Source organism: Carassius carassius, chromosome 44, assembly GCF_963082965.1.
Source record: "Carassius carassius chromosome 44, fCarCar2.1, whole genome shotgun sequence".
In the NCBI taxonomy this organism is placed as follows: Eukaryota; Metazoa; Chordata; class Actinopteri; order Cypriniformes; family Cyprinidae; genus Carassius; species Carassius carassius.
Genome location: NC_081798.1, coordinates 10,464,974 through 10,525,921, shown reverse-complemented (window position 1 = coordinate 10,525,921; position 60,948 = coordinate 10,464,974). Strand labels below are relative to the sequence as shown.

At 36.5% G+C, this 60,948-nt stretch overlaps 2 protein-coding genes across 5 annotated transcripts in view; one reads left to right on the top strand and one right to left on the bottom strand.

Annotated features, from left to right (window-relative positions):
- Positions 1-991: 991 nt before the first annotated feature.
- On the bottom strand, positions 992-25,235 carry hdac11 (histone deacetylase 11). 2 transcript variants are annotated; one of them, XM_059538012.1, is made up of 12 exons: positions 25,032-25,235; positions 24,525-24,585; positions 24,197-24,345; positions 23,639-23,739; positions 22,223-22,249; positions 21,711-21,827; positions 15,395-15,437; positions 14,425-14,501; positions 11,228-11,290; positions 4,750-4,846; positions 2,645-2,823; positions 992-1,564 (listed from the first exon to the last, which is right to left on the bottom strand). In XM_059538012.1, exons 2-12 carry the CDS (start codon positions 24,557-24,559, stop codon positions 1,325-1,327), a joined length of 1,128 nt encoding a protein of 375 aa, XP_059393995.1. In that variant the 5' UTR covers positions 24,560-24,585; positions 25,032-25,235; the 3' UTR covers positions 992-1,324. The 2 variants fall into 2 exon arrangements, with proteins under 2 accessions (XP_059393995.1, XP_059393994.1); XM_059538011.1 differs by lacking the exon at positions 22,223-22,249.
- Positions 25,236-53,015: 27,780 nt separating this feature from the next.
- Positions 53,016-60,948, top strand: part of iqsec1b (IQ motif and Sec7 domain ArfGEF 1b) — a 187,987-nt gene continuing 180,054 nt past the window's right edge. For 2 of the 3 annotated variants that reach the window (XM_059538060.1, XM_059538059.1), the window contains exon 1: positions 53,016-53,475. In XM_059538060.1, the coding sequence (XP_059394043.1) occupies positions 53,189-53,475 (287 nt within the window). In that variant the 5' untranslated portion in view covers positions 53,016-53,188. The remainder of the gene's footprint in view (positions 53,476-60,948) is intronic. The other variant, XM_059538066.1, reaches the window with a different exon arrangement.

Below are 60,948 nucleotides of genomic sequence, written 5' to 3'. Positions count from 1 at the left end.
AAAAAAAGTCAAACAGGTAAAAAAAAACAAAAAAAAAAAACATGAGGGTGAATAAATGATGATACAATTTACATTTTTGGGTGAATCGTATCTTTAAATAAAAGTTTATAATGCCAACAGTGACAAATTCAGTGGTAAATTTGTGTAGAGTAATAAACAATAAAAAAAAAATAAAAATCTGAGAATCTAGATTTCAAACTAGAATTTAGAATCTGAACAAAAAAGAAACCAGTGTGATCATCTCCTATTTATTCTCTAGACGACAGAAACCATTTTCGTAAATTGAGGCAGAAAAGATCACGGCTTTAGAACTGTCACTGGTAACCAACTGAAGTGTCTCTCAGATTCTCCAATGAAGAGTTTCATTTCCTAATAGAGAGAGCCCCGGCCTCAGCCTGAAGACATTTCAAAAGCCTGCCAGGTGTAATATGATAGAAACCACTCAGCCTGACAATGGTCCACCTGCTGATGCACACAAATGAGAATTCCTGCGTGCTGTTAAAACTAACTGGTCACAAAAGCACGTCTTAAGAGCAACTTCCACTTAACTTCCATTTAATGTTACAGAATAAAGACGTGATAGCAGAGCAGGTTGACGCCATGATGAATCTGTAATGCATCCAAAATTAATACTTAATGACATGATTTAATTTCGAAGAAATCTAATATAGTGTTGCAGCTGACGCAAATCCTTTAATAAAATCAACTCTTGGCATATGGACTATTTTTCTTGTGTGGATCTCAAACTGGGGATTTCTAAAGGAGTGTATTAATGTACAGTATCCCTTGGATTTTTGTTTTAAATTTGAAATTGAGAAGAAATCAATTCCCTTCCAACGCCCAACTTGTGGGCACCAATTAAAGAGTTTTACCCAACAATGAAAATTCTATCATTCCAAACCCGTATTTCTGTTTTTCTTTTGTGGAACATAAAATGAGAAATGTTCTTTTCCATATAATAAAACTGAATAGATGTGGTATAAGTGTGAGCAAATGCTGACGGAATTTATTTTGGGTAAAACATTCCTTTGAAAATTTAATGTGCAAACAAGCATTGCATAAAATACCCTTAAGAAATTATGGTAAAAAATAAAAAATATAACCCAATTTCAAAATTTCACTCCAAAACTATCACATAAAAATGCATCATACGAGTTAAATAGTTCAAATCAATGAACTACAAAAACTATCCTGAGTCAATCTCGGTCCAAACCACCAAATCATTAGATCCCTGACCAAAACATTAGATATTAGTTCTAAATGTTTGCATTAGATAAATGAACAGTGTGTTTGACACACTTGAAAGGTCCAAGATCAGGAGAGTTTAAACGGCACTGAACGTGGCCCCCGATGACACAGATTTGCTCATCATGAGCGGTACATGTGAGGGTCCTGCACCCTCTACAGCCTCTTCACCAATCAAGCCCTGTCTGTGCAGATTCAGTATGGAATCAGCAATGATGCGGGCAGTTTTCTTCTGGTAGCCCCCTGATGTCACCATGAGGATGGGGATTCCTCGTCGCCGGGCTGCCCTGAAGATGATCTCATCTCGCTTTATGATACCCTGAAAGAGGGGAGAGAATATTTTATTATTCAGTGTTAAAGGGATAGTTCACCCCAAAATGAAAAATTTGTCATTGATCACTTACCCCCATGTTGTTCCAAACCCATATAAGCTTAGTTTGTCTTCGGATATTTCAGATAAAAATCAGGAGGCTTGAGCGTATGCTCTTCTGTGTCAGCCATGTCACAAGGATGTGCTGTTTTCTTTCAAATCAAAGCATAAATACAACTAGAAAGATTTGAAAGAAAACAGCGCATCCTTGTGACACGGCTGATACAGAACAGCATACGCAGTATATACGATGATATGGAGAGACACAGAGGAGACAGTTGACAAAGGAATTGTTGAATAAAGACGTTATTTTTGTTTTATCACATACAAAAAGTATTCTCATCGCTTCATAATGTTACGGTTGAACCACTGATGGCAGATGGAGTACTGATTGAGACGATGCTTTTCATACTTTTCTGGACCTTGACTGTGTTATTCACTTGGCAGTCTATGGGACAGTCTCAAGCCTTCCAATTTTCATCTAAAATATTTTAAATTGTGTTCCGAAGACGAGCAAAGCTTTACCTTTAAATCGTTAAACTACCTTATTAACTAGTAATAAGCAGCAAATTAGGAGTTTATAGAGGCAAAAGTTATAGTTAATGCTTGCGAGACTTGGACTTACTATTATAACAAGATGCTATAATTAAGAAAAGGCTTTTTACAGAGTATAAAATTTCACATAAACATTTAATAATGAAAATTCAATAATGTGCAAGTGAAATACAAAAAGTACATAAACTTGCTGATAGCATTTGATTTATGAGGCACAAGGACAAAATAGCTTTGTGTAACCTCATGTGCAGGCATATCAAACACTGTCACCATTAATACACTACATGATATATGATTTTAATAAAAAGTCTTTCTTCTAATCTCCCTCCAAATCTACAAAATGAAGACGTTTTTCAGCACTACTGCTCATTCATCCTGAATAATTGATACAGAAGTTTATTGACCAGGCTAGAAAACCCTGCCGTCTCAGATCTGATATGGTGGACTGAAAGAAAGAATGAGTGACAGCTGTACCTGTGGGGATATAGCCAGCCCTCCAAGAGGGTCTCCATCAAGAATGTCCGTGCCTGCATTGTATATGATGATGTCAGGCCGTATTTCATTCAGCGCCCCTTCTGAATGGAGCTCCACTTTCTGTAGATATTCCATGTCTTCTGTGCCCCATTCCAGCTCCACTTTTCGTTTAATCGCCCCTGAAGTAAAAAATGAAGACCAAATTAGGCTTTCATCACCTTTACTGCAGACAAAGGGAGGTAAAATGACAGCAAACAGAATATATAACAGCAATTCAGAGTAGTTACGCACAAATACTGGACAAAGAAACCTATTAAAATAACCTTTTAAAAGGATTAGTTCACCCAAAAATTTACATTTATTTTCCTGTATGACTTTCTGCTCTCTTCAATACAATGAAAGTGAATGGTGACCAGGGTAGGCAAAATGTTTTTTGTGCTATATTAAAAAAAATCATAAAATCATATAATAGATTTTTAAAATGTAAGTCATTAATCAATTAAAACTGCTTGATATAATTGGTCACCATTCACTTTCACAGTATGTAAAAGAGCGGCCATGACAGTCTGCAATACATATTTACTTTTGTGTTCCACACAAGAAATACCCACAAAATATTTAAAAGATACAGGGGTATGAGGGTGAGTAAATTACAGATTTTTTAAAGTTGCACCGGTTTAAAAAATAATCTGGGGGCAAAGCCACTGAGGATTTTTCTGGCTTTTTTTTTCTCACCAAATTTGCTGTGGATGTAACTGTAAAGTGGTAACTAATTACTTTAAAAAGGTAAAAACTAATGCAAGACGTTCTTTCGTTTATTTAAGCCTGGTTTAAAGGCAAATGGAGCACAATACTGCCTTCTCTGAGGCTTTTAAGACTTAATTAGTCTCTTGTGCCTTTCCAGGCAGATGAGAGGACTACAAATACACAGAGTAAGAAAACAGTGGTACATACTCTTTTGAACCAACTGAGAAGTCACAGAGGGAAAATGGTTTAAAAAAATTTTTTTTTTTAAATGAAATCTTTAAGGCAAGTAAGGCCATGTAAAACTTATCATGAGAAGCCAGGATGTGCCTTCAATAGAGCGAGGGGAAGTTTAATTCAGAATATTATACATTTATAAAACCTTATGTTTAGCTGGTTACGGTACGTAAATGCATTAATGAAATCATCTCAGGTTTGACAAGTTGTCGCACAGTGTGCATTGAAGCTGAACAGTACAGCAATATTTCTGTCACTCCTACTCAAATGTTTGACAGAGCGAGTTAGAAGAGTGCAAATAACGGATGCGTTAATTGACGAAGATTATAATGTGACCATATCGGTGCCAGTTGAAGCATGTTGTCAGTCATGCCTGTGGGTTTTTTTGATATCCAACATATCAATCAAAATATTTCCTAAAGGAAATATCAGTGCATGCAAGGCAGAAAAAGAAAACCAATCACCATTCAGTAAGCAAATGACAATGACATCAATGGTCAATTTGAATTTGAATAACTTATCATTGTAAGCCAAGGCTTTTAAATGTTAAGATATTTGTACAATAAATTAAGCCTAAAAATAATAAAATAAAATGGAGGTTTTTCATTTATTACTGTTACAGACACTGGCATGTAGATGTGAGAAAATATTTGTATCAGAAGCAATGTTTAAGAAGGCACACATTGATATTGTACAAAGAAGGTACAAATATTTTCACATCCCTTTTTGTTTTCATGCAAACTTTATTTATTTTTTATATAAAGAAAGGTGTTAAGGTAACACTAGAAATGTGTATGATAAAAATAAGATACAAGCATTCAGTACAAGTACAGTAGCATGAGGGTTGCAGGACACTGCCCCCTGTAGGAGAGCAAAAGCTCTAACCGTCAGAAGGGTGACATGCATTCTTTCATTTCCTTTCATCTGCCTTCGCCTCAGTATGCTATTCTTTGAGAGTGTGTTTAGGTGGGAATTTGTGTAGATATGCAAATAAAGGCTAAATCAGTCCGATAACCATGATCCAAATAGCTTCGGCTTCTCGTATCACTGTGGGACAGGATATCTTTACATAATCAGGATCACTTCAGATCCCCATTTACACACTCAAATGCACATTAACTCACTCTTTGCATATCCATCTCCTGGATAGATGTGGCGATTATAGACATCCATTATGTAAACGCGCCTGTCTTCCAGGAAATCCCGCTCGTGGCCATTTCCCTGCAATATGCATCAAAGAGCAAATATAAGTTCATTTTATTTGGATTCCTGGTTTTTTACTAATAACCACAACTAAGATTAATGTTGCAGCTGGTTTCACTTACTACAGTGCATTAAGTGAAGTGAAGTGACATTCAGCCAAGTATGGTGACCCATACTCAGAATTCGTGCTCTGCTTTTAACCCATCCAAAGTGCACACACACAGAGCAGTGATAACACACACACTGTGAACACACACCCGGAGCAGCGGGCAGCCATTTATGTTGCAGCGCCCGGGGAGCAGTTGGGGGTTCGGTGCCTTGCTCAAGGGCACCTAAGTCATGGTATTGCAGGTGAAGAGAGAACTGTACATGCACTCCCCCCACCCACAATTCCTGCCGGCCCGGGACTCGAACTCACAACCTTTCGATTGGGAGTCCGATTCTGTAACCATTAGGCCACAACTTCCCCGTGAAATATATTTATTAAATAAATATATTTAATAAATATATGGTCTAGTGGTTAACACAAAAATGAACTCTACTATTAACTAAGTGACTCTACTAACCAATTGTATTACAATGAGCTGAAATTACCATATTAAATACGAATATTCAATAAGTCAGCATGCAAAGAATAATAAGGGTTCAAATCTGTGAAAATCTGCAGAACTCAGTGGGTAAAATGAAAATCCCATCTTAAATTATGCAAAAATATCATATATAGTCTTGTTTTCCATTAAAAAAAAAAAAAAAAAAAAAAAAAAAATATATATATATATATATATATAAACATGTACATCTTCAAAACAAAGAATAATCCATAAAACAAGTGTGTTTATTTTAAAAATTTTAAAAATGTAAATGATAATTATAAAATAAATGCATTATTAATTTGTTAATAATATAATAACCTTCTTCAATGCATTATCAAATTGATCAAAATCACCCCCATTGTCAATTTCACCCTTAATAATAATAGTGACAATAATTATAATAACAATAATAATACAGCAGTAAAAGAAAATGTTTCATTAAAAAGCTCTGCAGTTAAATCTCGAAACCGCTTGTCAACAACAGTTACTATAATACAGTGTATTGCACATGTCCAGTGCGAGTGCAACTGCATTTGTTTTTTAAATTGAGCATGACTGACAGCGAGATATGCGAAGATGAGCTTTCCAATAGCTCTCCTCTGCTAAGTGTTGAGCTCTGTGTTCTGAAGACATAACATTTCCATCTCTCCTCATTCCATCCTCCTCTTCTGTCACGTACAGCGTCTGGCTATTGTCACTTTTAATTTAAAACTGCTGCAAGGCCCACAACTCCTGTGTATGATTCCAGCCTCTTATTCCAAAACAGCCCTGTCTCTCTGCTCACAGCGACCGTTAGCCAATTACGAGGCTATGAACCACACGTTAGGGACACATTCACATTCTCCTGTCTGCACCATCTGTGCACTCAACCAACGAAACCTTGCTGCTGGCAAAAATATATCCATATAGCAATTTTGAGTTTAGTCCTCTGAAATCTAACAGGCAGCTTACATTAATAATATATACAGGAGTGATTACTGAACATGCAGGTGCCCTTATGTTGCACTGATGGTCTCTAGTAGAGGTGAACTGTTACAGAACGGTAATATTATCTGATGCGTCAATGCTATTATAAGACCAGAGGACAGAAGGTACAGTATTTCTGCATCAGAGATCAAGTCTGCAATAACCTCGGAACTGTAACGCCCAACGGCTTGTTTACTAATATAAGCACATGCTGGAAATGTCAGATGGACCATTTCATTGTTTTCATGTAGATTCACCCTCTTTAGTTCCCTACAGGCAGTTAAAGAGGTGATAGAGATGCTGTTTGCATATATGAAGATATTATGTTGTCATGAACTATAAAAATAGAATCGGAAAGATGCTAAGAGATGAGATTTTGTATTATTATTATCCCCATAGATAAGGCCCTGGTGGTAGGTCTTGGAGATGAGCGGGAAATTGATGTCTGACGAATTACACAGACTGGCCTGGCAAATATTATGCAGGCTCCAGTGGCACTTAAATGAAAACTTGCTGATATTTCATTGTAAACTAAAAGCATTCAAAATAATTTCTGTTAACTTACACAAAGTCTTTTATATTTAATAAATAATAAATATGATTTAATATATTAAATAACAGCATATAAATAACACAACAACAACAAAAACACTGAATAAGAGCAATCCTAGTATGATTTGCTCTTAGGCCATTTCTTGATTTTTAATGCCCTGTCACTTCTCCAACTCATCAATGCAAATGTAAAAAGGATTATTTTTTTCCCTCATTAAATTTTAGACAAGTTACCCCCCTTAACAGATATATTCAGTAGTGTAGCAACTTAATCTGCACATTCACATTTCTGCAATGATGTGTCGATTTTTCCAAAGCTCCTGAAAGCGTGGTGTGCTTTTTTATTGGCCAGCTATCCAGTGTGTTGTGATTGGCCGAACACCTCAAGCATGTGACAGAAATGCAAACTTCATATGCACCTTCTGTCTTGTGGACTTACAATGGCTACCGTGTGCACATGTCCGTTAAGTCCACGAGACCGTAGGGTGTCCCATTAATCATTTTAGTATCCAGAAGGGTGCTCGTGTCTGCCCCCTTTGCAGCCATTTTGCACCCTTGATCTGCACTTCTGCCAAGCTCACACTGGGGCGAACTTTGCAGCAGACTTCTACCCGACAGTCAAAGCTGTATTACATCATGAGAGTGCAGACTCAGAGGAAGAACGCAAGGGTTTAGGGTGCCCTTTAGGACAGGACCACAGCGTCTCCAGGACATGGTGGAGTTGGCAACAATACTACAGCAGGAATAAAAGTTACACCTTCTTTCTTTGCATAAACATTTGGGAGCTGTTATGCAAATCTTTCCACACAGTGACGTAGATGTTGGGGTGTGTTTAAACGAGGCGTTTTAGGAAGGCGTGGAGGTGTCTAAACTTTTAGAAAGAATTTCTCTTTGGGTTTGAGACTTTAGCCTTTGCAACTTAACTACGTAAAAAGCTTATAATACTCCAAAGACAAAGGGAAACTTTCGAGTTGACTTAAAGTCATTGTTGGGTATGTAACATTCCAGTGGTGCTAACAACTGCTTTTAGTACTTTGAATCCCTTATATGTCAACTCATTGTGCAGATACTCCTGGTTATTAGCAAACACTTATGAATTCATATATGCAACTGTTGTTGCCTACAGAGACCATTACATGGCATAACTTTAAGCCATTAATTGGAGCTTTAACGCCAACGTCTCCCCTCTCGATATTTTCACAGCCGTTAAACCCAGCTGAGACAGCGCTTTAAGGCACATTTATATGCCAACATAAAGATTCCCACCTTTGTTCTGCTTGTGGCCCTCCATGAATTATTCACCCAGCAGTGGTATTGATCTGATCTTGTTGGCTTAGTCGATGAGCAAAAGACTATAATTACAATCAAGCCACACTTAAAAATGCTGTGTGCTACTGTAGCACCAAAATGATCAGGAACAACAACACCTTGGTCCGTGAGAACTTAATTAATAGGCTGGGTTCATTAGCACAGGAGGTGACTCATTAGGAAGGAGAGTGCAATAAACTGCAAATTTAAGGTAAACCTGTTGATTTACACTAATTAAAGGAAGGATATGATGTGTTAAGATTAGTATTTGGCTGAAATGGATGGCTGATATAATGACTATCGTTTAAAAGTTTGGGCTCATTAAGATTTTTTTTTTTAAATAAATGTATACTTTTTTATTCAACAAGGAACCATTAAAATGATCAAAAGTGACAGTAAACTTGAAATAACTTATAATGCAACAATGGGGATTAATATATATAAAAAGCTTCCACAAAAATGTTTAGCCGTATCATTTCTCAAGCACCAAATCAACATATTACAATGATCAGAATGAAAATTCAGCTTTGCCATCTTATTAATAAACTACATTTTAAAATATAATTTAAAATAGAAAACAATTATTTTAAATTTGAAAAAAATTATTTACAGTATTATTGTTTTTATTGTATTTTTCATCAAATAAATGCAGACTTGGGGAGCAAGATAAATATTTCAAAAACCCCAAACTTATATATGCAATGTAATAATAGCAATATATATATAGAAGACGTGGGCACTTCTAATTACCGTGAATAGTTATGTATTACAAATTATTCAGCATTTGGAATGCATTTTAAGAATAATTTTCCCATCAACGGGTCAAAATGCACAACAGAGCTGTATGCTGCTTGAAAGATGTGTGTGTGCTCTGATCTAAACAAGCATGTGAGAGGTGCGCTGAATGAAAGCACACTCACCAGTTAACTATTTTCATTTAAAATCTTACCGCAGATATACAAGTTTATCACTAATTAAGACAACAAATGTGATCACAATTATCATTAAAAAAAAATTATATATACTCTCAGTTGTGGTTGATTATGAATATTTCAACACCTACTCTGCTCGACTGTAAGAAAGGGACAGGATTCAAGCAGACTAAATAGTAAGGGACAGGGTTCTGGCACACAGTACCAGAGAGAAGTAATTTTACTAGAAGATCAAGTAATGACATCTTAATAAAAATTTAAAGGTAAAATAAAATGAAACAGCCATGGTTCACCATAACATATCTTATATAAAAATTGATGGAACATTTTCAGTTCATATCTTTTTTTTTTAGCAAAGATCTTTCACTATAGGTGTCATACTGTATATTTGCTTTCTTGATTCAAATTGTATTGAAAAATTATAAAGCACCAATATTAACTCACTGAAAACCTGAAACTTAAAGAATTACGGATGTCTCAGAAGTGATGAGTGACAGCTGTCACCTGAAACTCTTTGCAGCTGATTGCTCATTTAGAGCTCTGCTTCTCAATTCAACTCTTAACCTCAGAGTCCTTGGTTGTGAGACAGCTCTCTTTTTCATTCTGTTATCTCATCAAGCACTTCCTTGTCTCTTTCGCTTCATCCAGCTCTCCTCTCGCTCGGGTGACAATGCCGTCAAACTAAATATTTTCTGCTCACCTTCACAGTCCCCAATGTCCACAGAGAGACGCTAGATCGCAATGAACATGCATTCTCACAAGAGATTAGCTGCTTTGGTGTTAATTAGTTTGTAAGTCAGCCTATAAACACACTTGTGACCAAGCAAATATCAAGATGATAAGGAAAAATCAATGACTGGGATACTGCTGATATCCATGTGAAGTATACATCATAAAACCTGTAATTTAGGGAGAATGATTAAATAAAGTCCATATTTTATTAATGAGTGGGATACTTTACTATCTCAGTACTGCATAGGTTATGACATATTCTACTGCTCCTAAGACCAACAAAGTGGCTTCTTACAATATTCATATCTGGTCTCTAAAGGGGTCATATCATGCAAAATTAATATAAGTTTTTTTTTTTTTTTTATTATTAAAGATTGATATACATTACTTTGTAAACATACTGCAAGTGTCAGAACTGTCACAACTCTAATATTGTGAAATGTGATTATAATTTAAACTCAAATTTACTATTTTAATATATTTAAAAATTTAATTTATTCACATGATGCAAAGCCGAATTTTCATCAGCCATTACTCCAGTCTTCAGTATGACATGATTCTTCAGAAATCATTCTTATCTGTTGATTATGTGCCCAAGAAATTAGACTGAGATGTATTGTTTAGGATTCTATCATGAATAGAAAGTTCAAAAAAGAATCACAATTATGTGAAAAATTAATGGGCCCAAACTTTTGAATGGAAGTCTACATCAACAACTTCTATGCTGTACAGAACACGTGCATGGCAAATAAATCACTAATAATTAATCAGCTTAAACTGTATTGAAACATATTTGGCCATAGAATCCATGTTATAATGTTCTATTTTATATATTTTATTATTTTTTGAACATTATGTATTTAATTAAAGAGCTTAACCACCCATGTGCTTAGATTTGCACAGATGTCTTAAAAAAATAGCAAAATAATAAAAATACACAAAACACACACAATATGGTTATATAAAACTTTTGGGGGTTGGTAAAAGAACTGAACAACACAAAAAGCCATTACCTCATTACACACTATAAGAGCATGTACAATATCATAACACACTTGACAGCCCAAAAAAGTAGCATTTCTATCGTTGAGTAGTGATTGCCATGGCAATCATCCTAATAACACACTCAACAGCCAACATTAACAGAGTCATGACAACAAAAGAATGCATGTTTCAACTGCAGAAGAGTCAAAGCTGTTGCATATAAGTAATCAGAGTGCAGAGTTATTGATTTCGCCTCCAAAAAGAGGGTATTATCTCGTCTACGGCGTCAATTCCATTGACTGACAGAGTGGAGTTGAAAAAGGACTGCTCACCTGATGGGCGTCTAAATCGATGATGGTGGCCCTGGCAACTCCTTCCACCCTCTCAAAGAGAAACTGCAGAGGGAAACACACAAGGGAGGCAGTTAGGTTGTGCCTGACAGAGGAACAAATTGCAGAGAGGTTTGTGGACTTCATGACATCTGAGAGTGGAAGGAATGTGGAAAACAACAAATAAATGGATGAGTTTCAGTAAAAAGATAGTAGAAATGCCGAACATGATATCTGTACCCGTGAGCGTATGCAGGATGGTTTAACGAAACTCAATGGCTGGACTGTAAAAGATTTAATGACATGTTTATGTAAGTAAACCTAATATCTTTAGTCTGTTTATTTTTTTAAATAGAATAAAATTATATTATTTCTTAACGATACCAAACGGCAACTATACCGAATATGATAAGCAAATCCACAACCCAAAAATGCTCATTTACAAAGTAAAAATGTTACAGCTGGTGAATAAAAGTGGTCAAGTTACAGTAGTAAACCAAACACTATATTTATCCCCTTATTTAGTTCATCATGCAATTCAAAAAACTCCACCAACTACTGTATATGCATTTAAAGACTACTTTCAAAATCTAAATTCATTTAGTTTAAATATATAGCATAATTTTTCATATTTGTTCATAAAAATACATTTTTAAGTGAATTTGGATAAAAAGGGTTAAGTAAAATAACTATTCACTCAGCAATATTAGATTTTGACCTTGGTCATCACCATTCACTCAGCAACTGGTCAAAGATTTCAACTGTTTTAAACGCACAGCATTTTTGGCCACCAGGGGTCACTCAATCAAAATAATAACATAAGACGTACTTTGATGACATCGGGAAAGAGCGTAGGCTCATGGGAGTTGTTGTTCATTGGAACACGCGCTCTGTCGCCAGTGTTTGGAATAACGCCGTTTAAAAGAACGGCGTTAGGTAACGACGTTATTTTTTCAGTAACGGGGTAATCTAACTAATTACTTTTCCCGTCGTTACAACGCCGTTAACGTTACTGAACGTTAAATGCGGTGCGTTACTATGCATTGATTTAATATGCAATCCGAACGCACCCCTGGCTCACACAGCGAGTGAGCAGGTGGGTCAATAACAAGATAAGCGATTATGATTAGCTAAGGCAGAGTCATGTGTTTCATGGTAGCCAATCAGAGCCAGTGTTTTTACACACACGTGCCAGCGGTGCCAAACACACACACAGTCACACACATGCAACAGCTACACAGAGATTCGCAGCAGCAGCAAAAATGGCGAGTCATGAGCAATCCCATGAAAAGTTGGCATTTTCAAGGTGAAGATATAAGCACTACTTCAAATTCATTGTAGTCAAAGGCAAGAACGTGCATGTAATGTGTACATGTAATGTGTGACACGCATCTACAAAGCTAGTGGCCAAAAACACTTTTCTTACAAAGAGTGCAGGATAAAACTCTTGCTGTCTGTTGACGTGCAATAAATCTCGAAAGTTATGTACGAACACCTGTCTGTTCTACTTATTTCAACTGACTTGTGAAAACTGCTAAAAAAAAAAAAAAATTCTTTGACATATAGCAACTTTTTTTTTTTTTTTACAGTAACGCAAATGGTTACTTTCCCTGGTAACGAGTTACTTTTATTATAGAGTAATTCAGTTACTAACTCAGTTACTTTTTGGAACAAGTAGTGAGTAACTATAACTAATTACTTTTTTAAAGTAACGTTCCCAACAGTGTCTGTCGCGCCCCACATTCCTCACTCATTTTAACTGAGGCCGGTGACACACTGGATGCGTGGCGCAAGCGTCTCAGCTGCGTGGCGTGTCAGTTTTTAATTCGGCTCCCATGTTAATAGGTTAGAGCTTACAGACTGCCTGTGTGAGCCGCGCGGAAAACGCGTGCTTGCTAGAAATAGAACCGACGCCTATTTTTCACGCGTGTTGGAAGCGTTTCCAGGCAAAATATAATAGGAAAATATGTTTATATGTAATTTTGTACACAAATACATATTAATTCATGACATTTTGATGTTTGAAGTCTATAGGTTGACATAAATTCAGATATAAATGTAATTTAAAAAATAAATAAATAATTATCGATTTTCAAATATTGCACCTGTCAAACATCGTCTATTTTGCCGTCAATACTGTTGACGGTGTCCTTTATCAGTAGGCTTTATATTTATGTTCAACATGAAGTATAGATATTGTTGTCATGAAGACAAGAGCCTGGTCTGTCAGCGGTCTCCCTTCACCTACAGCAGCAGCAGCCTAGTATTTTGACAATCACGTCTTTTCGAACGGAGAGATATATGAATTATCAGACCCCGATCAAATCAATATTCCATCTAGCTAGTAGTAATATATGTATAAAACACAATATATGTTAAAAAAGCTACTTTATCCAGATAGATATAGAACACATGTAGATTTACATTATACTCTACATGAGAGCTAGTCCGTCTGCGTTTTACACAAGACATCATCGTTTCACAAAATATACGGATAGATATAGTAAGCTGAATGGATGCATACCTGTTTATTAGAATGCAAGCATCTCTCTGTAGTTTCAGCTTGTCACGAAGCTCTCTCTATCTTGGAAATGCAACTCCAATATTTACCCGTGTCTTGTTTGTTCTCTTGTCCCAAAACCTTCTCAGGTCATTTATTTCACCCGTACGTTTGCGCTTCACAGAACGTGCAGGCAAAGCATAATCATGATCCATAACTAAGTTATTGATTGAAGTATAAATACGAATATAAACAATATAAATATAAAATATAATAGTCTCGATCAAGGCTAGCTACTACTTTTTCTTCTTCGTCTCGTCTTTGCTTCTGTTCACCTTTGTATTTGGCGGTTCCGCAGGAAGTTAGATAAACTAGAGGGGTCAAAGTTTATATGACGCCATAGACTGGCGACAAAACGGAAATAAAGAAACGTGCCGTGTCTTCTAATTAAACTATAATTTTCTATATAAACTATAAAAATGGAAACTTTCGGGATAATGTAAGTACACAACTAAAAAATATATATAACATAGATATAGTGATATCTGCTATTTTTAAAGCAGAAAAATTACATATTGCGCCTTTAACTGCCATGTTATTCATAATTCATTAATATTATTTACAACTCTTTTAGATAGCTAATGCATTTCTTATAGAGGCCCATTTAGCAATCTCTAATGCTTTGATGCAAACATCTCACCTTTATCGCTAGCGTGATGTCAGCGTAGGCACAAAAACCTCCTCCTTTGTCACTGGAGCAGTGGTGGAAGCCTCCTCCTGCAAAAAGCAGAATAGAGCCTTAAAAACAGCTCCGTGCATAAAAATGGCGCCTGTATTCCAGTGCCACCAGAAGATTTCCATCTGAATGTTACCACAAAATGAGGGTGATTGAAAGACTAGTTTTTAATTAGGATCGTATTTATACATTCAGGTAACAGATCCGATCTGTCCTCCCATGACTTGACACGTTTAGCCTCATTAAATGACTTTCCACTCAGGAAGCTCCTCTACAGGAGCGGGCCGGTTGCTGATTAGCATTTATTGCTTATTCACACAACCCCGCTTGCTGATTCACACCTTTCAATTACTGTGCAACACCCTCCAGAGAACAACGCGCGCATTTGAATGAATAGTCGTCGGTTGTCTATTAATGTTTAGCAATGCAGAGGCAAAGAGTGGCTCTGTTTCTCAGCGGCAAGAAGGAAGTGGCTGAGCAAGCAGGAGCCACGCTTTTTCTCCCACTTTCTTCAGAAAAGAGGATGAGAATAGAATAGTGAATGCAATGATACATAGCCATCTTTGGGGAATTCTGAATGAAGTTATCAAAAGAACAACATTGTTACATCTTAATATTGAAGTGTTTAGGGCTACCAGTGGAACATGTCTATTTTAAATATATATTTTAAATAATAATAATATTACTTATTTTATGTAATTATTACCACCCCCCCCCCCCCCCATTTTCCACTCAATGTCAGTTGAACAGTGACAAAATTAGAGGGAATTTGTTGTGACTAATTAATATCAGGATGTTTGAGAACAATAGTTTGTCTGAGATGGAATCAAATATGCAGGGAACACAGCAAATTCATAAGCCACAGTAAAATGCACTTATTCTCCTGGCAATTGTTTTTCGAGTGATGATTGGGAACATTAGAGAGAGAACTCACCCACATTTATTGCCCATCCTCGATCCATTGCAAGCTTTCCAGCCTTGGTAAGAAAAGGAGAGAGAGAACAATTTACTTTCATGGTTTCATTTTCCAGCTGGCATCTTTCCCCTATCGAGTCATCAATAAATGAACAGAAAAACAGAAATATGTTCATATGCCGGATAAATCAAAAGCAGAGTAACTTGGCGCTAAAGCTGAGGGAGGATACGACATTATCTGAACTTCTTTCATCTCTGATTATAAATCCTTTCAACTGCACACACAAGTTCTGTGCATATATGGTCTGCTAATGGTTTAGGAGGGGTTTTGTGTAGCTTTTTACATAGCCTGTGCATTTCTAATATTTAAAATACACTCAGTTTAGTCATTTATTTTAGTTGTTAATGCTTTCCTCATATATTCTTTCCTTTATTCACATATCTGTCTCCTATCTAAGTTTTGCATTACTGTTATCATGAACATAAGGGAAATCCAATCTATCGCAACACATTCAATGGCAGAGGAATAACAGGAAACGTCTTTAAAATAGCGCTTATATCACAGCAAGCGTTATCCATTTGTCTATCACAGATAACACCGTCTTCCAAGAGTGGCGCATTCCAATGAGTTTTGCAATAAAAAGAAAACCTGATGCTGCTTTGTTGAAATAATAATCAGATTTACACTCGTCTTTCAAAATAAGACAAGATCGTGTTTTCTTTTATCATTTCTTCTTTTCAAAAGTAATCTAGTTGCCTCCACAGGTCTTTGGAAGCTCTGAGTACTTAGCACTGCAGTACCATTCAGAGTGGTATAGCCTTAAATAGGTTGTGTTGAGGGACACTTTCCACAAATAGTGTATTTTTTGCTTTTTTATTCTTGAGAAGATGTTTACCAAGGCTGTATTTATTTAATAAAAATCAAGTAAAAACAGTAATTTGGTGAAATGATAAAATTTTTAATTGACCGTCTTCTATTTTAAAGTTTTAAAATGTAATTTATTACTGTGATGGCAAAGCTTTATTTTAGCAGCCATTACTCCAGTCTTTAGTGTCACATGATCCTAGAGAAATCATTCTAATATGCTGGTTTGATGCTCAATAAACATTTCTTATTATCATCAATGTCCTGGTGAGCATTTTTTTTTTTTTTTTTACAAACATCTATTAAAGAACTTTTCCAAATACAAACAATGAAATATAAAGTAGAAACTATACAATATTATTTCTGATATGTGTTGCTTATCTATTATGAATTTGATAATTAATGATAACTAATGATAATTTTAGACCAGTTTAACTAATCTAGAATTGATATACAGCCCAGTACACTCATGACACTCTCCTCTGAGTGCATTAAAAGCTACTTTCAGTCACTCATGAAGTAGAGTGCTACACTGAGAGGAGAGCTCCACACATATACGAACACGAACACACACACACACACACACACACACATAGTGCTCTTGAGCTCAATCCCTTGGCTGTAGCCAGTGCATGGCTTTGCATAAGGAGAAGGTTATCAGTGAGCCTAGAGCCCTGAGCTGCTCCTAGGAGGCAAAGCTTAGCTCAACTCAGTTCTATCTTTCCTTTTTAACTTTCACCTGCTCTCCCTCTCCTCTGGGTTTCTACTGATAGGGTATCCATCAGTAAAACTGCATCAAAAGTTTGAGTCTACAATCAATTCAAGGACCAGAGTGCATATAAATTTACTCATGATTAATATTGTATTCAAATCGTCCAGTGCTCTCAATGAAACATGGCAACGTGGAAAAAGTCTATACAGGCCTCAACAAAATATGGATTTTTGGGCCAGTAGTTCACAATTCAGTTCAGCTGATATATAAATACACACAGAAATGGTGAAAAGTACACCCAGGATGAATTTGTTTGATCAAAAATACACTAAATACAGCAATACTGTGTAATGTTACTGCAATTTAAAAACTGTTTTAGATTTAGATACACACTATTTTAAAATACCATTTATTCCTGTAATCGCAAAAAACTATTTTCAGCAGCCGTTATAAATGTATTTTTTTTTACAGAAACATTTCATGTCAGCTATAATGTATCCCTGTCGTTTAGACTTTTGCTGGAATATGATGAAATACATTGCAAAACATTATTGATTTTTTTATACCAACACTTTCCAACTGATGCAAAGACACTTGACAAATCCCCACCTGCATTTCATTTCACTCTCTAGACCCCTTAGCAGTGTATAAGTATATAGTAAACACAAATCTACAAAACACTGGGACAATGATGACTCAGTTTCCTGGGACACGAATAGAATTCGCTCACTCACACTGGCTCTGGGCCATGCTTATTTTTAAATGTATCCTCTTCAGAATCTAAACACAGCTCATATCAGTGCCATTTCTAGTCAAACTACCTAAATGACATCACGACCGCTCTGTGTGAAAAGCATCAATTTATATAAACATCCACCGCCACATTCCGCATCTCTAAACTCAAGCTCGACCGCCCTATTTGTAACTGAAGTAGTGCTATTAAAGCAAAGACAAGTGTGCACATCTGATCTCATTCATAATCATCACATTAAGACTCTGATAATAAACAAATCCACAACAACAGAACAGAGATTAATGATACGAGTCTGCCCGTTATGATAATTTCTCCCAAACGCCCAAAATTACAAGACGGATGTTGTCTAACCTTGAACTTCCTTGCTCACTACTTAAGATGGGGACGGCCCGCACATACTCCCATGTTCCCTGAACCAGAACCACAGCTCCATCTAGCCTGTCGACTGCTGACTGAAATGGGAGTCAATTAGCAGGCCATGAGAAGGGCTCAATGGGAGGTATAATTATGTTCTCGGGCTAAGAGGGACGTGTGGAGCACACTCATCGTGAGTTCGTCTGCTGCGCAATGCAGTCTGTCAGAGCGCATATGCACTGTGGAGAACACCTGGCCTACCGCAAAGTAATTTACTGCAGTCTTTTACATCCCTGGAATAACAGGGAGGACAGAAAGTAGAGAAGGACGTCCTCAAGATGGTACTGCTGCTAGAAGATTAACACCAACGTGCCTTAAAGGAATTTTCTTGGTTCGGCTAAATCAACAGCCTTTTTGGAATAATGTCTGATTGAAATGTTTTGAAATGTTTGTAATGATTACCATAAAAATTCATTTTGGCTTGTCCATCCTTTTCTTTAAAAAGCAAAGAAAATCTGGGTTACAGTCACAAAGAGGCACTTACAATAAAAGTGAATGAGACCAATTTTCAAACATTAAAACACTGCTTTATTAATAAAGTCAAAAGGAGTAAACAATATGGGTATTAACATGATTTTATTATGAAAAATTTGTCTGCTAAGTTGGATTTAATTGTACCATAAAAAAGAATGTTAATTGCCTACATAAATTTACAAGCTCCATATGCTTCCATGTGCTTCAAATGTTTAGGAAAACATGCCATTAAATGTATTTTTGCTGTGTTGCATTAACCCTTTCAAGTCGATTAACGCGGATACGCGTTTTGAGTCATTTTCTCCTGATAACCCCGAAAAGACCTTAAATTACACTTTCAGTTTTAATCGTACAGATAAGAGCAATACATCAATCGAATCTGTAAAGGGTCTAATTTTTTTTGGATACAGACATAATAACAACAAAACTTTGTGCACTTACAAAAATAAAGATAACAAACAAGGTGTGCTGTCTGCAGCCTTTGTCTGCGCTTATCTTCATTTACAAACAAGTCATTAAAATGAACTGTAACTCCGTGAATACTCAACGAAAATACATGGGGGAGATATCTATAGAAAGCTTGACATGTCTATATTTAAACTAAACAAGTGCCGCCGAAAACAGATATTCTGTGTTAAAGTAATCCATATGAAAACAACGCGATGTCTGTTTTTCAAGTCTCCCTTCATTATATCTAATGTGACCACGCCCCCGCGCTGAACGCGCTATTCAGATTCAAACTGAAGCGCGCGGCTTGAATACGCCCATAACAGAAGAAAAAGCAGCGAGCTTGTTCTTCAAGTTTTTTTTATTTTACTGTTTGCTTCGCGATGAGAGGAATAAGACATAATTCACCCCAAAAAGATGTCATGTGGTTGAGGATTTGAGAAATGGATTTCCTCAGAAAAAAAGAATGCAGCACTTTATTCAGCAGAGATCATAAACATGAGTAAGTCTCTTTTTATTTATTTATATACTTGTACTAGTTTTCACATAACGTGTAAACATTTTACTAGTTAGACTTTTTCCAAATACTTTTTCCAAACTATAATTCCTGACTAAATGTATAGTAATCAAGTGAAACATTATGAAGTTTCAATAACAATATACAATACTATACCATTCAAAAGCTTGATGTAAATAATATAAATGTAACAAATAGATAACTGTCACAAATGTAAAAACATGCTTTTCTTTCAATTTATTCCCCCTAAAAACCCAGAAAAATATTCTCAGCTCTTTTCAACATTAATAATAATGATAATAATAATAACAATAAATGTTGTTTTTGTAGAAAATAAGATTGTTAAAAGGATTCTGAAGGATTGTGTGACTGGAGTAAGGATGCCATGATTACAGTGAGATTAGACTTTACCCATTTAGATATTTATAAGAAACTGAAAAAAGCACAAATGTCAGGGCATGACAAAACTTCTCCAGGCCCCAAAAATACCCTTAGACTCCAGAGGGTTAACACAGTCTATTGCTTCAACAATTTTAGATTCTGTTCAAATCAGTGAATAATTTTTAAAGGAACTGGTTTAGTTGTTCTGAAGTTTCAAAAAGACTCATCCTGTCATTACATTAGCATCCAGAAGCGATTTTTCACAAGCAAGCACATATCACATTTTCCTAAGAAAAATGTAAATCTCAATGACTACTATTATTAAAGATAAATACTGTAATGCACACTTCTTGGTAAGAATACCAAATGTTCTTGAAAGAAGTAGCAATTCTCAGTTGTGTTCTCATTGTGTGCTTATAGCTTAAGTTTAAGCAAATCAAATATTTAAATACAACAATTTAACTATCAGAAAGCATTTCCTACAGAGAATACTGTCATGGGCTGAAGTGCGCAAACATACAAGCAGGTTATTATGATCCAAAAACAGAAACCTCCTTTGAGAAATAAAACACTGAAAACTCATAAGGAATTAAAGTAGCATTCTCAGCCTTTATTTTTTGTTTCTTTGCTTAACTGCCAAGCAGGAAAGCAGCAAGTAATGTGTCTGCTTCTATGATAGCTTCAAAAGAGGCTTTTTTGTGTTAATGTGGTTGTGTTACCTGTGAGAAACTCCTCCGAGCGTCTCTATCACAGATGTTCAGAGCCTTTCCTACCGGCTGTTCCTCCCCAGGTTATTTCAACTTATGCCAATGAGAGGCCCAAACTAGGCCCTCACAAACAACTTTCTGTCACCAAATGTTCCTATTTCCAAGCAAAACTTTGAACAATACTCCATGGAGTTGGAGCCTGAGCAAGATGATGACTCAGTATAACACACAGATGATGAGCAGTATAACACCTGGTGTTGTACAAAACCTACTGAAAAAATCCTAAAGCAATGTGTACATCATTTCTATTCAAATTTCTCTGTGCTACTTGCTTGCAGCATAAACAGAGAATTAGGAATAAAACCCTGTTAAAGCTTGTAGTATCATAAGACCTACAGAAACAGACAAAATGGATAAACTGAAGGATTTTCTTTTGACTTTCTATTTGATATGTAAAGATGTGTAATCTATCAGAACACTATTTGTATTGTATTGATGCAATGTTTTGCTGCTGGACAATAAAAGGAAATTGGGCAGCTATAAAACTTTAAAATCCAGATTTTTTTCCAGATTTCCTTTTGATTCTTGCAAATTAATTTTAAGCCTTTATTATCATAATAGTACCACTGGGAACTATGTTTTCTTTTCAAATAGAAAAGGTCTCACATTGTAGCTTGGAAGTCTTTATTATAAAGCCACAGTCTCTTCCAAAGACCTTTTTCAGACATACAGCATGTCGAATTCACTAAAAATCTCATTTTATATTATGTTCTGATAATTCTTGATGCGGGATTGTAGATTGGGATTTAAATAATTGTCATTCGAATTCTTTAATATTTATTTTTGAGAGAAATTACATTTGGAATAATATGAACACATGAGCTGACCACCTAAATCTACTAAAGAAAAGAGGCTTTGATATGATAAATTTTCAATAAATCTGAATACAAATGATACTCCACTGTACAAAAAAAAGTTTATTATGAATTCATAAATGACCTATATTGTGTATGTTTTAATCTCAACATATACATTTCTGGGTAAAATGGATACATGAAACCTACCATAATGGTTCCTCCCGTTTGTGTCCGCAAAGGTTTTAGAACTTTGCGCTGTACCAGGAAGTTGGGCAGGAACAGGACAGGTGGGATTTCTGTGATGGTGGCAACCACCAGTGACCACTGAGAGGGAAAAAAATCACATGCACGTTTTTTCAAGGTAAACAATCGTGCTTCTCTGGGTCTAAATGACAATTACTATGCCTTCTAAATTCTAATTAACAAATATTGACATATTATTTATTTGTGGATATTGTGGGGGAAAAAATGGATGCTGTAAATACCAGAAATCAAAACAGAAAGCTATAGGGGGGGATGATGGTGGATTGTACAATACATCAGGTTTCCAATCTTGCTCTGGGAGTGAAAAATGGTTGATGCTGGGGGTAAAATTTAGTGGAAATGCAAACTGGTGGCAAAATGTTAAAGCAAGATAAATAGACTGTACTAATACATATTACAGAGTGAAAAAGTGTGAAGCAAGTACAACAGATTCTGTCACAGTAGAACTCAGATACCTCTCTGGAGCCCTCCAAGATAGCGTTCTGCATGCATTAAGGGAAAGAGAGAATACATACACAGAGCCGATGTAAAGGGTGACTTCAATATCCTCAATCTTCAAACTTCACTTACACAACGGATGTCTCAAAATTCCACAGTGCATTGCACCATTCATTCTAGCTAAAGATGGGTAAAAATATTGATTTTGGGATTAATCGTGATCTTCATTACAGCAAGCTCGATCGGCAGCATTCCCGTCTTGCTTTTCAGCAACAACGTGTCTGTACTGAATCCACAGTACCAAGGCAAAAACTATTGAATTTGATACGATAAAAAGGGCCATATGCTGTAAAACAGCAATAAAGCACTTTTTTTTCTTTTGTTCTCATGGCTCACACAGTTAACATACAGTTCAACTGTAGATTTCACAGACAAATGACTTCTTTTTTTTAGCGAATTTAGTGAACCACACAGCACAACCAGTGTAGTCCGATTTATGACCCCATGAGTGTTCTAAGTTGGTTCTTTTTAGTGAATTACAAAATGCAGCTCAATACAGGAAAAAAATGACTCTTTTAAAGAGATTCTTTTTAGTGAATAAAACAAACATCATAATATGATTCACTTTCGAGTCTGTGCTGTTTAGAGGCTCAAAAACATACAGCGTAATTAGTGTAGTTCCATTCATGAACAGTTGAGCCAATCCCAATCATTCAATAGAAAACTTTTTTGATACGATAACTGAAGAGTTTATATCATTGTAATAGAAGTTGTACGCAAGAAACTATTTAAAGTTTACTTCGACATTCACACTTGACATCAGTTTTTGGTAGAGTTGATTATTATACAGCTCACAGTTCTGGAACAACACAAGGATGAGTAAATAATTACAGAATTTTCATTTATGTGTGAACTGCTCCTTAAAATTTCCCTCACTGTGCAGACTGCATGATGGGGCAGCTGACTCATGGGTGCTTTAGAGCCTTTTGGCAGACTGCAATCTTTGTAGAAGACTGCGAACTGATTGATTTGGATTGAAATAAAGGCCTGCTCGGAGTAATCCAGTGCAATTTGCTATTGTACACTTCCTCTGTGCATCACTGGCTCATTGCTGGTGAGATGAAATGAGAAGTCTAGATGTCTTTTTGATAAAGTAGGGAATGTCCGCACATTCATAATGGGCCTATAATAGATTAAAATTGATTCTTCTTTTGGCACTGATCTCATAGAATTACTACAATAAGTACATTTGCAGTTTATTGCAAGCCGGTTTGGGGTAAAGGATAAACCAGTAAGAAAATCTGAATTTGGCTTTTATAACTGGCTATTTGTATTGCTTATAGTAACCTTTTGCCATCAGTATATGGAGTTATGGATGCCAGGAAAAAAAGTGATAACACAGTACATGGGTACAGCAGACACTGCATCTCTACCTTGAGTCTGTTCAGGTAACGCGCAGTGTGAACGACAAGAAGATCCGCCTCACTGGCCTCCCTGGCTAGAACAATGATCTCATCGGTGATGAACTGCTCCTCTGGAAACAAATCAATGTATCATACGAAAGCAAAAACTAATGTGAACACTAATATATGACAGTCATACAAAAATACATGGTGAGCTGTGGAAATTCAGCACATTTTCAACTGTTAAGTGAACTAATGAGGAAAAAGAGCTTGCACTGCTGACTAGTTTATCTGAAGAGCGGCCAGAGTTACACTTTGCCCCTGACCTTGCAGCAGCAGCTGAGAAGCCAACATCCTCTTGCTCCTGTTCCCAAGGGGAGTTCAGCTTCCCTCATTATCTCTGCCTCACTGATTGCTCCTCTTTCTATCCTTCTCTACATCCCTCCACCTGTACCTCCCCACCACCCTCCATTCCTGAACTGACTTGCAGCTCTTTGATTTCCCCAATTCTTTTTGTATCATATTTGTATCACCTTACACACTGGTCAGAGTGCCTGCCTGGCAAACTCCACCTGCATTTCTGCACACCTTTTAAGAAGCGAATGACCTTGCCCCATTTGCCAGCGTCAAAGGGATGTAGCTTTTCCAGACCCATGAAGGTGATGTTGTACTCTGGGGAATAGACAATAGGCAGGCATGTCTCAGGGACCTCTGTGTAAAGTTCAGTTTGGTGGGAACTGTGGAAAGATGAATATGTAAGGTTGACATAATGCAGCATATAAGAGAGTGTAGATGGTAATTGTATTGGTGTGTGTAGTTATTTTGCAATAACAGTCAATTGGATGTACATTATCCTTCATTTCACATAACAAATGTGGAAAAATTACAGCACGCAAATTTTGAAAACAATACCTACCCTTTCTTTGCTCCTGAATCTTCTTTTTTTGACATTGTGGCCACAGCATACCAATTTTCACCTTGAAACGCATCAAATAACAGCATTATTGGAAAACTGTCACTATGGCACTGTTTTTCTGTGAGGACTCTTCTGTAAGCATTTGCTGCGTTTTATGGTTGTCATTCGTATACAGACAGCCTATATTATAATGCCATTATCGCTGCCAATAATGTACATACATCTTTATTTGTTTACGTTTAGTATTATCAAACTTATCCTTGACGTTCACAATAGCAAAAACTACAGATCCCAGATTGCCTTGCCTGCTTTGCGCAGGCGCTCTAGTAATTTGCAAGACGCAACTGTGCAGGGAGTATTTTCGCTTTAGAATATCCTTCCCGAAATCTCCTGATAAACAAACCGACCTAACGCTACGTGCAAAATACTCGTTGAAAGATACAGCCGGACCCTATTGATTTGCTTGGGGAAAAAAATCGCTGTAAAAGTGGAATCGGCACGACTCACCTGCTAGCCATTTTATATTTCTCTTATTTCTACGGTGAAATTATTCGTCGTCTAGGCGTTTTTAATAAGTAACAGAACACTTGCAACAATCCTCGTAATGGATAGTATTGTTGTTTCTCTTAGACATTTGCAGACAAGAGGTTTGTGCGCATATTTATTCGTCTGCTTGTAGTTCCTCCCTTCCTGAACAGGGCAGCTGCGCTCCTTACGCACGCGTCCCTTACTACGTCATACTGACAACAATGCTGAACTCTAAATGTATAAAATTTCTTTTTGTAAGAGTTAAACTGAGATGAACACGGACAACATAAATTCGTTATCCAACACTAATCCATCAATAATATTAATTCAAATGAAGCTGGTATAAAAGATAATGTAAGGCAGTATTTTGTGCATTTTCCAGGGCATCAAAGGGTGAACCAAGCCACCTTGGTTATTGTTAAAAATAAAAAAGAAAATAAAAAGCATCAAATATTAAACCTTTTAGAATAATATTTTAAAAATAGTAATTATATAGTTTCATGACAGAGGAATTTGACCTTTGAACAGCTCACATCAAAAACAAGATATGGGAAGTGCATTCTCCTCCTTTCAAGACTATTTAATGCTTAGTTGCACTTTAATAACACACTTTATTCTCTCTCTCAGCAACCCTCCATCTAAGGATTTCTATAAGCCAATCCAGCTGAGGAAAACAAAACCTGATGTTGTTATTTAGAAAGGGCCTGTCAGAAAAACGTATGGTCTCATTATCATTATCTATACATTTGCATTGATGCACATAAGCAGAATTTCAATAATTTATGAGAGATGATGAAACTTCTACTTCACGTCATTTAATTTATAGGGTAACATGTCTCCTAGTTGCTGTCCCCAGAGTTGTAGTTACTAAAAATATCTGTTTGTAGCCCTAGTGCAATACTGACATCATCACCCCCGTCTCAGAGATATGAAGATGTATCCCTTACTCACTAGCTGCTTTCTTTCAGCTCAGAGTAACCCGTGAATACAAAAGAGAGTACAATAGATAAAAGACAATAGATGGCAGCCCCTGTGTCCCTGTCCTCATTGCTAGCAGTTTTATCAGTATCCTAATTCCTTCACAGGCTGTGGTAATCTAAAGGCACCCACTGCTAGCATGTAATGTAATGGGTCTTAGCACTTCCCACAAAGTACAGTCTCACTGTGGCTGTTCTTTGAAGCTGAGGCAGCCTATGGCATGGCCTGAGTAGCTTCTTTCTATAATGGAATATTTTTGCATAAATTGAGACTTCAGACTTGTCTTTTATTTATTATTATTTTTTTTTTTTTAAAGAAGAAGAAATGGAAAGTATAGAAATATTGCCCCCTTTGCAATGAAAACCGACCTGGTCCTTAGGTGAATTTAATAAGTACACTCATGACCCCATCATAATGCAGCGTGCAAACTGGTTCATCTGCATTTCTCTCTAAGGCTGCACATTTCTGCCCCCATCAAACAGTTCTGTTGGTTATGTGAGACATCCCGTTTAGTCTCTCAAAGAATTCCATCTCTCTCTCTGCCTCACCTTACAAAGAGTTTGATGAGTCATTCAAATATGCACATTTTCTCATAGTCAGAAATCTGCTTTAATAAATTCATTTTAAATAGTGGATTTAGATAAAAGTTTTCTGATTCATTCATTGCAAAAAGCATATATCCATATTCACGAGAATGGAGTTTCCTAGAAAAGGGCCAATAAATAAAATCTGATTAAGCATTCAATAGTGAACAGAATGCACTTTTTTTTAAAATTGTTTGCCTACTTAGAGGCATATTTCATGCAAAGCGAAGGAAAAAAAAAATGTAAAAATCTATTTTTATTTACCTACTTACCCTCTTGTGTTTTTTTTTAACACAAAAAGAATAGAATGTTTGATTATTCTTTTAATGAATCTTTGCACAGCTTTCCATATGACTTTTAGAACGCAAAGAACCATAAAAATAGTTATTATTTTGACACTGAGTCTTATTGATTCCATATGAAACGGGTTGCTATTCACAGGAAGTCTTACATTTGGTAATGAAACACAGGAACTAATTTTAGTATGGCATTTTAAAATGTCATTTTATGGGGTCCATGATGTCAAACCTGACATATCAAATTTCATATAATTTTCTTTCCATTCTTTTGAAAGACAGACCAACTGCATGCTAATACATTCAAGAAACAATCAACAAGAAACTTTCTGGAAAGTTAGATTCATTAATTGAATATTATTATACCAATTTACTACCACATTTCAACAGATGGAAGATTGAAAATCAATCAGCTTAAGCAAAGTCTGCTTCTAATTCCTATAATTGATTATCTTTTGATTTCTAACCAGAGCATTTGTCAGAGAAGGATGATTGTAAAACATCTGTTGCGCTCTGTTTTGTCATTTTTCAGATAACTCGCTGGAGGCAAGCAGACACTTCACCTGGCCTCCGATACCCGGTTGATCAGTCTCCATGACGACAGTCAAAGAGAGATGACTGTCCATGTTACCATCAGCAGCTTGGTTCTTACAGTGGATGTTCTGGGCTTTGTGCTCCTTTGTTGACTGCAAAGGTGTGGACAAGTCGTTCTGTGGAGCCACACACTTTGTTTTCTGAGATACTGCTACTGCTGCTGCTGTATACCATTCCTCGAGGACTCTCACAGTGAAATATTGCTAAAGGTGACCAAAAAAGTTATAAGCTTGTGGGAGTGAACTCTGCTCATTTTAAAACCTTTAAAGGAAGTAGGGAACAACTCTCATACCGAGGACTGGTGCAATTCATCTATGAGGCGTCATAAACATCAAAGGTTGCCATCGGTGCATTGCATGGAATATGAATCCTTTGTTCTCCAGGTTCTGTCTGGAAGCTCTTTGTGACAGAGTTGGGTGAAAAATGGCTCTGTTTAAAATGGAGGGTTTGAATGCACCAAGGCTAGGAGGAAGATAAAGGTATGTCTTCCTGTACAGGAATATGATGGCACTGGTCTGAGAATGTTCCTTGGTCTCAGACTTAAGATTAGATCATTGTACTCCACAATCTGACAGCTAAAGAGTTAAAGATCAGCTCGCTATATGCGATTGTCATTCTAGAAGGGCCTGTGGGGATAAAACTATAACATTTGTGCACAGCGGACTGCAGTTCCTGAGAATCCTATGAGTTAGTTTGACCTTGAATGGTTTTGAATTGCAAAACCTAAAATAATCGGTTAATAGAACCCGCTCTGTATTTTAAGGCAATGAGGCTTTGTTTGCTAAGGACAGCCAGGGAATAATTAACTAGTTTTTGCTACCATTTGTAGAATATACAAATGGATGCTACAAAAATAAACAGGGGTCCATTGAGGCTTGAGGAAATAATTATCTTCTGATGATGTCATATAAAGGTGCTAATTATTTTAGCCCTTGCTACAGTAGCTGTATTTTCTCTATTACTTGGCTATGCTAAATATGTTATTTTGAAAAGTTTATGAAAGAGTCTTTTGGGGATTTGTTTCATATATGAATTGAGGATACTATGTCAGATATGCTAGTTTTAAATATGTTACCCATATACATAATTAAAAACTGAGATTTGCATTTTCATCACATTCTGGAGCATGGAAAGTATCCTCGGTGGGCTTGATCTCATCTTTAAGTAAAAGTACTGTCTCTCTACCGAGCGAAGGAACACTTTGATTTATGTTGAGCAATACTAAAGGGGATCATGAGATTTTAGATAGAAAGCTCAGCCATCTGCAATCAAATCCTCCCCAAGGTCAACAGTGACAATATGATCCTTAAGTAAACATAGTAAAAAATCTGAAATAAATTTGAAAAAATCTGTTATGTCAACCACAGACACTGAGGGGTGAAATGTTCCTACAGTATATACTATATATATATATATATATATATATATATATATATATATTGGGATAAAACTTCACAGACACATCCTGGGGATACCCGAGAATAATATAACATCTTGTAAAAAGAGGCATAATAGATGCCCTTTAAATCAATTGTAAATTTATGTCACATTTCCTTTGTTAAATAAAAATTATCAGAAATCAGAAAAAGAAGAAAAAAAAAATCGATTTTATATTTTAACATTAACAACGTAATCAATATTCTGTTTAAAGACAAGTATGAATCTTATTTAGGTATTGTTTTTTTTGTAATAAGTATTTTACATTTATTTCAAAACTCAAAGCAATAACAATTACAAAAATGTATTTTGTTTGTGAACTTATGTTCATCTAGTCTTTTTAGTTCTCTTAACTATTTTTGAATTTTTCGGATCATCAAAGCTTGGTAAAAATTAGTCAAAGACACTGAGATTTGTCTTAAATTTTCATAAATCTTAAAATAAAATAAAAAAAGTCTTATTTTGACATAGCATATTGGTTATAAGTGTGTGAGTTGTTTCCTTTATTTTTTTAAATTAGTCTTCCCATTAACGCTATTATATTGTTGATTCAGTTCAATGCGCTCGCACACAAGAGGCAGGATTTATTGCATGAACCAAATCACAGCCAATCATAACAAGTCATATGCAATCACACCACAATGGAGACATTGTCTACTCTGACATGACTTTCCCTCATTCGATCTCAATTACCCCCATCAAACTCAAGGCACACTTTTAGGGGTCTGTTAAAACTCAATGAGCTCAGGGGAGGCAAGACAGACACAGACTACCACTTTAACTTTACCTGCTGGTGTCGCTGTTGGACATTGTTTCTTTAGAAAGAACTATTGATTAATACACTTAATAATGTAATATTTTATAATATTGACACAGTTTTATTTTTGTACTACAATTTGTTTCTCATCCAGTATTTTGAGGAGGCAGTGCTTCTCTTGCATCCTCGGAGGAAAGCCACTGATAGTACAGTATAAATACTTTGAATTCAGACATATACTACTCTGTCTTCACACTGTTTCCCACACTGGGATTTCAGATGCAGCCAGTGTTTTATTTACTGTAGAATGACCATCACCTACCTATTGGTAAAAGGTCACAGTGATGTTGCGCTGTTAATTAAGCAGGCACTCTATGAACACCGCTCGACCAATCAATCAGATTAAAGGAGCAGAACTAACAGTTGTACACATTTGATAGGGTGTCCAAATTATCAGGAAATTCCTTAATAACATACAACTACTGGATGACAGCGACCCACAAATAATATAACCCACTGCTAACAAAAGTAGTGGAGATTCTGTCCTTTTCATAAAACAGTCCTCACCGCTTTGCTAAAATAAACTCACAAAAATTTGTAAAAAATAAATAAATTTAAAAAACTCACTAAAATTTGGACAGCCAAAATTAGAGTGGTCGATATCAAATGCCACAGGCTGTCACAGACATTTGGAGCATTTTGGAGCTGGCAGCTGATGCTGGGTAATGTCCAAAGCTTTGTCAAGAGAGCTTCTGTCCTCACATCCCAACCCTGCCTGTACCAAGCCCTGAACTCCACAGCCTACTGCAAACACAATGACATGTGACCATGAAACAATGAGACCCCTCAATAAGGCCTGTCCACACTCACAGTGCCTGAGCTAAATATTTGCTTTGCGATGCTCTGCAGTATCCAAGATGGAACTTGTGGATATGATTTTGTTGTTTGCACTTTGTGTTTAATAGATTTCTCATGTTGATGACCATTTTCTGTGTGGTTCTGTCAGAATTGATTCTATTGGCTTAAGGCTTTTTCTTTTACTGCAATCAATTGTTTCACTCTCCTAATGATTTGTCTTTTCTGTGATTATGCACAGCTGTGGTGTCAAATGTCTTTTTTAGCCAGTGTTTTTCTTTTTATTTGTGAAAGTGATGAAATATTTGATTATGGTGGGGATATTTATGTTGTTTTCCTCAAAAAGACAGTACACCTCAGTATAACACATAAGGACCATGTTTTCAAGGTTGGAAGTACAGTCTCCCTTAGCAACCGAAGTGCTTTTAAACCTGTGACAGGCACATAATGTCTGTCATAATCATGAAAATGGTGTCATACACATACATATCACGGGTTCATTAGTACAGGTGCATAATGTTTCTTTACAAAGTGACATCACCAACCACTGGCCTGGATAATACAGCATTTTTAGTTGTTTTTGTGGATCTGTGTGACAGGGATCATGTCCACAGAGCTGTCATCTGTTTGTTAAATGGGTGCGAATTTCTGCGAAAAGGGAGGATTACTTTACAGCAGCAAAGAATTCACAAATACAGCACTGTAATTACAACAGTGATATATTTACAGCAATATCTCCAGTATTTCCAACAACCATGAATGAAAAATAAATCGCAAACAGACTTTTATTGATATTCCCACCCCAAAATGCAATACATCACATTTCAAGCTGTGCCAACAACGTTTTATATTATTTTTATGATAATATTACAGATTTAAATGATTTTTTTTGTCAAAATTATTTCCATATTTATACACACACACACACGCACACACACACACACACACACACACACATACAGTATATATATGCTAGTATATAACTAGTGAATAAATTAAATGTGCTTGATCTATTTAGGAGATGCAGAGAAAACTTAGAGCTGTAAAATCAAGTAAAGAGATGTTTCTAACAAATTGGGACAGAGGGAAAGAAGTTAGAAGTTCCATTACTATAAATCTATGAAAAGATCACAGACCACCTACACTGTCGGATGTTGAACAAATGAGCAGTAGCCAGGGCTAAAACACCTGCCAAATGAGAAAGCATTCATTTACATTTTTACAATTCAGCGATGCATAAAACCCATATGCAAGCACTACTTAAAATCACATTTGTCTCACATGAGTGTTTTGTCAGTTTAAAAAAAATAAATAAGTTGAGAACATGGTGTTCTTTCTTGTAGCACTGGACATTTGCGGATGTCCACCTTTCCACAATACATTAAACAAACAAGAGATATGGCCAGTAATGAGCTCAGTACCATAGAGTAGGTGTATACACTTACAATAAATGAGAAGCAGGCTTAGTGAGAATGCAAACAGCACTCATGAGCACTTAAACTTCAGGTGCATGATTTTATTAGTGGAATTACATGAATGGAAACAGGTATTCATTCAGTCATAAATCCACCCTGTGTACTATGATGAATATATGGCAATCTCTCATAGGAAAACATGGCAACAAAGCTCATCATGTGTTTTGCGCATCTGTGTTTACTCGCAAATAATTCTAAAGAATTATAGAAGCCCTGAACAGAAGCCCTGGTTTTCATTGTATTATTGACTGTATCATTGTTTAATCGCACAACCTATATCTACTTGCTGATGACACAAAGGCCCCCATATAAAACCTCTTGATATGCAAGTAATTTCCACTACTTGTAAAACTCAAGTGGTTTATGGGTGCATGTGAAGTGCTGTGCACTCAATGCTGTGTTTGGAAGCAACTGTTTGCATTAATTAAGGTAAATGTATTCACTGAGCTTAAGTTAAAATTATAAGAAATGAATACTTTTACTCAGTAACAATGCATTGAATTGATTAAAAAATAAGTTTACATATAAACAGATGTTTATAATGTTATAAGATTTTTAGAAGATCACAGTTTACACACACACACACACACACACACACATTTTCTTGATAAGAAAATCAGCATATTAGAATGATTTCTGAAGGATCATGTGACACTAAAGCCCAGAGTAATGTCTGCTGAAAATTCAGCTTTGCCAACACAGAAATAAATTAAAATGTATTATTTCATTTTTAAATGCATTAAAATAGAAAACAATTATTTTCAGTTGTGATAATATATATTTTTTGTATTATTAATACAGTGAATAGATGAGCTATGATGACAAGAAATGTTTATTGTATACACGTTATTGAACTTTTTCCAAATAACAATTTGAATACAAGTCAAATAAAAAAATAATAAGTTATATAAAGCATTGCTGGTTCATTGCTTGCTATGCTTGTTTGCCTTGGAGTACATCATACCGTAATAGAAAAGGTGTACTGAGATGCACCTAAAAGTTATTACCAAAAATTAGGAAAAATAGGAAGTCGATCAGTCAATCAATTAATTCATTTACTTGAGTTAAAAATATTTTTTTAAAGTGTACTCAAACACCTGACCAGCCACATACGTAGATGAACAGACCAGTAGCAATCAGATGACAAACAAACTTCCCACCATTTAAATGACAGACTATTCCTCTTCAGCACAACACACTCACACTCAGGAGGAAGCCATTCTTACACCATAGTTTTCTGTGAGTCCTTTAACACAATGGCTTGTTTTCTGGGAGCTAGGGATTTCTCTAATATCTTTCTGAACCACTATGTGAGTAATGAGTTCTGCTGTGTGGGTTTGTTAATAACAAACAGGAAAGAGTAACTTTCCAAACGACAGAAGCAAAACTGCACAAAAGAAGATCTCAGAAAAGCACTAGGTGGAAATCATTATGCCACAGTTTTAGGATTCAGACCTAAAATCTTCCATTATCCGCTGATTACTGCAAATGTTTTCTTGCCAAATTGGGGCCCCGAAGAGATTTCTCTGCATAAATACAAAATGAAAAGTGTGTCAAAGAATGATTGAATTAACTATGCTTGTGAATAATCATGGATATCAGAGTATGAATTTTATTCCGCAAAAGTCTAGTTATATGGCTATTATGAGCAGATTATAGATTCTACTGTGGTCATTATCCATCAATGCATCATCCACTGCTGTCACACTTTAACGACACATTTGACCTTGTGACCTCCTCTTTGCTTAAATCTATTTTTCTTATCTAATTTTTCCATATCGTTTCAAAAAATCAATTCAGTTTCAGTTCATGGTTTGGAGTGAAGAGTCATTGCTGTACACTACTTTAAGTTTAAATCTTATTTATTGTTCTCACCTACCGCACCGCTTTGTTTACCTGGAGTTTCTCTGGCACAGCCTGCATAATTCATGAGTAATGTGTGTTACAAATCAATGTCTGCAGCTTTTTTAATGTGCCTTTTTCCATTCTTCTGTGCTGTGGTATGTGATGGATTCTGTTTATTTTCCGTTGGAGTCATTTGACTGATGGGCTGAGGGCTGTACTTTGTTATATGTTGGTGGTAATGTGGTACAGCTCTAATGGCCCAACTCTGAGAGAAATGGCCTTATTGGCTCACCTGCTGATTGGAGACTTGGCTAAATGATAGATACGTTTTTCTAAAGAAAGAAATTGTTTCTAAGAGTCATTGACATGCTATTTGGTGCATTACATTTAAGCTTCATATCTTAGTTATTTATGTCTCATTTCTCACCTTTATATTACCTGTTAGTGTTTGTTTTATTTTATTTAATGATATCCAGAAATGTAATTGTTTTCATACAATGAAAGCGGTGACCAGAAGCTGTGCTTGTTTCCTGTACACTTTCAACGTTTAACATTTATATCAGACATAGGTGCATCAATGAAATATCTCAAACATTGCCTTTGTGATTGATCACTCACTTTCAGTGAAAGAAAGTGGAAGAGAGAAAGATTGTAAAATGAGGAGAGAAGGACAGACAGAGCAATTTTGCTTGTTATTAATGTTTGTGAACAGCGTTTGGAAAAAAAGTGTGCACTTCACTGCTGACAAACGCCTTTTAAGGCCATCTATGCTTTTGTTCTCATCCCTGCGATTGATTACCCTATTGAAGGCTGACCATGCGTTTAGTTCCCTGTGCCTCTTATTAGAACAAACCAATCTTTCACTGGACGAATTGCCACCCCTATGTATTATATGGATGTAATCTGTCAATCTCATGCAACTGTTGTATCTCAATTGAATCCAATCTCACTGCAGGCTATAAGTGAGATCATCCAGTTTGGATTTGTGGTCAAGAAATGAAAGGAAATTGGCCGAGATCAAAACAACAGCTGGTTGGACTGCTGGCCACAAATACGCAGGCTGCAGACATTTTGTGCAAAAAACCAAATAGATTTATATTGATTTGAAGCACACTTCATCTTGTAGTATGAGCAAGTGTGGCCCTTGATTTATATGACTGATATGCATTGGGTTAAGGTCAACTGAGCACTTGCTGTGGGCTGTGATGGCTGGCTTCATTTGAGACCTCTGTGGTGTATGAATCACTATTGGCACTGAATAAATAAAGGCTAAAATATGTACACTGAGTTACATTCTAAAATCCTTGACAGCAAGAGCGATAATATTTTTGGTGCTGTTCTATCTTTCCATTGTTCACTACAGAATGGCTGAAGGTCATGGCATTTTCATCTCCATGAACATATAAACAGAATTTCAAAAACACACAGATCGACCCTCCACAATGAGCTCTCTGTTAACAAGATCTCGCATTCACAATGACATATCATTTAAAATGACATCCTTCAAACTCACTTAAATATCTGAAGAGAATATTTTCTAGGCCTACCAAACTCTCAATCTTATGTAGTTCTCAAGGCCACACTAAAGCTTTCAAGCAACCCGTATTTATATCCAGGATCCATTATAAAGTAGAACAGGAGAAAAATCTTTTGTTAATGAACTCAAAAACATACTTGTTTGGGTTTCTTAAAGGGATAGTTAACCCCAAAATGAAAATTCTGTCATTATTAATCACCCTCATGTCATTTCAATTCGCAATTCGTTCATTCGCAACTATACAAAGCTATGAGAACACTTTTTGTGCGCAAAAAAAACAACAAAACAAAATATATGCTGGACGTAAATAGCTTATGCTGTTCTTGTCAGCTGCATCATACGGATACGCTGTTTCCATTCAGATCAAATCACAACAACATAGGAAACAGATCCGGCATGACCCAGCTGACACAGGACAGCTTATGTTGTTTAGTCCAGCTGATACTCTCTAAAATGGTGCTACAGGGTGATGCAGAGGAGAAGAATTGTTGAATAAAGTCTTTTTATTTTTCTCGCACAAAAAGTATTCTCGGACCTGGGAACATTTTAGTTGTGTTGCTGTCTATGCAAGGTCAAAAATATCTTAATTTGTGTTCCGAAGATGAACAAAGGTCTTATGGGTTTGAAACTAAATGAGAGTGAGCAATTAATGACAGAATTTTCATTTTTGGGTGAAATATCCCTTTAAATGTATGCATTAAATACAAAATAAAAATAAAATAAATTTATTCAACATTTTCATCTCTTTTGTATCAGTCTTCGATGCAAATTCATGACAGGTACACAACGCATTTTTGTTTTCTTTGTGCACAAAAAGTATTCCCGTAACTTCATATAATTATGGTTGATCCACTGATGTCAAATGGACTAGCCTATTTTAACAATGTCCTTATTACCTTTCTGGTCCTTGAAAGTGGTAGTTGCATTGCTGTCTACACAGGGAAAGAAGGCGTTCAGATTTCATAAAAAATATATTAATTTGTGTTCCGAAGATGAACGGGTTAAGAACGACATGAAGGGGAGTAATGACAGAATTTTCATTTTTGGGTGATCTATCCCTTTAATACAGTTTCATTGGCATATTATGGTTATAGTATATGATTTCCCTGCTGAAAAAAAAAACAGCATATGCTGGTTAGGTATGTTTTGACGCTGGGATGCTGGTTTATGCTGGTCCTTTTGTTGGTTTATGCTGGTCCTTTTCCAGTGTCAAAACATACCTAACCAGCATATGCTGTTTTTTTAACAGTGTTATCAGTAAATTAAAATAAATAAATAATAATTTTCCTTTTGTACTGTTACCACAATTCCCAACAAAGCTCATACTAGGTTAACAGATTTATCTTATAAGGTTTTTACAACTGAAGTTCTTTAAATTGACGGGGCTGCCATAATGGCACCGTTTAAATGCGCCCGTGTAGTGCATGTTTACAAAATAACTAAATAGCAGCGCAGTGGAAAACAGTGGAAAACGGCCCCAGGAATTTGCAAACTCCTCCCCTCCAGTCGCCAGGCTCCGTGTCAGTATGTAACGAGGCTACTTTTCTTTCAATCTTCGTCTTTCAGTCTTCTTTCTTTAGAAATGTATTATGTTTGATGTCAGTGACTGACGATGACTGACGATTTCAAAAAGGGAGGAACTTGTGTGCCTACTGTACATGTGGGTGTATTCTAGTTACTGTAAGGGAAACATCCCAGTAGATTATTACAGTCACAGTGCTCAATGTTAAAACACAGTACACTTAACCTGATTGTGTTAATTAGTTAATTTACATATTCATAGTGACTAAATTATATCGACTGAAAGATTTGTGTGCTCTCAAGAGACTTGGATGTTGCTGTTCTTGTACACAATGCGCATTTAATTTGGTTTAATGGAGTGTAAATAACTCTATAGGTGAGAATGTATCTCAGTTAAAAATGCATCCAGAATCAGATAACATTGATATATAAGTGTGAAGAAATAATCTCTTTAGTAAAAAAGGCAGATGTTATACATGCACACTGAGTCTGTGAAGAAGAGCAACAATATTGAAACATTCTGCTCGCCCTCATTATACTGAAATACTGGCTCATTTAGAGAATTTTTTATGCAGCTAAAATTTACTTTTTTTTTTTTTTTTTAGTGGAGGAGTAGATGAATGTAGTCTCATTTATGAGACTGTTTATCCGTTTTGGGGGCATGAAATAATGAGGCAGGCAGATTTGCCAGTTTGCTTTACTGAAAAAGTGACTGGAGTGACAGCTGACTATATTGGGCCATAAGTCATTTTTATTGTTTACTGTATTTGCAAGAGTGGATTTATATTAGCAGGCCTTTGGGAAATGGAATGAGAAACTTTTGTCTTTGCATTATTAATGTCTTAAATAGATGTATATGAATTTGCAATGGCTTTCACAACAAGATGCTAAACAGTGAGTTACAGTTCAATTACAAGAAATTACTAATTACTTAATTTTCCCTCTAGCACACAATATAAAACTTTTTTTTTCTCCCGTGGCTTCAATTCATCTGCTGTGGCTGCTGCTGTGTTATAGAACAATATTTATGAACTTAGGTCAGAAACATGAAGACATCTTTGTCTGAACAGCTGAGCTTGTAGTACATACTAAAAGTGTTCATATCCTCTGAGAAATTTAATGAGAACCATTCATGTGTAAGCGAGACAAGCACTTTTACAGAACTTTAGATTAACTGAGCACTTCACAGACAATTCTTCTACTTTTTAATCATCTTATCAGAGTCGTGTGTCAGATACCTAATAATCCAACCAGCCTGGGTTACAGTGATTTAAACATTTTCTCTTTCATGCCCTGATTCCTGTCAATGAGTTCTCTCCATTTGGGTAACCCAAATTAATGGGCAGCAGAGTGTAAAGGGAATGGGTACATGACGTTTAAGGATGGAAAGAACTCAGATGCGGGCATCTTCTGATGCACTGACACTCAAAATTGATTCTGTCGCCTTGTTTTCAGGCACCTGACAGCTCACCAATTGGCTAATGTGATGCATGTAAGTGTGGAGATGGACCCTGCTGGTGGGGGAGCCTCTAAGTGGGAGGTTATATTGGAAATGAATGTGCTTGCAGGAGCACAAGGGGATGATCTTTGTGAGTTTGAGCTTAATGGTTAAGCTAAAGCAAACAGTTTTCAAAATCCCACATCCAATGCTGTCAAACATCTGACCATGCCTCAGAAGGTAAATTTATTGATGTTTTTTGTTTTGTTTTTGACAGTTGGTGCCTTGTACAAAAGAGTTCATACTTATCACCTTATAATGTAATTAAGATAATATAATTATCTTAGGTATAAATGTCTAGAAGTTTAGGTGTTGCAAAAATGAAGATTCTATCATAATTTGCTCTCCCCAATATCATTTCAAACTTGTAAGACTTACTTTCTTCTACAAAACACAAATTAAGATACTTTGAATGCTGGTAAACACACCGTTTTGGTGTCCAGGGATTTATATTGAATGGATAAAAAAAAATTAAGAAAAAAAAATATCATATAGGTTTGGAACGACATGAGAGCGAAACAATTATGACAGAATTTTCAGTTTTGGGTGAATTATCTTTTTAATTTGTGAATATATGTCACGGGTTGACTCAGTATTTTGTTTGTTTTTGATCAGAGACATTTGGGCCTTATTTTGTGCAGTGTCATGTGTGATGGTGTTTACTGTGTGCATTAATATATTGGCACTCTGAATTGTAGTGGTTATTTACTGTGCATTTGCATCAAATTTGTAGTGGGTTTCTATTTCTTAATCTGCCCTGCTTGACTCTTTATAGACACCTATTAATGGACAAACCTGGCAACCCGCTTCCTGTTTTATTATTCTGCCCATATTTGGACTGTGCTTCCTCCCTGCTAATGTGACTTAATTAATTCATTAGAACTTGTCACCATGCTCCACCTTTTTGCCCATATTTGGACGACACTTCCTGTGATTTGAGTAACTTTATTATTGCCTCTGCATTGCTGCTGATAATGGCAATTAGTGACTAATTCTCTAACAGCTGGCCATGCCTAGTTTGAAGGAGATAAAAACTGACTCTTTGGAACAGAGAGGGGCCTTGCCTGGTGGCTGCTGTTCTACTGCCATTTTGTGTTCTATGCACTTCCCTGCTCTGTACACGAAGCCCAAGTTCCCAGGCATTTCTGTTTGACCACCGGTATACTGCAGCTGGATTTTCTCAATGCTCTCTAATGTTGCCTAAAGGGCCGTAAATATGTTTTATTACCACACATTGTGAATGTGTGTCCATTTTCTGTGGTGTTGGTGTTCATTGTGGTCGTTTGCTTTTAGCCTCCGCAATACCTGTCTTATGGTTCCAGTGGTTGGAATTGTCCTGAAGACTGTGGCTATCCTCGAACCTCCCTCAACGCTCTCTAATGCTGCCTGAAGGGCTGTAATTATATTTTATAGTACTACAGTGCAAGTGTGACCCGCTATCTGTGATGTTGGTGGTCATTCGTGGTGCTCTCTTCTAGCCTCTGGATTATCCACCTTGGATCCCTGGGCCCAGTGTTGCTGTGAAGACTGCCTTGGTTACACCGGAATCTCTCTCAGCGTTTGCCGCCGAGAGTACCGTAACGTTTCCCTGTGGGTCGGACGACTGCGTGACCTTCTGGATGTGTCCGCTTGACTTTTTGGAGGGAGGACCGCTGGAGTGAACTGTCGTGGAGCCACCGAACCTTAGCCTCTTTCCAAACGGCTTCAGAGACATAATTTTAGTGAACTCTTCCCCCTACGTAACACTATTTCTAGTTAGTGCTTGCTGTCCCAATAAAGACTATTTGTTGTATCCGCACATTGACTGTCTGTTTTGTTTCTGTGGCTGGGACCTGATTTATTTTATGTAACGTTGGTCAATAGGTGACATATATGTTTAGCATATCTAGATGCAGAATAAATGGTACTGACGGTTTAATTAAAATGTTTACATAAAATGTCATCTACTTCGGTTTTTCTGTATGTATTGCTGATCTTCTGTATTATTAGATTAGAAATTTAAATATTTTTTCAGAATTAATTTATGCTGTAGACCGAAAATAATTGTTTTTCAAATGGCTATTGATGTGTATTATTATATGAACAACATTAAGCTAAAACTATTTTAGTGGAATTCTGTTAAATTTCTGTTATTTTATAAATAAAAGGCTCCTGTACTGCCTCCTCTGCACCACCAGAGGGAGCTTTCTCCTGAATATTGAGGTTCGCATCATCCCTCATACATGGAATTGACCACACCCACACACCTGCATCTCATTACACCCACACTATATAAACCACACACTCACATTAGCTCCTTCCGACATCTTGATTTGTCTCGGCTGTCACTACTTTCAGTGTTTTCCTATGTCATCGCCTACCTGTGTTAGACCTTACATTTATTGTTTCCTGGTTGCTCTCTGCCTTCCCCGGACCTGGGATTGTTTGCCGCCTGCCTGGACCTTCTTCCTGTTCTCTGGACTCTGTATGTTAGCTGCCGGCCTCAACCTTAGCCTGTCTCTGCCTTGCCTCTACTGTTGCCATTTCTGGTGATTGACCCTGTATTGTCTGACTACTCTATAATAAAACGGCATATGGATCCGAACCCTTCTGACTCATCACAATAATTATATTATTCCCATAAATGTATTACAAAAAGTAAAAAAAAAAATTTAAATAATTATACTAAAATTATAAACATTTTCTAATGAATCACTATGTTTTGACAGGTTTGCATGCATTAAGTTTCTCTTCCCTCTGCATTACATAAAAGATGCTATTTTGAAGAAGTCATACAGGTTTGGAACGACATGAGGGTAAATGACAACCGAATTTTCATTATTGGGTGAACTGTCATTTAAAGTTATTAATATCTGTTTTGGAGTCTTGGGTAGTCCTGTACTAGCCACACATGTAATCATATGCCTCAATTGCTTATCCAGGTCTTACAAATATGAAAATACATTCCTTAACCCCCTTTTTCCACTCTGTATGGAAATTTGGACACTAATCAGTTCCGTTGAAATGGCTACATTGGCATCAGTATTAATTTCACAAGCAAATGCACTGAATCGTGTGCTTCTTCTTATCTGTGTCATGAGCAGCTTATGAAATGTTAATAGAAGCCCTTCTATATAAATTGTAGGAGCTCACAGATGATAGAGACCAAGCTTTTAACCTTCCTGAATGAGGTACAATCTAGAACGGAAACATTTGTCATGTAGTGTCATGCAGTAATGGAGATTCACGGTTGATTCGCATTAATGATTGTCTCTCTTGCTCCCTTTTTATTGACTATCGCGATGATCCTTGCATTAAGATTCAAGGTCTGTCATGATGGTGGCTGCCATCATTTTCTCAGATGGGGATTTAAGACATAATTGTTGGGAGGAGAGGAGACCAAGCGAATTCACATGCTCAGGGTTTCAGATGGCAAGGACTACACATGCCTGACAGCAGGCATTTGCAAAAAATTTACCTTATTTCCTGAGATCTGGAGGGAGCATCAGCCATCATTTACTTAGTTGGACATCATGTCAGATGGGATGAACCAACTCAAATCACTACTCGCCTCATTTAGAGATCAGAAGAGAGAGACACCGAATGGATGAATCTTAAAACCTTGAAGGCACTCTGCAGAGAGGCACGTGACTCATCATATTACCTGCTTATCTCTCAGAGACCCTCTCTGGAACCGGCTGAGAAGGTTTCACTGAAGAACAGCCTGAATTAGGCTTGCTTTGAGGACTTTTAACAATGGTGTTATCAACAATTGCAGTGCCGGTATGGATCCAGGTTTCCCGGCTTCTGCTTGGTGGATCTGTATCTATTTCTACTTAATTCCTTCCAGGCATCACTGTCATCAGAGAAAATAAGTGATATTGTATAACATATATATATGAAAAAAAAAGAAAACCTAGATATAGTTTCAAGGATAGCATTTAGCATTTAGCACATTGCTAAATATACAGTAAAACTGTCAAAACTGAGATATGGCGATTAACCCTTTACATCCCTATGGTAAAGTGGTAAAATAATATAATAAAATAACATGTTGTAGTTACGACAGCAGCAGGAGGGCATCACTAACCAACACACTGCTCCTCATGCAGGACAAAACATGTTGACCCAGGAGCATGACCTACTTGACAAAACCACAGGCACCACATTCTATTGGCATAGCCATGTGTGATGTGGTTTTCATCAGTAATCCTTTTGTGGTGATCACATGAGTCAGGGATTCCACTGAGCTCAGGCATTAGTGCTTACGCTGTTAGGATTACTCACGACAGAGAAATGATTAAAGTGTTTAGAGAGAAACTGTTGTTATATACCGTTGATTTTTCTGAACGGCGCAATCCAAGCTTTCTCTCTGACCATCAATTTAGACTTTAATAATCCTGCAATTTCTAAGCAGCCTCACAGTGCAAAATGAATCAAGACTTCCGTAAAAGTAATTAGTAATCTGCAGTGATGCTGTTTTTTATGCTGAGACCACAGTGATCTTGAGTTTAAGATAAAAGCTTGCCTAAACAACAGTCCCCAGGCTGAAAGTAAAGGGACTGGCAGGGCAAATTGGCTTTCTGTTTGGATGCTGATGTGAAAGAGGGTTGAAGTTTAATGAGGGTGAGGTGATCTAAGGATCATAAGGTTGAGTAACGGTTTTGCCGTAATAGGCCTATCCTGGATCCGGTGTTAAATGTATACTGCTAGAAGACATCTGAGTAATGACTGAACCTTTCTGCAAAGGCTGTGGAAACATGGAGATGTAGTAAGGCGTTGTTTCCGTTTCTCTCCGTTACCAAGTTTAAAGTCAGTCTGAATACATTTCTGGCATTTTTGGGATAGTTCAACCATAAATTAAAATTAAAACCCTCCTAGGTGTATATGACTTTATATTTTCTCTCGTGGCATATTAGAATGATTTTTGAAGGATTCTTTGACAGTGACGACTGGAGTAATGAATTCAGTTTTACCATCGCTGGAATAAACAACATTTTTAAATATATTAAAGTAGTAAAAACTTATTGTAAATTGTAATAATATTTCTAATCACACTGCTCAAAATATATAGAAAATCTTACAGGTTTGGTATGACAAGGGGGTGAATAAATGACTGAATTTAAATTTTTTTTTTAAAAATTTGTATGAACTGTCCTGTTACGTTGATAATTAGTAAGCACTGAAACCAACATTGTTCTCTTCATACAAATGAAAAATGAGGAACACACACAAACACACACTGGCTTTAAAAAAATTCCATCTTGACTCAAAAAGCCCACAGTATGTTTTGCTGCTGTCTGTCTTTAAGCCACACTCGATCAATACTGACTGACCCAGTGAGGTCTGGGTGTTAAAAATTAAGCTATTACATCCTACATCCAGACTCGCAGAGAAAATGGTCTGAATTATTGAGGAATTATTGAGGAAGGCTAACAGTCCCCAGCACTTCGGTCATCCCTCACCCCTGAGTACACTGGCACACTGTTGAACCCACCTTCAACAACACTTTAACCTCCAAAGGTCAAGACACTCCAGCTCATCTTGTTCCTGTTACACTGTACATTTTAACATTAGTACGTTTAAACATTCATTCCTCCAGCCTTAAAAAGGCAAAAGAAGTAAATGTTCTCATTTATAGTACAAAAGCATTCCTTTGTAGTTTCTTTTTTCAGTTCCTACTACAGAAAATAATGCAAGCCTTTTTTTCAACCTCAGAGTAAAAACTGTAAAAGATGAGATACAGTTAGCAATGAGAATGAAAATCAGACCTGTGAGATACAAGGTCACAATTATCTTTTTATTTGAAACCACTGAAGCACAGACATGCAGGAGGATGTTTGGTCGAAATAACCCATCATGCATTCTGTCCAATATTTACCCTGTGATGGGTTAGAGTGCAATTGTTTTATCCATATTTTGAATTATCAAGCAATAGTAGTTTTTTTTTCTCTCAGGATATTATCCTTTTTTGGAATTGTTTTCTTAAAATGCATCTGTATTAACCCCAATCTGGTTTCTAGTCTTAATCTGGTACCTTCTACTCATCTATGTAATTGGAATCAGCATGTTATCTCGCAGCTGTTCACATAGACAGACCCCTTCAGTGTTACTTTTTGGGATTTTTTTGTGTAGATTGCTGTGCATGTAACACCCCCTTTCATTTTACTGTGTTGCTTGCTGTGTGTACTGATGTTAGAGGTAATGTTGCATTTTAAAAGTTTCTTTTAAAAACTTACTATGGCTTTTTACCAGTTTTAGTTTCCCTTTCTTGGTTTTGTTCAAGCTGATGGAAGGTACTTCATGGGGATTTTATAATGCCTCTTCTAGTAGACATACTGAGAATAATGAAGCCATTAACTGGGAATCTTGTGCTGTTGTTCGATGTCTCTTTGCAACCTACAGTACCTTGGTACTGTCACGTGCATAATGATTTAGTGACTGAAATGGTCTGCTTATATGGCTGAAAAACTAATTTTTAGCAAAATTTGTAGGAACTAACACTTTAAATCCAGTGTGTGACTGGTTTAAATAAAACGCTTGTCCTTCGGGCTTTATATATATTAGTCTTTAAGTAGCTTTGCAAGTATGGTGATTTATTACCTTTAAAAATTCACTTTATAGTTTGACAACTAAAAATCAGGTTACAAAGCATGCGCCCTTACTTTGCCAGTTCCTGATTTGTTCATAGTGTGACAGAGTCAAGTAAAATTGCCATGACTCTGACAACACCTTCAATTTTAATGAACATTCCGATAGAAAAAAGTGCCTAAAAATCTTGTCTTATTCAAAAGGTTTGCATATAAAATCTATTTCTTTTGTGAACGTAAGATTTGGATATTCAAAGCTGCAATTTAGTGTAATTACTGTAATTGCATCAGGGTGTCATTGAGCACAATGTTAAAAATGGCATCATCTCGAACACAGTGGAGGCATGGCTGAAACAGCAATATAAGTTGAAGATAATAGTGATATAATATAGTTTTAAACTGAGTCAGCAAATTACAATGAGGACTGCTTAAAATTGAGGCATACATCATTTGAAATGCAATTCAAAAAGAGAATATAACAGCATGAAACGTTCCTATTTTGAGTGATTACATTGTAGCACAACACAAAGCAAAATGTCTGCCTGCCTGCCTGGAGAAATGATTTACTCATCAGCTAATCAGGCAGCTTGATCTTGGCATAGGAGCAGTGTCGGAAATAATGTAGGCCAGCTCCCCTTTTAAAAGATAGTTACACTACGAGCTACTAACAAAATGTAGCTAACTACATTCAAGCTATATAATTGAACCATTTGTCATTTCAGTATCTCAAACTTTCAGACGATACAGTGTAATTCTGCAATAAGATTTAACATGCACAAAAATGTTATTATGGTAACAATATTAAATATAACTTAATTTTATAGGAAATACAACTAAAATACACCCTCATGTCTTAGATTTTTTTTTTTTGGAACATGCAATAAAACCCTCTGGGGTCCACCAAGTTTCATTGTAACATTCTTAAAAATATGTTTTGTGTTCTACAGAAGAAAGTAATAGAATGTGATGGTGAGGAATGATGATAGAATTTCCTTTTATTTTATTTGTAGTGAAATTATATTTTAATCATTATATTTTACGTGTAATCCCTTTAACCCTTTCAAGTTTTTGGCTGACTAAAATACAAGCGTTAAAATGAATCACTAAACCATTAATTTGATGAGAGAATTATTTATTTATGTCACCATGTAAAAAAAAAAAAGGTTCACTCAATGAAGGAATATATTTGAGAGACAACATTTTGTGTTTAATAAAGAGGTCAAGAACAGCCTTTGTTTGTTTTTTGTTTTTTTAAAGTCCACTTATAATGCTATCCAATTTTTACATCAAAAAACATCATTTAGAAGTGATAGCCTGGTTTCTGTCCTGTTTGGACCCCCCTCATCAGAACACTCCATTTAGGCATGGCAGAGTGTAGACTCCAAAGTAAATGCCCACTGCTAAAATTGGCAAACCGTTGTGTATATTTGACAGCCTACATTCTTCACAGTTCGACCCTGCTGTGGTTTAGGTTAAAAATGCATAAATACTTATATCAAATTATCTGTAATAACAAATAAAGCAATAGTGATCTGGATCATGGTCTTGAACTTTATTCAAAATAAAATTTGTCAAAGTTTGTTGTTTGGTTTCTGCATAGACATGTGTTTGCACTATTGTCATTTACGTATGTGCACCAATCGGTGGGTGGGGCTAAACAGACAGTGATGTAGAAGCAGGCGTTGATCATCTTCTGCAGAGGTGGGGTTTAGTCACACTATTATGTCATACAGTGGCACATTCCACAACAGTATTGGCTTCAGTATAAGCTGTTTTAGACTAATGGGAAAGTTTTGCGCTTTGAAATTTACAGAATGTTTTTATAGCACAATGAACTTTTTTGGAAATTTTTATTTCACAGTTCTTGACCCCTTTAAAGTTTGTGGTGGCAATACAGTGTGATGCAACTTTAATAAAATATAGTGTGTTGACCAGAAAACTTCCAATACTTTGTAAAAAGATAAAATGCTGTCACTACTTAAATATAGTTACTAGCATAGCAGCATTACAATGTTTTTTTTGGTAGCTACTCCCCAGCATTGCTTAGGAAGTACAACAAGGAATTTTAATTTCATAGCTGTCAGGAAGAAAGTTAACATTACACAGAAGCAAACCGAATAGAGCTCTACCACAGTTTCTTTAATGCCACTAAAAGTGTCCCCAAATTCCTCCACACGCTCAAAGCATTTTTAACAGGGTGCAAAAGTTGAGCGACAGTCAGCATCTCTTCTCTGACCTTGTACAGATAAGAAATTGGCTTTGCCTTTGCTGAGTGGAAGCTGAGAAGTGAAGTGAAGGACAAAATGTCACAGGTCGCAATGACTCGTCTCTCACTCTCACAGCACTTCTGTTCCTGGTCAGAGTCCAGTGGCCGATTGATAAACTAATATGACATTTCTTTGGATCTCTGCTTCAGATATAAAGCAGCTGTGTCTATTATCTAAAGGTGTTATCATCACTCAAAATACATGTCTGTTATCAGGTTTACATTGTAGCGCAGAGAAATACAAAAATGTGTTAACACTCCTTATAGGTGTTTAATCTAGATAGTGCCTTTGACCTGACCACACAGAACCAACAGTATCATGTTTTTATATGACCACCCTGTGTTTTCAAAATCACTTGATTTGAATTCATCCTGTCTCTGCAACAGCAGCTGATGAAAGCAAAGCCTAGAGATACGTACGAGACAAAGACTGAAAAAAAAAACATGAATAAACATGCCTAACCAGGATCTCTCTTCATGTTCACTTTAGAGGTCACTAGGGCCACCGAGGCACAAAAGGCCTCACTGCGGGTAAATACAGCTAGTTTCCATGGAATCTGTACCATTTAGTTCCTCTTAATGATTGTTAGTAAAATGCTGAGTATGCTGTACCTAATTTTTCATTTTCTCATTTTATTTATACCTTTAGGTCCTCAGACGTAATTGATCTGTGAGCGTTTGTGCACGATAGCAGATGGGCAGTGCGAAACTGGTTGCATTGCATTAGATTAAGAAGGATTGGCTGGAATGGTCAGGAGGAGAATATAGTACGTCTTGCACAGCTCTCTTGTATTAGCAATGCAGATGTTTGTTGCATAGAATGCTGTGAATTCTGTTTATTGCAATATGTGTTTCAGCAAGATAAAACATATAGATGAATAAGAGAAGCAACATAAACACTCTAAAATGATTTTGGTTAAAATGAGGCAAATCTCATCAGAGTCTATGAATAATTCTCTAGATTTCACATCAAATGAGTCTTCCACTGCTAAAGAATTCAATGCACATAAAAAGACTGCAGTAACATGCTAATGTGCCGGCAGGATTGATATGAGTCTGTTATGTGAGTCTGACAGCTGTTTAGACAGGTTGCTGTAGAGTAATAGTCTAAGTGAGGATTCAATAAGGCCGTAAACAACACAGAGAAACTTAAAGTTAACTTGACGGCATTCGCATCCCATTTTACTTCTGTAATTTGATATATTTGTAAATGAAACGGGGTAAATATGTAGGACTTGGCTTAATTTTATTCATCAGAAATAGATTAGATCATGTAGGTGGGCAGAGAGGTCTAACCTTGAGATCTATTCGTTAACATAACACTTCATCTCTATGGTAGTTGCTTGGCTGGTGCAGAGAAAAGATCACTGGTGAAACAGTAGCTGTATTTTCAGATTTGCACAAAACCTTTGCAATATTTTTATAAATGCAAAATGAAGGCATTTCAATTAACCAATGTTATGTGGCTAAAATTAATTTTTTTTTTATTACATTACATTTACATTACATTTTACATTTAGCTGACGCTTTTATCCAAAGCGACTAACAATTGCTATATATGTCAGAGGTCACACGCCTCTGGAGCAACTAGGGGTGAAGTGTCTTGCTCAGGGACACATTGATGTCTCACAGTGGATTCGAACCCGGGTCTCTCACACCAAAGGCATGTGTCTTATCCACTGCGCCAACCCCACCCCACCCCACTCCACTTTTTTATCTAGGAATACGTCATGTCAACAGATGTATATTTAGTGAAGCAGCACGAGAACAGCCACATATGAAGTGTTTCTTGGAGAGTGATCATTTGATTTTTCAACATGCCAGGTGACCTGTAAATGCGAAAAACTGTTTCCATTGCAAATTGCCTAATAAAAACACCTCATGATGAGCATAAAAACTTTTGCGCATTTTCAATTCGCAATTTTAGTTTGTGCAATTTGAAGGGTAATGTACAGTAAGTGCAGCTGAAATCACACAGGAAATAAATGGCAAAATGCTTTTTTGTTTAAATAATGGTATATTTTACCATCAAGGCTTAAACTAGCCAGTCGGTCACTATAAGATATGTGGTTATCTGAAGGAAATTAAAAATAAGAGGTATTGGTGCACTGTTAAAAAAACAGAAGTTGTAAATAAACAAAGATTACTGGAGTCCATTTTAAAGGAAAATACTATTTTATTCTTTCTACTTTAACTAAAGTGTCATATTTTATTAAAGATGTTATTTGCTGTTTCTGTGCAATTCAATATTTAACCATAAATTGCTGTATCTAGCAATTGTTTCTACAATATTTATTCCACTGTGAAAGAAAGGAAAGCTGTACCTAATATATACTGCACACTACAAAAATACAAACATCATAAATTGTGCACAATAAAAGGCTAAATAGGATCAATGTATTTATTTTGGTTTCATGTTAAAAATATCAAATATATATATATATAAACATTTTAAAAAGAACACATCGTGAATTTGATATTGAATTTTTGTGTTTGCTTCTCACATCAACCATAAAATGCATGACATTATCTATCTGGTTCAGGGATTGCTGGACTAATGTTATTGGAATGCATTCACTGCAGGCCCATCTGCCAGACAGCACTGGCTTATCAGACGAAAATTGAAAGTTAAAAACGCTTTCCTCTTTCACTCCACAGACAATAAATGGCTGTAAATATTTTAATGTGTCGTGCAAAAAGAGTCAAACATGACTGACAGAAAAGCAGTTTTATCTGGCAGTGTCATGAGGATATTTTGAAGTGCTTTGTCAGTTTTACAAAAAAGCACCAGCTGCATTTATTTTCTGTTGCCCCGTATCAGAATGCCTATAGATGCAGCACTTTGGAAATGCCATTGTGTATGTAGTGGCAAAATCAATGCTGTTTCAATAAGAGGCACATGTAAAAACGGTGTACCATTAAGGTGATTATTTTAGTGCCCTGGAGCACCACTTATATAAACCTAGGGTTAATTTTTTGAGATTTTGTTCATTTAAAAACAAAATTGTGATCCAAACACAGCCTCGATGAGCAACAGATCCATATAAGCTTTTTGAATATGATCAACCTTAATGATATTCACAAAAATAATACTGTTGAAAATATGGCTGCTATAGTTTTTTACTTTTGTTATCAAATGCAATTAAGCAAGTTTTTTGTACTCAGGCACAAAACAACTTCCCTCACATGATTGTGTTGTAAATGCTCATCCATCTGAATGTCAGGCTAATGAAATGTTTAAGAATGAGAGCTCTAGCTGAGTTGAAATTACTCAAAGAACTGAAGAAGATGATGGCATAAGATGCTCAGGTGGAGAAGATGAGGGTAAAGACAGGGAGAGAGATGGAAGGGGGTTGGACGACACGACAGCGTCCCTTCAGGCTACAGTCTGTTTGGAATCAGACAGAGGAAATTCACTCAAAACATCGTACATTGAGATGCAGTAGTCGGTGTTGCCTCTCAATGATTGAGATAGCACAACAACAAGGTTGAAAAAATCATTCATGTTTTGAAATCGAATTGCATGCCATTATATAGCTGTTGCTTACATTCACTATGCTGAAAATAAAAAAAGGCCTTGAAAGAGTCTAAGACACAATTTTCATTGTAGAATTTGCACATTTTAAGAAGCTATAGAAGATAGCTTCAATTTAAGAAGCTATAGAATAATTAGCTTTTCCTTAGAACAGTCATTGAATTAGAATTTTAAAATAGCCAGTCCTAATAATTCTATTATTAAATACCAGATAACTTTGAATGAGCATTAATTAATCTTACCGGAAAAACATGTGTTCAGAACTTTGAGAGAACCCAAGAACGTTTAACATTTACGTTTTTTTTTTAGAGTTTTTTTTGAATGTGTCTTGCATTTTTAAACATTATTATTATTGTTTTTTTTTTTTGCAATTCCTTTTGGTGATATTAGTACAGTACAAATTATACTGCTTTAAGTCTGCATTGGTTTAGCCGTGACTGGATCAATGCAGACTAAGCTTATTGTTATGGGTGGTGGCACTTTATAACCTTATGTAATGTTCTCAATGCATGCAGAGGGATCCAGATTTTTTTTTTTTTTTAATTACTGGAAAAGGTACTTTATCAAAGGTGACTGGTCATAATAAAGAAGAAGAACTTTCTTTTGTGTTTACAACACAACCTTTCCTGTCCTAGCTTTAATTTTCCAAACTAAAAGTAATCTGCTATGAAAAACTGAGAAACAATCTAAAAGTTTGAAAAATGAATCAAGAGATGACAAAGGCTTCTAAAAATACGCTCATTTTTGAGGAAGGCAGGCTGCCTTTTTCCAAAAGCTTTGATGGAGACAGCGTCTTTGTGATCAGAAAGGATAAAGTGTGAATTATGCACATTATCTGGTGTCTCTCCCTCATTAGTAGCACAATGCACAGGTACCAGAGAACCACACAGCATATGCCTCGGCACTGTCTGTCATGACAATTGGGAAGATAAATAGTTCCACTAATCAGTTTTATTTCTCTCTCTTTTTTGGCAGCTTGCATATGCTATGCATTCTACTGGACACGTGCTATAATTAGATCCCCAGGCTCAGTCATTTCTCCCTTTTATGTAACAATTTTAATCTTTCATTGTCATTTGAAACACTCAGATTGTAGCATGTAACTATTTATTAATCTCAACCAAGCAATACTGTAACTGTAATGAATTATACAGACAAATTGAAAAATAAATCAACTAAATCAAGTTTGGCTTTCATTATACCATTGCACCAACTGGCATAAAGATCGATCTTAAATGGGCAGTCATATTCTGTTATTGCCAAAGACAACCACCAGAGAGCACTTAGTGGGACTGAGACACACGGAACTGCTGACAGGAAGTGTATATTTTAACCCAGCTATTTTGCATGTACTGAAATAGGAATATAATAAACAAACACACGTGTGTGTCTCTCTGTGTGAGTGTGTTTTTTTTTAAATTACATAATAACATTCAATTATCTGAATCAAAATAAATATTAAACAATATCCAATACATTAATCTAAAAGTTATACATGTCTTATAATCCAAAGATGCCCAGCAAATCCAGAAAATTGCTGGAGTTTTAAGCATTTATGATTTATTGAGCCCTGAACATTATTTAACTGTCAGTGTGCCATTGAAAAGGAGTTACTGCATGGAAATATAACTCCCCTTTTGGATTCTCTGTTCTGTAGCATGAGTGGTTTGGCTGGGTTGAGTAGTGCACTTGTTTAAAGGGTACGCATGACATCTGCCAGTTTGGCCCTCTGATCTCATGTTTATTTATTATGGGTTTACAGTATAATATCCCTGCTGAAAAAAAAAGCTGAGGGCTTCATAAAACAAGTTTACCGAGCAAGCCAGGCTTATTTCAGTTATTCTGACTATTTGTAACCAAATCAACTGACAATAAGTCAGACTAACTGAAATAAACCTGGCTTATTTGGTAAACTTGTTTTATGAAACAGGCCCCAGGTCTTCAGTTCATTCAGTCTCAAGCCTGGCCAATCTGATCTGGTTGGTCTCCAAGAAAGACCAGTCTTTTTTCGGCTTTTTTTTAAGTTAGGAAAACCATTTAACCTCCTAAAACCAGTTAAGACATTGTTTATGCTTTTTTTTAATGTTCAGCAGTTGTAACTGGTTTTTATGTAATAAAATACCACGATAAATAGAGATCCTACCAGCGCAAGTAGGCACTGCTTACCTTAACAGTCCTCCCAGTGAAGGGTTAAACGGATTTAGCATCCACGGAGCGGGTTAGTTATTGTGGCGCAGCGCAGAGCCTCTGGACGGCGCGCTGCAGCGGACAGGCGCTCGAGCGCAACTTCTGTACTCAGTACTGAGCGCCGACAGCAGCCAGCACTACCAGCAAACATAAACAATGGCGGAGCGGCTGTAAACCCTGCTCAGCGGATCGAATCTGCCCCATGGACGGGCATTTCGCTTACATCGACATGGAAAACCCGACCGAAAACCCCAGCAAGGCGACGGAGTACCTCAAAGAGCTCAATAAAATCATCGAAACCCAACAGGAGTTGTTGGAGAAGCAGAAGAATCGGATTGAAGAGCTCGAACAGCAAGTGTGTGATCTTTGTCAAGAGAACGTGTGCTTGAAGGATCAGCACCAGAGGCACCTGGCCACCTGCAGACTGCAACAACAGGGCAACAGTCACCCCACGCTGGGTGCCATCAAGGAGAATGTGATCCAAGAAAAGTAAGAGTCCCACTTTTGCAAAGCCGTCTCTGCTTGTTATGTTTAAACCACGCATGAATGGAATATTTAAGCTGGCATGTCAGCTCTATATGGTGCTATTTAAATGTCTAGTTATGATCAGTGGTGTTTATGTGTGGGTCTCAACGAAAACAGACTCGGGACGGCTTTGGGTGTGAGTAAATACCAGCACTCAAATGTCACCGGGCGTGTTATTTATATACAAATGGTTCAGCTTGTTTGTATTAAAGTGAATGTATTAGATAACACTTGGGTAGCACTACAGTCAGTTAGAAAAGATACATTAAAAGCATATTTGATACGGAGTACGGTTACGATGCTCAAAACGCTGTCTAGGTAGGCAGCTCGCGTGCACGCACACACCCCATGTCGACGGCGTTCAATTTTGACAAGACTAAAACGAGCTTTTGACACTTGAAATTGTTTACCCAGCGTCATTCTGTGCACTTAATCCTAGGTTGTCTCGTTCCGTGTTTTACACTGTTGTATATACTTTATCCGGGATTTTAATCCTGGGTTGTCAGTACAGTTTAATGTTTTCATTTGCATATTCATGAGGTACTTTAGCTAACGTTGATTGGTCAATACAGCACTTTAACAACGGCGTGTCCATCTGTGGAAATGTTGCCAAGTATATCCGCGCGTGTTGGATTTAGCCTTGTATAAAATACAGCAAAAACACAGTGTCTTCATTATTTTCAGTTAAGATGTTTGCTTTCGCAGCTTGACATGTTTAACATTTCCCTCAGTTATGGAGACTAAGCGTGTGAAAGTTCTGAGAACTGTAGAAAGCTCGTGAATATGTAAAGGAGCAAATCTTGATTAGGTTGCCAGTTGCTAAACAACGCAACATCCTCTCAAGAACAAGGGTTTTTATGACCCCAGGGTGGAAAGCAGCGCTAACACCGGGTCGAAAATGCAATAACTCAGGGTTGAGTGTAGTGTGAAACACCCTAAAGAGGTCTGGATGAGGAAAAATTATGAAATTATTCCGTTTCCTCATCTCTAAGCAGATGAAAGCATCCTTGAGCAAGTGTCTGATTGCTATGGTTCAACAGTAAGAAAGACATGCGATTTAAAGAATGTAAAATGTACTCTTTTTAGCAGCCTGTATTTTTCAAATCATGTTTTTTAATGACAAAACACAAGACTTAAGAGAATTGCTCGCAAAACATCTGTTTTGCAGCTGCAGTGGTTTTAATAGATGTCAGATTTAGTCTTTGTACCAGAGTAATATGTGAACTGAAATGGCAAACATTGCTTGTTTCACTCAGTATTCTTGTTGGCTCCAAATGTATTTATTTGCATAATTTAAAATGGAAAAATTCATATCTTTGTTTTGAATGTTTGAGATTAACTGCCTGTTAGGAGTTCCTTCAAGATTTCATTCACAATACAGTGTTACTCCACAATGCTTTTATTGAAGAAGGCCCTAAGAATTCTAATCTGCTTTTATTTGATTATTTTGACAATCAGGAGCTCACATAGCTTCTGGTGCCACACTGCACGATGTGTTTGCTGGCTTGCTGCAGTGTGTTAGGATTTCCAAGAGGATTCATTGCAAGAGATAAGTGTTTATCTGGCATATTTATGGAAATTTACATGAGTGTTTGGATGAGTCAGGAACATAAATTTCTCCTCCAGACATGTGGCATTTTTAAGCGTCATGTGGATTTGGATTTTAGCTGTATCACATAAGCCCTTCTAATGCAAATGCGCTGGCTGATCACTTATCATCTTATATTTTGTTTTAGAGTTTATTTAGCAATAGCAATCAAAGCGGTAACCTTTTAAGAAGCACTTTCTGCACAATATTTTGTCAATAGCTTGTGTTGTAATTCCGTGTAGAGAGGCAGAAAGTTTGGCTTTCACCTTCACCTTTCTTCTATGCAGTGCAGATTCTGTAAGAGTGAAATACTGTATCTGTTCTTGAGTTTAGGCAAGATATAATTAAATTTTATTCCTGGCTCTACAATGACTGAGCTCTGTGGTGTAACATTAGCAATTCATTTTAATTTCCCACTTGCTATTTGCTTTTTGCATACGCCTGACTTATCTGTGCCTGCTTGAATGTCAAAACAATTCTGTTCATAATTTGCGCACCCTTCATTTTAGTCTCTTTTCCACCTTTGGGATGAATGGTTTTCGCAGGTACGGTTACGGTTTTATTTTTCGAAAAAGTTACAAAATCAGTATTACAAAATATTCAACATGTCTGTTTTTACCACAGTGATGCAAGAGTTATAGATGGCATGTTACTGTTGATAAACCGTACAGTGAGCGTGGTGTCAAGGATGATGCTTTCCAGGTTTTAGGTCTGCTTTTTTTCTCCTTTTTCTTTCTTTCTTTTTTTTTTTTTGAGATGAACAAAGTTCCCAGGTTAACTAAAAACATTAAAAAAAACATTAACTGTATATTGTAGTAATACTTTTCAATGAGATAGCTGATATTATATACCTAAATACATAAAAATACATATAAAATGCTATATTATACTAGCAAAACGCATCACTATAGGTGTTCAATAATGGTGGATGGTTAGATAACATGGTGAGAAATCTGAGAATGGTTTGAAATTGTACCATGCTAAACCAGAAACGCAAATGGAACCACTGAAGGTGGAAACGTGCTTTTTGAAGTGACAGAGTAAGATATTCTCAACAGTGTCTCTTAAATGGATGCATCATTGTGATGGCCTTTGATGTGAATTCAACTCCTTTATTTAGCATCTCAGTTTTGAACTGAAAGTCCTTCAAAATATGAGGATTAGAGAAGATCAGCTGCTCCAGTCTTATCACATTCTCAAGGACTCTGGTTTAATTTGAGAGGAACTTGCATGGTGACAAAGCTGAATCTATGATATTCATGGCAATAGGCCTGTGTCTTGAATGCATGCTTCATTTAGATTGCCTGTGATGTGAGGTACTTGTCCTTTTTCCTCATTCTCCTTGGTGTTGAACCCACAGTTCTTCAATTCACAAGGATTTGAGAAGATCATCCACTTGGATCTTCTCAGATCCTCATGATTTGAAAGACTCTGGGTTTAACACCACTGGAGAATGAGAAAAAGACCACTCCAGTTATTCTGCAGCTTAACTTATTCAGCAGAATAACTGGTGGTGTGAGGAACTGTCATTAGCTTGAGAGGAACATGCGTAGTCACAAAGCTGGGTGTGCTATGTGATACAGCAGTACACACTATCTGAAGACTCTGGGTTTATTACCAAAAGAAAAAGGGGAAAGATGACATCCCAAGAAAATACAGTGAAGCATGGATTTGTGATAAAGTGAAAGCACAGACACAACTTGACTTGTGACTCTTCATGTAAGATTAGGTCTACTTTTTGTAAGTTGCTTCAAAAACAAGGATTTGTGAAGATCCTGTGTTAGATCTTTTTACCTCGTCATGATTTGATGAACTATGGGTTTCACAGTGCAGTCACAATGAAGCAAGCAAATGTAATGTAGATGGCAGTCACTATAGTTGCCTTTTTCCTCATTCTCCTGTAGCGCTAAACCCAGAGTCATTCAAATCGAGAGGATTTGAAAAGATCATCTGCTCCAGTCTTCTCACATCCTTATAATTTGATGGACTGTGGGTTTAACACCAAAGGATAATCAGAATAAAGGACCTCTGTTATTCTGCAGCTCCTCACAGATTGTCAAAATAACATCATTTAGGTGTTCATCTGGATATAAAGACAAGAAAGCGTTTTCTTGAGGGGTGGATCTTGCAACTTGGCACTGCTGTTAACAACTCTGACTGGTAGCTATAGTACATTTGCACAAAGGCGAAGTTGTCACTGATAAATTTCGTTTTGTGGCAAAATCGATTACATCAATGCATCACTATCAGAACTTTTGCACAAACACATAATAGAAGGATTTTTCTTGCAGCAGAAAATGCCTTTTTGGTTCGCTAGCTGCCTAAAACAATTCAAGTCTCTTGTGCTATTCATGTCAAAAAAGACAAGTCTTTTCATTTTATTCTGCTGGCACTTTGTGTTTTAAGCATACATGAGTTTGTCGACTTCTGAAGGGGGTTTGAATGCTGAATAGTGAAATCAAAGCTGGTAGCAGCATGTGTTTAGCTTGGCTGGTCTTTCTTGCACCAGTCAGTGGCTCTGACAGGGAGATCGCCAAGTCATAACAGAGCATTTCTACACTTGCAGCTCTGCACTGACAATCTGTTTTCTAGCTGCTCCATATTTTTTTCATAGGCTGGTGCCATTATTGCTTGTGACTGCTTGCAAGCACACACACCGTGATTTAGAGTATGGTAGTGTAGTAGGCAATGAAACTTCAACCAATGATTTGTGTGCTGCGTTTCACCATAGAAGGGGACTGTATTTGCTATGCATTGTTTCTGCACAATGTTGTGGAGAGTTAAAAGACCGGCATTTTTTGCTGCAGCCAACTGCTGGCCCTCATGTCACGAAGCACTTTGCCACGTCAGCCTACGGCTTTGTGCTGACCGCAGCAAACTGGCAATAGCATAGACTGAAATGGCTTGTGAAGAATCTCTTGGTGATTTTTGTATACAAATGTTAGTGGATGCTGTGCTTGTGTGGAATTATCTAATATTCGCTAAGTGGGATCTTCTTCAGTACACAGCAAAATCTTCAGTGTTGAAATCCTAGTGTTGGGTACTTTTAGAATAAAGTGTTAAAGTTGTGGTGTTGAATTAACACTAGCTAGTGTAAACAGCCCCCTCTAGCGGTGTAAATATGCAGAGTTACCTTTATTAACACTGTTGAGTGTTAATAGTCACATCGGGGACATTTGCTCGTGTGCGCGCGCCTGACCCAGCTGAAATATTTTTTCACAGACGCCATTTTCTTTGCTTGCGATGCGGCGCATATGAAGATGGAAAACAGCGAAATAAAGTGTATAATCTTACACATAAAATGTGTTTTGTAATATCACATCGTTTTATAACGAAATTCATTTGCTGTGAGCGCTTAAACTTTTTTTCTCAACGACATTTTCTTTCACTCGCGATGCGGTACAGACGAGGACAATTACTTTCTACAAGGGAATTCTGAAAGTAAGTTATGTTAAGTGTTTTTATCTCTTTTAAAATATGTGTTTAATAACATTATATTGATTTATAGCGATATTTATGTGCCATTCTTTCCAAAACTTTTTCTCAAGAGAGATATTTTCTTTCACTCACGATGGGGAGAAAACGGTGAATTTGGTTTTCTCAAAGGAAAACACCATAAGTAAGTGTTTTACCTCGTTTACATGTATTTTATAAGATGATTTTACTTATGATGATATTTAAATGCTGTGCGCGCCTAAAGGTGTCTAACGTTAACAGTTTCTCACAGATTTGAATGGCTATTCAGCGCAGACGCGTTACTTCGATAAGAGAGAGAGCAGAAGTAACGTTAAGGATTTTACCTCATTTAAAATATATTGTATAACATTATATTGATTTATAGCGACATTAATATGTTGTGCGCTCCTACACTTTCCTCAGAGAGATAGATTCTTTCACTCGAAGCGGAGCAGACGGGGAAGTTGGTTTTAACAAGGAAAACACTGAAAGTAAGTGTTTTACTTCATTTAACGTTATGTGTTTCATAAAATAATATTATTTAATAATGATATTTGTATGCTGTGCTTGCCTTGATGTGTCAATATTTGGGATTTGTGTGATTTTTCCACACACACACACACACACACACACACACACACAAATATATATATATGTATGTGTTTGTTTCATATGTCATAAATTTATATATTTTCATATATATTCATTTGTATATATTTGTAAAGTAACTTTTCAATATACTCAAACTCTGTGCCCTCACAAGAGACACATGGGTAGCATGAACTACAGATCAGATATGATTTTTTTGGTATGCTTGTACTGTCATTTATTTATCTGCTGTCCCATTTATGTGCATTCAATTTGATAGACAGAGCCCTTCCTCAGCCCAATGAGATCAACGTGGAAGTCAGGAATCACAACCTATTTTCCGGTAAGACGGACTTCTTTTTACAACAAAATATTTACTTTCACAGTGAGTTACATGCTTTCCTTTAAAGGGATAGTTCAAATTTCTATTATCATTTACTCACCCTTGTATTTGTCCTATGTCATACGTTTCTTTGTCAAACCACAAAAGGAGACTTAAATAAAATGTCTCAAATGTGCTTGCCCATATAATGTCAGTCTATGGCGAATAACATCAAGCTGTTAAAATAGAAGCCAAAATATAACAGAGTACTCTTATGTATCATGTGATGTATAGTCCAAGTTTTCTGCAGGTATACAATAAGGTTTGGTGAGAAACATACTGAACTTTTTCATATTATTTAACAAACATCCTGACTTGATTGTTGATCTCTGTGCATGACTGTGTGCATGAGACACTATTAGTTCAGTTCACTCTGAATTGCACACAAGTTCTGAAAAAAAAATCAAGATTAATAAAAATGTGACTCCGGACTGGAGCTTCGGTTGTCAAGACAGTCAAAATGACAGCTGACAGATGATGAACGTGATAACTTCCTTTTGCAATGAGCACAACAGATATATTTACCTTGGAGAAAAAAAGTGCTGTATATAGATTCTATTTTATTTTGTTTTTATTCATCTTGATTGTTCAAAACTTGTGTGCTTTTCCTAGTTGAGTTGGATTGAATTGCTTTGCTAATAGAGTCTCATGAACACCCATTCATGCAAAGAGACCAGCAGTCAGGTAAATAAATTATGACGTCATTTTTATTTTTTGGGGCAAAATAACCCTTAAAACTAATTGTTCACCTGAATTGTTATTCACATATACTCATGCCATTCTACAGACACCATGTAAGACATGTATGTCATACAGGTGTGGAACCACATGAGGATAAAAAAAAAATGATGACAGAATTTTTGGGTAAATGTTTTGAGTAAACTATTATTGTATTGTAATTGATACTTGTCGCTGATATTTCACTTGTTAATAATAGCTTTGATAAATGGATGTGAATTAATTGCCCCCCCCCCCCCCAATTTTACAGGAGCACTTTTGTGATGCTGCAAGTGGGAGTGGATTTCATGCTTAGCTGGAAACAGCAGAGAACCACATCCTGTCGTCCTGAAAAAAAGAAAGAGACTACTTTTTCCAAGGAGGTCCAAACGCCATTGGCACAGGCTTTGTTCAATGATCAGTAACATACATTCAGGCAGGACCGTCCTTAGGGGGGTGCAACTGATGTGGTTGCACCGGGCCCCACACTTGAGGGGTAAACGGACTGAATGAGCCCCCCACCCGGGAACGCTCCTTACTTTGCACCAGGTCATGCATCAGATAAGTACGGCCCAGCATTCATGGTTGATGGTAATGAATGAGATGCTGTAGTTTAAGCAGATAAATGTACAAAGGCACTATCCACCTTTTTCCTCAACGCAGAAGTAAGTCTATGGGTGAGACTTCCATTTCATTAGCAACTATA

Bases quoted from the DNA above. Each gene is read 5' to 3' on its own strand.
- hdac11 (XM_059538012.1), bottom strand. From the start codon at position 24,559: ATGTCAAAAAAAGAAGATTCAGGAGCAAAGAAAGG. The intron at 4,847-11,227 runs GTGAGCAGTCCT...TGCATATTGCAG, and splicing joins TCGATTTAGACGCCCATCAG to GGAAATGGCCACGAGCGGGA. The intron at 1,565-2,644 runs GTACAGCTGTCA...CCCCTCTTTCAG, and splicing joins GGCTGGCTATATCCCCACAG to GGTATCATAAAGCGAGATGA.